Source organism: Quercus suber, unplaced genomic scaffold (assembly GCF_002906115.3).
Source record: "Quercus suber isolate HL8 unplaced genomic scaffold, Cork oak 2.0 scaffold_694, whole genome shotgun sequence".
Classification (NCBI taxonomy): Eukaryota; Viridiplantae; Streptophyta; class Magnoliopsida; order Fagales; family Fagaceae; genus Quercus; species Quercus suber.
In genome coordinates, this window is record NW_027070135.1 from 48,626 (window position 1) to 120,714 (window position 72,089).

Consider the following 72,089-nt stretch of genomic DNA (forward strand, 5'->3'; position numbering starts at 1 on the left):
ATCCATGGGCACAACAGCAGGTTTACTTGCTAGCATACCAGTATCAGAGAGTAACTCTAATATAAACTTTCTCTGACATAAGTTGATTCCTTTTCCAGTCCTTGCAACTTCAAGACCCAAGAAGTACTTCAAGGTACCAAGATCTTTGAGTTTAAACTTGTTATCTAGAAAGACTTTGAAGGTGTTGACTGCCTCCACATTATTGCTTGCTATTAGGATGTCATCCACATAAACTAGCAAAATGAGAATTGAACCCTTACTGACCTTAGTGAAGACAGAATAGTCTGACTTAGATTGGAGAAAACCATGATCAAGAAGAGTGGATGAGAGCTTGGCAAACCACTGCCTACTTGCCTGCTTTAAACCATAAAATGATTTAGTGAGCTTGCACACCTCCCCCTTGCTGCCAAATCCAAGAGGAGGAACCATATACACTTCCTCATGTAACTCTCCATGCAAAAAAGCATTATTTACATCTAATTGAGACAAGTGCCAGCCAGGGCCAAGAGTGTTCTAACTGTCACAAACTTTACAACATGAGAGAAAGTCTCATAGTAATCAATCCCCTCGGTTTGAGTAAAACCTTTAGCTACCAGCCTAGCCTTGTACCTCTCTATAGACCCATCAGCTTTAAGTTTGATTTTATAAACCCACTTGCACCCAATTGGCACTTTACCAGGAGGCAGCTTGGTCAAGACCCAAGTTCTATTAGCCTGAAAAGCATCAATCTCAGCCTTCATGGCAGCTTGCCACAGTGGATCAAGGAAGGCTTCAGTATAAGAAGTGGGTTCTTTGGTAATAGACAATGCAACAAAAAAAGCTTTGTGGGCAGTAGACAACTTAGAATAAGAAAGAGTAGAGGAAAGTGGGTAGAGAATACCTGGATTGGCAGTGGAATCATGAGAAGGTATGAGTGGAGCTGAGACCAAATTGCAGTGATGATTAAGAGTGTTGGTGGAAGCCAAGTGATAGTGATAATCATGGAGATATGAGGGAGGTTTATGAGACCTAATTGATCTTCTAACAACAGGTAAATCAAATAAGGAAACAGGAAAACCAAAAATGGCAAGTGGAGCAGAAAGAGCAGGTGGAGAAGGAGTTAAATCAGGATGAACAAGGTCTGGGAATTCATCAGGAGGTACAATAGTGTCAATATGATTGAAAGGAAGAGAAAATTCAGCAGAAATAGAAGAAATGGGTTCTGGAATTGAAGGTTGAGATGGAAATATGTTGTGAGAAGTGGAAGAAAGGAGATGCACAGGTTTAGGCAACCAATGTTTAAAAGGAAAGATAGATTCTTTGAAGATAACATCTCTAGAGATAAAAACAGTTTTGGTGGACAAATCATACAACTTATAACCCTTGGTACTAAAAGGATATCCAAGAAGTATGCATGCCTTTGCCCTAGGATCAAACTTGGACCTATTCCTAGTTAAGGTAGAGGCATAACAAAGACAGCCAAAGGATCTAAGGTGTTGATATGATGGAGAATGACCTAAAAGTTTCTGATAAGGAGTAAGATTACCTAGAAGAGGACTAGGAATTCTATTGATGAGGTATGTGGCTGTAAGGACACGATCCCCCTAGAATTTCAAAGGTAAGTTGGCATGAAATCTTAAGGCCCTAGCAACATTCAACAAATGCTGATGTTTTCTTTCAACAATAGCATTTTGTTGTGGGGTTTCAACACAAGAAAGCTGATGTAAAATGCCATTAGATGCATAAAATGAAGAAATAGCAAACTCAGGACCATTGTCACTCCTACGCACCTTAATGGACACCTTAAATTGATTAAGGATCATTTGGAAAAAGGTTTGAATCAGAGAAGAAGCATCAGATTTAAGTTTCATTAAATAAACCCAAGTACATCTACTATGATCATCAACCAAAGTAAGAAAGTATCTTGAACCATTTAATGATGAAGTGGAATAAGGACCCCAAATATCAGCATGAACCAAATCAAAGCAAGATGAAGAAACACTTGTGGATTTAGGAAAAGGTAACTTGTGTTGTTTAGCTAGTGGGCAAACAAAACAGTCAAAAGAATTGTTATTATTGCAAGAAATCAAATCAGGTACAAGGTGTTTCAACAAAGCTAATCTTTGTGAAGATGGGTGACCCAATCTATAATGCCACAATCTAACAACATTGTTTGAAGTATCAACAACATGAGAAGACTCAAGATTACAAAGATTGACACTTTTATTACAAAGGAAAGAAGACAAATTGGATAGAACCTCTGAAACAGAAGTAGGTAATGTGGAAGAATCAGTGCACTGCAAAATGTATAGACCTCCATGTCTCTTACCTAGCCCAATCATCTTCCAATGCAGTAAGTCCTGAAGAAAACAAAATTGAGAAAGAAAAATACGACAGCAAGAAGGATTCTGGGTTAGCTTACTGATGGAGATAAGATTGAAAGTAAAGTTTGGAATACAAAAAACATGTTCTAAAGTTAAAGTTGCTGAGACTTTGACAGTGCCAATATGAGTAACTTTAACCATGTCACCATTAGGAAGTCTAACTGAAATCTGAACAGATGAAGTAATAGAAGTAAAAAAAATGGATAGAATGTACCATGTGGTCTGTTGCACCACTGTCAAGAATCCAGTCATATGGACTGATGTGAGAAGTGTTGACACTAGAAGAAAAAACTGAGTGTTCAAGGGAAGGGGAAAAACAAATACCTGATATGGTTTGGGCTTGGAGATCCAATGAAGGCTGAGTAATGATGGTAGCAACTTGGTGAGCATTGTCCAAGCATATCTCTGGTGGAGCTTGAGTGCCAAAATGACATTAGGAGTTCAACAACCCAATCAGCTGCTGATATTGAACCTTGGTGAGTGTGACAGGTTCACTATTATGGTCTTCAGCAGTGATTATATTGTTTGCAAAAGACTGACCAGGTTGGCTACCTTTGTTCTTGAACTTATACTCAGGGGGGTATCCATGCAGCTTATAACATTTATCAATTACATGTCCTATGGCTCCACTAACAAAGTTCTTGATGTTCCCAGATTTCGACCCAAAAGCTGCTAAAGCTGATGAAGCATCAACCAAAACTTTCTTCCCAGCACCCACCTTTCTCTGCTTCTCATCTTGAAGCAAAAGAGAGAACACTTTGCTAAGGGGAGGCAAAGGTTCCAAAAGAATAATTTGGCCTCTGACAGCTGCATATGTCTCATTCAGCCCCATCAGGAAAGACATAGTACAATCCTCAACTTGATGACCACATGTACATGTCCTATAATCTAAAAATTCATCCCAAAGTCCATTGAATTTTGTGTAGTAAGCATTAATAGTTAAGTCTTCCTGTGTCAAAGCACTAATTTCTTTCCTTAAGTCAAAAATCGTAGGTCCATTCCCTTGCCCAAATTTGTATTGTAAGTCAAGCCATACATCCCTAGCAGTTTTGAAGTAAACAATGCTTGATTGCAATTCCTTAGAAACTGAATTAAACAACCAGGCTAGTACAGTGTTGTTGCATTTACACCAAGCTGTGTAATGTGGGTGATCAGATTGAGGTTTAGGGATAGAACCATCAATGAAGCCTAGTTTTGTTTTGGCATCTAAAGAGATGAGAATGGCCCTACTCCAGGTGTTATAGTTCTCTTCAGTGAGAAATTGAACCACCAAAGAAACACCTGGATTATCTCCACTAGACAGAAAATAAGGACTAGATGTGCTTTCCCAAGGCTATGTAGTGGGAGCAGTAGCACTAGCTGTACTCTCAGTCATACTAAGTGTAGATTATCGAAGAAAAGAATGAAGATTCAAGGTTTCTAATCAAAGAAAATCAAGAATTGATTTTCTCAAGAATCTTTCAAGAAACAAGAAATGGATTCTATGGATGATATAAGGATCCTTTATATGCATTTCACAATCTTGTTGAAATTTCAACAGAAAACTGCATATTAGGAACAAAAAGACTCTAAATTCGAAGAAGAAAATTGAAACCCTAAAATTTAAGATTTCAATTTCAACTATGAACCAGAGAGTGAAGATCAAGATTTCAACAGATTAGGAAAATCAAGACCTAGATGATGATGATTTTAATGCAAGAATCAACAGAAAAATAATGAGACAAATTTCTAGTTGATCTGGAAGAAGCATTAAGAAATCAAGAAGAAAAACACAATCGAACTAGGAAGAATCAGAGAATACCAGAATGAAATGATCTCTAAACTAGTTCAAGCTCTGATACCATATTGAGTTTTGTACAAGCTCCAAAGACTCATCAATGGAGGAATGTAAACACATTGAGAGAAAAGAATTGAACAATACAAAACTTGTATGAAATGAATTCAGTGTATTAAGCTTAACATGCTCTATTCTTTATATAGTGAGAACAGAGGCAAGAAAGGAAAATAGAAAGAATAACTAACTGACTAACCAATCCCTGCTGTACACGTGTAATAAACTTGTAACTAACTCTCTTATCTGTGGACTATAAACGGTAGTCGTTTTATGACTATTTATTCTATGCTACACCATGCAATTGTAGTTTACTCCTATATATACAAACTACAAGTAACAGATACAGAATTCATACAAACATTAACACTATACAATTTACAATTACAAAGTATCTCAATAACACCAATTGCAAATCCAAGCTTAATGGATAATCCAAGACTACTTGAAGGTTTTGGGATAAATTCTGTGATTTCCAGCACTAATTACTCATTCTATAGCACACAACGGTAATTAAGAGTGTTGAGGCTACAATGGTTCTCTCTAAGAGAATGAGTAGTTCTCTCTCTACATTCTTACAATTTGAGTGTGATTTCATGGGTTTTATGAGATACAAAAAGGAATAATTGGATGGGAACAACAAAGGACAAAAGTAACAAATTTCTCTCAAGTGCAAACTCACTCTTGCCAGTGTTGGGCAAAAGACGAGTGAAATTTTTGCTCAAAATTTGTCTGACAAGGGAATTTCGCTTGAACAAATTCCTGATTCTAGAATTGCTGCTTTAGCTTTTGATCCTCTTGTCTCCCATGCAAATACAATTCAATTAAAATTTTATACAAAGAAATTTTGCAATTACAAGAAAAAAAAAATTGACACGAAATTAGCCAACACAAAAATTACTAACATTCTTTATAGACCAAAAGTTTAGTGGTTTTGGTGGGTTTGTTTTTTTGTTGTTGATAGAATTAATGCTTCAATCGCATTCCTTTATCTGTAAAGAACATCCATATCTGAAATTGAAATTTCACAAGATCTTGAAATCGTACCTGTGTCACAATTGCAATATCACCATTTGTCTTTTCTAGTAGTTCATTTACAAAGAGGATTTCATTAAGTTTAGATAGAGAAAGATTGAAACGCATTTGTTCACTTAAATATAATGAACCTTTAAATGGATATTATTGTCATTCGAGGACAATTAAACCTAGGGGCTAAACAATAGTACCAAGAGAATCCAGCTACTGTCCTTCTGTTGCTGTCAACAGGTTTACCCAAAATTTTGTTTCCTGCTATACTTGTCACATTTCCACTGTCTATAATCTAGTGAGCGAGTTCCTACAATCAATTATGAGTATGGAGATCCTCGGCCGATCTATTAGGATATTCCATTACATGTGTTCCCAAGCAAGGAGTTCCTTCCCAGACTGCACAATATGTTCAGCTACAATGGTGGTGGTATGTCCTAATTTCATGGAATATCCCCCTAGCCATTTCCTAAAATAATCCACAAGGAGGCCACCCACACCTACCAGCCCAGAATTACCTTTAAAGCTACCCTCGGTGTTCAGCTTGAACTATCCTAGTCTTAGGGAAACCCACACAACCAAGCATGGACATCGGCCGTGAGAAGGGTTTTTGCTTGGGTATACGAAGAAAACGAGTTCTTGCCCACACTGGTAGACGTAGTTTTCTAGAGCAACATGTTATACAGTGCAAAATACTTAGGGCATGTTTGATATACTAAATAGAATTAGATTATGTATAACTATTTTATTCATAAGCTTGGTTGTTACATATAGAAAGTTTGTAAATGACAAAGATTCAGTCCAGTGCTCTTGTGCACTGAACTCAAACTGTGTGCACTGAACCCAAACTGGTTCATTTGTAAAAGACAATGTATATGGACAATTTTTATTTTTTTGGAAATATATTAATTTTTAAATTTGCTACATGTATTAAGGAACAACATTATATAGAGCCATTTTATAGAGTAATACCTTTTCCTCACCACTAAAATTTTACTTTAAACTCACCACAAAATTACTTTTTTGCCTATTAGTAACAAGCTGCTATTTAGTATTTATTGTAAAAATATTGTGGATATAGTATTTCTTATTTAACAACACCGATATTTATTAAAAAAAAAAAAAAAAAAAAAAACAAGGTAGTTTGTTGTGTTTATATATTAAAAGGACAACTTAAGTACAATATCTTAAGTGTTGTTCTTTAGATTCCCCTCTTAAGTTTCAATTATGTGGCTATTTAACTAAAAAATACATTTTCATCATATAAAGAAGAATCCACATGACAGAATCTTAAGAAGAAAATCTAAGGAACAACACCTAAATATTGTACTTAAGTCTTGCCCATATTAAGATTCATAAATTAGTTTAATATTATTGATATTTATGTTTAAGAATTTTTAAAATCTTAAAAAAAGATATAAGGATATCAATTGGAAGAATATGAAAATTTTTCATTCTCAATTGTTCCGTTTTACTAAATGAAGAAGAAGAATAAGCTTTTCAAACAAGGTTTTTCTCCAAACTAGTTTAGAGAGAAACCTATTTAGAGATAAACCTTTCAAACTCTTCATATATTTTTTTAGTATATGTAAATTTTAAAAATTTAACATTTGAATTGTATGTTCTTTATATTCTTAAAATGCATGTCAAATTTTGTTCAAATTAGATATTATTTACTATTCAATTAATATACGTTTTTTTTTTTTTTTTTTTTGCATAATTTTTAACTTCAAAAACATGAAATTTAAACATGTCATTGTGACATAGCTATTGATTTCTGATTTTCTTGAAATTTTGCAAATATAGAGAGTATAATAAGAGGATATAATTCAACAGTTAGATTTTCAAAATTTACATCCAATAAAAATATATGAGAGAAGTTTGAAGGGTTTCTTTCCAAACTAGCTTGGATAGAAACATTTTCCCTTTTTTGGAACATGGTAAATTTTGTTTTTTGAATAGTTTATACTTGAATTGATAATAGGTTTGGATAAGAAAACACAATTTACTTGTATTTGAGTCTTAAGTTCTAACGTGTTCAAGAAGATCATTTAGTGTCCAACAAGTGGTATTATTGAAGACATAAGACTACTTAAAAAATTGCTTAAGAAAAGTTGAAACTATAGGTCCCAATACTTCCTCGATAGTTGTCAATCTATATATCAAGACTTAATGAAGCTCCACACCCCTTGATTTATCGAGTTACGAGATTTCTAATATAGCCTACAACGTTTTATTTTAAGTGGCTATTATTTGTGGGTTTATGTAACCTAATAGGATAGCTTATTAAAAGGCCCATTAAGCTCCTATTTAAATAAAGTGGTAGAGACAAACCATAAGGTTTCTCACAACTTCAATATTGAAACCCTAGTTTCCACCTATTGAACTTATGAATTCATAAAACAAAAGAAAGAGATATTGCTCATTTGGGTTCTATACCAATAGTTGAAGATCTTATTGATATTCTGTATGAAGCTACTACAAATCAACTACAACAATCAAAAGGGTTTTCGTGGAGTTAGTCATGTAGTGCGATTCATGCAAAATAGTTAGTCACATATTAGAATCCGTGCAAATAAGAAGTATTCTACAAGATTAAGTTCAATTAGGTGTTGAAGCTAATACTGTTGGTATTTTGGTATAGGCCAGTGGGTTAAGATTCTTGTACTTGTAATTACTTGATTCTTGATTAGTGAATCCTTCGGAAGTGGTGACTTGAAATTCATTCGATGAGGTTTTTGTTTGCGAATCAGCTACAACAATCAAATGGGTTTTTGTGGAGTTAGTCAAGTAGTGGGTTAGATTTGTGCAAATGAGTTAGTCACATACTAGGATTCATGTAAAAAGGTTAGTTACATACTAGGATCTGTACAAATGTGAAATCTTCTATAGGATCAAGTCAAATTGGGTGTTGGAGCTAATACTGTTGATATTCTTGGATAGGCCAATGGGTTAAGATTCTTTGTACTTGTAACTACTTGATTTTTGATTAGTGGATTTTTCGAAAATAATGACTTGAAATTCATCCGGTGAGGTTTTTATTTGCGAAGATTTTTTTTAGTGTGATTAAATTGCCATGTCAAATTTATTTTTCACTACACTCTATTTAGTTTGGAGATTTGATTGTGCCTTCACTTGATTTGGATGTAATTTGACTAATTAATCAACTTTTGTAATTGAATTAATAAACTTGGGTCAATCTATAACCCAACACTAAGGGATGGTCATATGTATACCCTCGTTTATAGGTAGATGACTTCGGTCACTAATGTCAATGTGGAATTCTCTAGGCTTGTTTAATGTAGGTCACCTTAATTAGATCAAGGGCATGATTGATCTACAATTTAGCTTAACCATGCTCGGTCGCTCTGATAGAGGATCTAAGTCTGGGGCTTCGAGTGGTCAAGTGACCTTGAGTTTGGCAAGATACTTGATGGTCAATTGAGGGTTGCAATTCTAGGCCTGGCGTGCTTGGCCAGGCCCCAACATAGCTAGGCTTACTCAGGTTAAACTCGCTTAACTAGCTCTTGGACCTATCCTTCTCGCGATTGAACGATTTCTCTTCTCGACTCTATACCACAAGTTTAGACAAAAGGGTTGATCTAATCGAACTTTTTGAGAGAAAATTTTCATTATTGGGCAACAATTGGCATCGGGATCATTAGCGGATATTCTAGAAAAGATGTTTTCAATAATGACACAAACTCAAAACGATTATCAGATAATAATGTCAACAAACTTGGGAGGGAGAGGACAAATAGAAACTGCTGGTGGATGGGGAAAAGGACAAAATGAAATTTAAGAAGAAAAATGGAAAAAAATGGCTGTTCCCTATCTGAAAGGTTGGTGGCCAAATGCATTGGGCAAGGGGTGTTGCTACTTTATTGGATAGGTCGATTATAAGTTTTATAACTATCAGTGCTAATAAAGGTGAACCAGAAACTTATCTTCCCTTTTTGCTTCATAAACATATTGCCATTGCGGGCCATATCTTCTCTTTCAATTGATAATGACCTCTGATATTCCGCCACCTCAATCCATATAGGCATCTGAAGAATGCATTGCATTGCAGTACTTGAGGACCTCGTTTCATTCTTCGGTCAACTTGTCCAAGCATCATGGAGACATGTAAAATCAAACAACAATGCATGACAAGGAAATGTGACGGAAAATTTTTCGTCCATTACTTTCGATTTTTTTTTTCCCTTGTCTGTAGTGCATTCATGACATACGAGTACAAGTTCGTCAAAATTTTGATAAAGACTGCCTGAAAGCTTGAGATTAAGCGGTTTCCTTGTTGAACTCCATGTGTTTCAGTTTATTTTTTTTCCCAATAAATCAGCTAAATTTCATTCATCAAGTAAAAGGTTACAGCTTTAACTTGAGTGGTATGGGATGGGATCATGGGATAGGTTTTAAGACCAAAAGTTAAACTAATTCTCAAATAAGCTATTTAGTTCATACTTAATATATGCTCAAATTAACAAGCTTATGTAGGAAACTGCTAATATGATTGAGGGGCAAATAAATAAATAAATAAATAAAAGGAATGGACAGGAGTCACAGGATGATGTGAAGTGGGCACCACTTCATCTACTGATGATCTATTATAAAACATTGAGAACTTCTGGTGTTTACAAGCTGGAGCCAATATGGATGCAGAAAAAACCAAGTGAACTAATAGAGGTCTCATCTTTAGTGGGAAACCTTGAATTGCATTAATTTGCTATGATTGATTATGGAAAAGACCCAATACCACTGAAGTGTAATTTAGTGGAGAACACATAAAACATTAATTGACAAAGACAATACCACTCAAACAAGAAAGTAGAAGATGAAAGATAAGTAATGAGTGTGTAACACAGTTCTTTGGCCCATTAAGACCGAATCCCAACTTCACTAAGCAATCCTGCTCTGTTCAGGTTCTGAAAAAGAAAATGTAATAAAATATGCAAAAGCTTTACATCAACCCAACATTTAAAAAGTTCAACCAATAATTTGGTGGGAAATCAAGCTGATGTCACTAGGAAATTATCTACTACCAAATCATTCCCAAGTTACATTATGATTGCTATGCGTAATACACTGAAACCCCATTAAGGAGTAAGTCAGTGTAAGCACCAATAAATAAGATCATATAAAGTTAAGATCATTATAAATTAATCTCCAACAAAAGATATCACAATAGAATCAAAAGGTCAATGAGATGACGTATTGGCAAGGATATGAAATGCACAGTTTTGGATGAAATACGTAGTGCATCCATTACATACGGTATCAAAAAATTGGGCTTTCTTCTGGGATAATGGATTTTTCCTTTTTCTTCCTTCTAGCGTAATACTAATAGATTTGCCTGTATATATATGTAGTTTCGTGTTTCTTTTTGGACGCAACAATTATAAGATGATGACATGGTTAATACATGATTTTGACGTGATTGTCAACATGAACACCTGATAAATTAAGATAACAAGGGTATATTTCAGAACAAACATGATTAAGTTCTATAATGCCTGTCTGAAATAGAAGCTCCAATTCCCAAAAAAAAAAAAAAATTCATTACTTTGTTGGTAGAGTGCTGATAGGTTTATGCAACTGGCATATCCTTGCATGTGAAATTAGGAATGAGCACTTGTGCATCCAGAACCAGCATTTCCATTGAGGGATATATATGGAAGAATTCAGGCAAGCAGCTGTCAGGGTCAGCCAAACAAATGTATTCATTTAGCCCTACAACCCTGGTGTCATATATGGCGGAGAAAGATAACATTTTGAGGGGACTCTGAGACTTTCATATAACTTATACGAAATTCATTTTATGAAAAAACTTAAATCTATGGATTTTTTTTTTTTTTTTTTTTCCCCTCAACTTCCTTACTTTTTCTTCTTATGGGATTTTCACTCACACTTATGCATAGGTGGGGGGCAGGAGGAGTGAAGAGGGGGAAATTGCTCTCCTGCCCCACCAAAGATATAAATTTTATGCGTTAGAGTTTCAACTTTGCCCCACACCCTCCTAACTCCACCTAAATGCAATTTGATATTTTTAGTTCTTTCTTTTTTTGTGAATTTTTTAGTTATATTTAGTGATATACTTCTTTTATATTATAGTTATAATCAATACATATTATCTTTTGTATATGTCAAAATTCATTTGAAAAATTGAAAGATATCTTTTCCTATTTTATCAATTTCTTTTAAGATTCAAAATCTTTAAAAGAAAATGAAAGTAGAGTTAAAAGATAAAATGGGAAGAAGTTAGGGAGAAGAAAAAAAAAATATTATTGTTACCTTTCAAGTCACTTTAATTCCTTTTTTTTTTTTATATATATATATATATATGTGTCATATATAAAAGAAAAAGACTTCAAATTCTTTATGTAATAATTAATCTCATTTATTAAAATTGTTTATAAGTAATAAAATTTGGGGATATACTTGCTTCAAAAAAAAAAAAAATTTGGGGATATACTACCTAATAATATAAATTTACATTAATTTGTATTGAGCGGCAATTTTTTCCACATGCCACGTGCCAACCTTATTAGACTTCACTTGCCTAATCAGCAAAAAATACATTAATGGGTCGCTACAAATTATTTCCTACACCATAATGATTTCGGACCTACTTCACTAAAAATTGGGCCAAAATCCCTTCACTTCACTTTATAAATAGCTAAGTCCAAAATTGGGCCTACAAGCCCATTCTCTCTACTTCACTTCACAAATGGGTAATAAAATTCCGAAACTTTTCTTAACTAAACTAGACTAATAATCCAGCCCAAGGCAAATAAGCAAGGGTTGAAAAGCCTAAAGAGACTACACCACATGTGCAACCCAAAGAGAAGGCCACAAGGACTGGGCCCATCTTCATGAGCTTCAGCCCATGTGTCAAAGCCTAGGAGAACAGCCCATTACTGAAGCCCACATGAGTAACTAATTATAGCTAGCTAGGCTGGTTCCACCTTAGTTCAAGCTAAACCAGACAACAGCTAGGCCAGTCAGCAATAAAAACTTGACACTTGAAGAGCTGTGTGAATCCCTTCTCCCACTATCTTCCGCTACTTTCATGGATAAGACCAATGAGGTGTGCTGGCTTGTTAACCATGAAAAAAAGCAACGCTCTTTTTTCTTCAAATCTCCAAGCTTCTGTGTTTCTTTACTCGCTCAAATTCTTCACGAAAATAGCAATAATAGATTCATGAACTAATCATTTGAATCACAAAAAGGGGAACTTAAAGAAACGTGGTTTGGAGGGCATGAAGAATTGTCCAGTAAAGGTCATTAGCTCTAGGTCAAATGAGAAGCATAAGGCTTGTGATGTATTCTCCCACAACCTCTAGCAATCCATGTCCACAAGTAACACATCAAGCATAGAAACCTCACCCATGACGTAGTGTTGGTGCAAATACAATAATAATGGAAATAACACAAAGAGAAATGGAATAAACTTCTGAGTATTATTAATGTAAAAAAAGAAATTACATAATATTATTTAGACTGAGGTGTGGGACTCTCTCTTTTTAAAGAGATTTAAGCCCTTGGTTGGCTAACTTTGTAACCGATGTAGATCTTCTCTGACTTGTCTCACAATACTGCACAAAGTGTTCAAGCCCAAAACTCCACCAGAAAAAACAACCTCCACTCTTCACATTTCCTTTGCGCACGTATCTAGCCCAATATCTGAGACAATTCAAATTAGCCCATTAATTACTACAATTAAAAAGAATTAAATAGTTTCTCTCCTTTTTAATATGGGATTAAACATTTTCACTAATTTCTCATCTTTCATATTCACTTTCACATCTTTACATTTATGTTGTAATATTTATTCATTTTAATTATTTAATATTAAAATGTTCCAACACATAGCTTAAGATGATAAGACCTTCCTATTCTCAAAACCCAAAGTCTAACCAAGACTTAAAAGCTAAACATTGCATGTTGTCCAGCAGCCTATATATACACCTTCACTAAAAAGGAAAGAAAACCAAATAACTTAAGGGAATTGAACTTACAATCTTTAGCTAAGACTAGGAAAAGGAGTTATAACCCTTTGCTGATTGGTCCAAATCTTTTCTGTCTCTACCAACCACCACCAAGATCACATTGTAAAATGGTGGCATTAGGGCAAGGGAAACACAATAACAACAAACGAAGATCCACACCAAAAAAAAAAAAAACCTTAGGCTATGTTTGGTTATAGAAATTGATTTCCATAAAATATTTTCCACCATTATGGGTTTTTGGGGCGACAAAAAATGTTGGTCAACCGAAAATTGTTTTCCAGTTAATCGTAAAAAAATACACTTATGGCGAAAATTGATTTATGCTTTCATTTTCCATAACTATTTTCTACCCCGCCCAAATCTTATTGACCAAACCTTCAACCCCCCCGCGCCTTCAACCCCCGCGCCCCCCACCCCCCCACTATCTGCAACCCAACCACCATCCCCCACTAATGTCCCTAGTCCCCGATGAGAAAATAGTAGAAAATATATTTCCATGTTACATTTTTAAGAATGCAACCAAACACTTGAAAATATTTTTTGCAATATTTTCAAGAACACAACCAGATACTTGAAAATAATTTCTTTTCCAAAAAAATATTTTCAATTGAGTGTTTAAAAGTTAGTATTGGGCATAGCAAACCACATTTCCAAATTTTTACTTATGTCCTTTATATTTGATTCAATTCGTTTTGGCCAATGTTTCAAAATTTTCATTTTAATACTTTATGTTTGATTCCATTTTATATTATCCTTTTATGTTTTAAAATTTTCATTTTTGTGAAGGAGTAAAAAATTGTCAAAATGAAAATTTTGAGACATTTAGATCATTACTATCAGTTCTTTTATAAAAAATGTCATTTTGACATATTAAAAGCATACTTTATTATTTTACCACATCATTTTACAATATCTCATTCATCACATGTTTTATTCTTCAATTCTATACATTAAAATAATATTTACAACACATTAAAATAATATATTAACTCCTCCCTATTATCATCAACAACAATAACGGCACAATCACCACTGCCGCAACAACAGCCACCACCACCGCCGCAACAACACCGATAGCCACCATCGGCACAAACCCACATCCACCAACACCACCATATATTAAAAAAAAAAAAAAAATCCACAACAACCAAAAAAATAACCACCACAACCACCCAATAATCACCACCACAACCACCAAATTGCCGCCACAACCATAGTACCACTGCCACAACTAACCCACAATCCACCACCACTGTCAACCATAACCAAAACCCAAAATCAATCAACCAACCCACTACCACCGCCCACCATAACCAAAACCCAAAATCAACACAACCACCAAAATCAACCCACAATTGCTGCCACCCTCCAACATCAGCCCATCACAACCCATGAAAATCAACCCACAACTACTATCTGCCGAATCCACCATCAAATCAAAAAAAAAAAAAAAGAAGAGAAACCACTGCCATAGAGATCAGCTTGGCTTGATGCTTCGGCTTGGCTTTCATCAGAGAGGGAGGTAGTGACGCGGAGTAGAGGGAGAGAGAGCAAAGAAATGGTTGAACAAGGAAATAAGAGAGAGGGCAGAAATTAGTTGGACAAGGAAATGAGGAGACAGAGGGAAGAAGAAAAGAAAGTGGACCCATCATGAGTAAAAAAATAATATAAGTTATAAGATTTGTGAACAGTGCGCTCTCAAATTTGAGATTACACTCTAGCATGTTGCAAAAAAATTTAAGATATGAAATACCTCATGAGGCTCATATTTTGGGGTTTGGTGTGCCAAATGCCAAAAATTTGGCATATGGCATACCTGCTACGAATGCTCTTAGAGTCAAAACTAGATCAAATATGAATTGTCAAAATGAAAATTTTGAAATGTAAATAGCTAAAATAAGAACAACATCAAGTTTTAAAGTCAAAAGTGTATTTTTGTCTTTTTTTTAACCTCACTTTTTTTAGTGTAAAACTTCTTTAAAAAAATTTGAAGAAAAAAAATAAGTTGTACCAAACAAAGTCTTAGATTTTTTTTTTTTTTTTTTTTTTACACAATTAAGAATTGTAATTCTACATGTTTGAAAATAATTATAATATTTTTATTGGTATCTTCCCACTATACTATTTTATTATCTTTTAAATCATTTTCATGAATTTCTTGTTGATTTGTGAGATTTTAATTTTCCTTAATTAATAATAACTTTATTTATAGATCCCATTTGAGAGTTAATTAATTTTTATATTTTATATTTTTTCTTAGTGTTTCATATCCAAATTTATTTTTTAATCATTATAATCAAAAAATATTTTGAAATAAAAGAAGTACTATCTACAATATAAAATTATAATATGACAAGAATAAAACAAATTTTAAATTTAGTTTATCAAAGTTGTAATTTCAATTAATAATAAAATCGTCAACCTTTTCAAAAGAAAACTTTAACATATAACTCAATAAATTAATACTACCAAACCAAAATTTATTTTATATTAAAAAAAAGTTCATGATTCATCATAAAATTTAATAAAAAAGATGAAAAATTATATTATGTTTTAAAGTAACAGTTTTAGTTTACCTTGAATAAGCCAAGGCATGGTAAAGGAGAAGAATTTCGTAGGTCGAATGATTCTAATGATAATATTATAATAATTCTATAATTCAAGGAAATTATTAAACTTTTTTCCGTGAGAAGAATTTGGGTTCAAATCTCCACTACTATTAATTATTGTAAGAAAAATAAAAACAATTATATTGTAGATGGCTGATATTAGCTTTTTTCAAATGTAGAGTAATAAGATTTATAGTCAATGAAATCAAGATTAAACAGTCCTTAAATATTTTAAAAAAATTATTTAAACCTTGCCCCTATGTTGTCACCACAATATATATATTTACAAACATCTTTCTCATGCCATATATACCTTGTATACTGCAAAAGAGGACAAATCGTCCTCCCCACGCCAGTTCTAAATTCATAATTACACAGAAGAAAATAATAAAGAAGATTCCCCATTATATAGGATCAGGATAAACCCTAGACTAGAGTAGAACCAGATTCGCATTTTTCCTTTTTGGTGCTTTGACCTATCTAATCTTTATTCTTCTTTCAATTGATACTAATGACCTTCGGATCGGATTACATCATTACAGTACTTCTGGATGGCCTCTGCAGCATGCATGGGAGTACTTGAGAGCAAAATTCATTCTTTAGTCAATTTGTCCAAGCATTGTGGAGACACATTGAATCCAACCAATATCTATGTCAAGCCAATCTGACACTTCAGAACTTTGCATTACTTTCCTTTAAAAAGCCTTAATGATCTTTCCAAATATCTGACCTGTGAAAGTTTGAAAACAGTGGCATTTGTTTTTTCCCGTAGGGAAAGCTTTTTGGATTTATCATATTCTTGCTAACAAATAGCCATGAATGATTAATCTCACCTGTATATATGCATCATGACGTGAAGTAGGTCCTTTCAATATTTTCATGATAGTTAGCGAGATAGGTCATAATTGGTACCATCAGCAAATAAGAAACTCACATTCATAAGCTGAAGCCAATAAGGGTTGTAAGAAGAGAAAAATTAAATGGGAAAAGAAATTTATAGATAGCTCACCCTTTGAGTGGATAACATTGAAATGCATCCATGTGTTGGTACTAAGGAATAGCCAAGTACACTCAACTTATATTAGTGGAAAATTCTTTAATTTATAAAATGTTGATAGAGACACTAACACCAAACCAAACAAATTGTTGGACTCGCTTAAATCAAAATTAAAAATGATAATCCTTGTGGCTACTAAGCAAATTATTGGATAGCTTTAACTTTCAGTACATGGTTAATCATTGTATTGATTTGTTCTATTAGTGGAAGTTATTGAGTTGCTTAGCAGATGAAATTGATGTTTGAGTTTCAAACATGTAATTATTTGCATCTCCTCGTTCTATCTATCTCTTACTTATTTCCCATTTTTAATCATTTACTATGCAAATAGTTAATTTTGAACGAATGGAGATGTGCTTATAAGTGGCCAAGCCGCATTTCTTTCTTTCTACTCTTTGTTCTCTTATTCTCTTGTTACCATTTGTTAGAGTTATATTTTGGAGTGTCGGCAAATTGAAGTCAAAAGACTCAAAATGTATTTTGATGTATTTGAGTTGTCCAATTTTCTAATCTCTAAGATGAAGTGAAGATCTATTTGAAGACACGAGTGAATAACTTAAGAATCTACTCAAAAAAAGAGGAAAATTTGCCAACTCAACTACAACCTGATCGATCAATGTTTAATCAAACTCGACATCAGCCACAATACCACTCCAACTATTGAGATACGATTATTCAATTTTCTCTTTTGTGGCCTAAATTGATTTGTAAGCCTTGGAATTTGAGCACTAGAATTCCATTGTGATTTATAAACATATTTTTAGAGCTATTATTAAGACGATGACACAGACTGAAATAAAATCATATTTTTGCACATAAAAGAACAAATTTTAAATGAAGAAATAAATTTGTCCCCTACTTTATCTTTTCCAAGTGTATAATGGTTTCTGCAATATGTTATGATAAGTAGAGGGATGCACTTAGAAACAAATCCCATGGGGAGAGGGCAGAATGCCATAGGCTATTAGGTTTTTTTTTTTTTTTGAGAAATAAATAGGCTATTAGGTCATATTGACTTTAAACGCATAATCTAATCTCATCTAATAAGTTATATCTAAGCAAACCATGGTGTGAAAACCTTTCAGCATCGATTGTTTATTTTGGAACGCGTTGTCCTTATAAGATTGGGCTTATTGTCATAAGAAAACAAGTAGCTGCCTCTAATCAATGCCATGATCATGTTGTATCACGCGAAAAACCCATTATAGTGTAATCAGCAAAACAACGAAAAATATAAAGATATATAGGTAAGTTGACTTGGTGTCCATTCGAAAAATTATTCTGGGATGATTCACATACACTGTTTCGCAAGAACTGAACAGTAGAACCATTACGAATCTGGGCCGACGGTGTAACTTTATGAATCATAGACGCAAGCTTTCTACAATAATCAATAACATTAACAGGTTTTCTTTAATGGACAAGCTTGGATGATTTTATAAAAATTAAAAAAAAAATGCTTGGATGATATTAAAGCTGAATAAGTGGCATACCTTTAATTATAGATCCTTTTCCTTTTTTCTGTTCGATGCGTAATACTGTAATAATGCATTGACATAAACAATACGCAATCATGACATATTGACATGGTCTCGTCTCGCCAATTAGAACCCTCGCGTTTTGGTATTTGCAGGGCATGCTATAGCCTAGAAAAGTGAGTGTAAAACACCATCCTAAACCATCTCAAGATAATGCCCTCACACGCATCTTCTGTTCCTTACTTTTTTAACGTTGATGTTAATATTTAAAACAATTCTTCAAGGGATAAATAGGTTATCACAACATATTTGTCAATTTTTGATTGAATAGCATTACTTACACATAAAATCATCACCGATAATTGGTGAAAAATAATTCAATTGCCACTTTATACACATATGGTAAAGTGTGTGTTAAATTGTGTCCCTCACTACAAGAAATTTGATCTTTAGCGATGGCATATAGTCGTCACTAATGCTTTAAATATCGTTGCTAATTATATTGGCGACAAAAAATGTCGTCGCTAACTTTCGTTAAACAAAAGTGGTAACAAAAAAGCTTTTTAGTGACGATGTTAAAGTCGTCACAAATACAATACTATTAATAACGACAAAGTCATCGCTAATAGTGACAATTGTCGTCATAAAAAACTCGAGAACCCAAGATGAAATGTTGTCGCTACTAGCTCATTAGTAGTGACGAACTTTTTTGTTGTCACTAGTAGATTATTATTAACGACGACATTTTTGTTATCGCTAATATGTCATTACTAGCAACAACGCTTGCTGTCGTCACTCATAATGATATATAAGTGACCACAAACATGTCATCACTAAAAATTGCACATTAGCAATGATATTTTTTGTCGTCACTAATGATATGTTAAAATATTAGCCATGACATTGTCATCGCTAACAATATTTTACACTTTAAAAAAAAAAAAAAAATTTACATTCTGAATTTTACATGGGTACCTGTTGGGAAATAACAAAGCACAATCCTGTGCACATAATAAGAAATAATAAACTACAATTCCACACATCATAGATACTCATAGAAGCATAACAACTGCTCAATCAATAACTACTAATAAGGAAAAACAATACCCAAGTTCAATATCATATACATAATTTAAATTCAAATCTACTGTCTCAAATACGAATCAAATAATAACACATTTTTCAAGAAGATATACAACCAAGCTTGCAATGAAATGTATCTCCCCTCAACATCATCGGTAGCCCAAGGCATCCGACATTTTAACCTGAAATAAAAAATATATATACTAATGTAAAAGTCAACTAAAGTAGATGACAAAAATGCGTTCAAAATAGTTTTAACATCCAAGTAAAACTTTAACATTTTTATTTTTCAAAAATACCATAGAAAAGAAGATATGAAAGCTTTATGTATTTAAAAAAAATAAACCTATCTCAAAACTCAACTTAATCTTTACCCCCAAGATCTCCAATAGATTCATCATTGCTAGACAAATCTTCTTGCTGATTTGAGCTTGAAAATCATTATCACTATATATTTCTTCTTCATGGTTGGAGTCTGTATCTCATTCCTCATTAGACAAGTCATCACTGATGACCATACTTTCATCAAGTTGTACATATACATCATCAACAGCTATTAAGGCCCTAAATCTATTGCTGGCACATCATCTCTATGTAACAAAGTTGAGTTTTCATCATTTTCTTGTGGAAAAAAAATGACAACAACTAGTATATGTTGACAAAGAAAAATATTGTAAAGAAATTAAAGTAAAAGAATTTAAAGCAAATAAAAAATCATTAATACATACAAAATATCATATATCTAAAAGAACATTTCATGAATTTAAAGAAAAATAATTTAAATGGAGACACAAATAGATTGATAATTAATCAAAAAATAAATAGAAAAAATAAGCCTAATTATTTCTTCTACTTCCCAAACCAAAAAGACAGCAGTCTAGCATCATAGGAGAATCTTTCTTTTGGAGAATAATAGAAAGGCAATAGACATGTTGTGAGAGAGAGAGAGAGAGAGAGAGAGAGAGAGAGAGAGAGAGAGAGAGAGAGAGAGAGAGAGAGAGAGAGAGAGAGAGAGAGAGAGAGAGAGAGAGAGAGAGAGAGAGAGAGATTAGTGTTTTTTCCCTACAATATACAATAGACAATTCAAAAATACAATTTAAGTTATTTATTGTTCATAGTATGCTACAAAAAAAGTGTAATCAATTATTACATGAGTTAGATATGTTTGAAAAGTAAGAAATAATATAAAATTAGATTCTATACCATATTTTATCTATAAATGGAGAAATTGACAAGAAGCTCAAAGTAATTCTCCGTTAGTTCTACACACTCATACTAAAAAAGATTGAAATTTTGTGAGAGACGAATGACATAGGAAGTGGTTACATTTAGATCTCAATAGTCAAAGAATAAAACTAATCCACTTTTTTCGAGTGATTGTGTTTTTTATTTGTTCCCCCCAAGATATAAGAAATTAAACTACTTCTCTCATCTCCTTGTTACATTTTGGCCTCAAAGGAAATTATTGAAATACACTAATGGAAGTGGTTTGCAGTTTTAACGAAGATATACGGATATAGTTAAATACATGCCTTTTTAGCCTATGAATTCACTTTGTTTGTCACTTCAACAGCCTATTAAACTACATCAAATTTAAACATTTTCTTATAGCATATTGAGTAGATTAGTATTAAAGAAAGAGCAATGTTAGAAGCACAACTTATTGTCCAATTTTTGCCACAACTCGCACGAGTTGTGAGTTGTAGTAGTGTGGGCTCACAAGTTTTTTCTTACCACTTACAACTTGTCATTTAATAAATTGTGGCAAAAGTTTTGCAATAAATTGTGGTGCTAGCATTTTTCTTTAAAGAACTAGTTGATAAATATTGTGAATTCACTATGGTTATCACTTGAACAACCTACACGCCACCATCAAATTTAAACATTATACTATTAGCATATTTAGTACATCAATATTAAAGAACTAGTTGGTGAATACTGTGAACATGATAATTAAATAAAACATGTAGCATTACAAACTAATAGACTCTTACACTTAGAAATTGAATAAATCCATTATGTAATGTGCAGTACACAAATAGTTTTTTTTTTTTTTTTTTTTTTTGAAAGCAAACAATTGTTTTGAACAAACAATTATTTGTTTCAATATGGTATTTGGTGCACATAAAAAAAGCATATATGTTCAAGTAAACTATATCCTTTAAGCATTTCTTAAGAATTGAGAATCTATTTCAATATGTCCTAATTATGAAAATAATATTAAAAAAATCAAACATAAAAAATCTATTCAATTCCATTAGATGTTTAACCTTACTTAAAAGAATCAATGAAAACATATTAGACTGCAACTGTGTTTTAACTTTTAAGGGGTTTTGAATCTTAGCATAAAGAAATGCAGCACCTGTAACTCCGGTTTATCATATTACATATTTATTAATTTATCATATTATATATTTATTAATTTAATGACAAAAACAGAGAAGAAAAGTCTTACCTAGGGCCCACTTGTAGGACTTGGAGCAGACCTTAATATCAAATCTATAAAAAATTGAAAAAAAAAAAAACCAACTTGATGAACTGATAAACACGAAGAAGAAGCAAAGAAAGAAAAAATACAAACCAACTTAATAAACATAAAAAAGTAAAGAAGAAGGAGAAATTTACATATTTATTAATTTATCATATTATATATATATATATATATATTAATTTAATGACAAAAATAAAGAGGAAAAGTCATACCTAAGGGCTAGGGCCTACTAATAGGACTTCCAGCAATCCTTCATATCAAATGGGTGAAAATTTGGAAGGCAAAACTTGATAAACGTGAAGAAGAATTAATGAGGAAAGAAAAGCTGAAAAGCAAATCAATGGTCCGTTTGGATTGAATTTATTGTTGCTGAAACTGAAAATTAAAAACTGAAAATTGAAAATACTGTAGCAAAATAATTTTTAAATATGTAAATAGTACTGTGGGACCTATTTTTAATATTTTTTATTACGTGAACAGTATGTAAACAGTAATAAACAGTGCGTGAACAGTAATTTTTTCTCCTGAACAGTGATTTTACTGTTCACGCGCAAAAAAAGAAAAAGAAAAAAAGAAAAAAATCTGAAAACGCAGCTATGAAAACGCCGGATTCAGCTGAATCCAAACGCTCTCCAAAAGGATAAGACTGGCTGAGAAAACAACCAACCGAGTGACTGAGAAAAATATGGGGATGATGCACTTCAGGTCCGTTACATTAGGTAGTGATCTTTTTCTTTTTCTTTTTCTTTTTCCTTTTTTTTTTTTAACTACAACTCATGAGTTATTTTGACAGAAATTATATAATAATGCTAGTAATACAAACTATTTTATAAAAAATTTACAAACTATTAATGTGGTAAGTGATTATTGATAAATAAACAAGTGATATTAATGGTAGGTCTAGATGAAAAATAATAAAAAATTAACTACATTAATATTCTGTAAAAATATTATAAAATAGTTTGTAATGGTAGTATTTAGTAGAATAAAAATATTATAAAATAGTTTGTTGTGACTTTTAATGGTAAAAAGCTAAAAGAAAATGAGGTTTGCTTTTTGTTTGTAACTTGTGGCAATATGCCTTTTGACACACCCACGTGAAAAGTTATAAAATTTTGAGATTTTAATTTCAATTTTTATTTATTTTTCTAATCCATTGAAGTTTCAAATGGCATTTCAACTTTTAATAAGGGAAAAAAGTTTTTGTATTGTCAAACTTTTTTTTTTCTTTTGGCTTAACACTACCAAACTTTATTGAATGTGATATTATTATTAATATTATTATTAAATAAGTAGGAACATCAATTCCCTAATATTATTAATATTACCTAGTTGAAATTTTAACTAGAGATTAACATTTTAAATGAGATAAAGATTGATAAATTTAAACTTTTTAATAAATTATATGAATTTTGGTTATATATATATATATATATAATTTTTTTTTTTTTTTTAATAAGTAATAAAAATATATTAAAAAGAAGAAGGCTGTCACCTAAGTATACAGGAATTATACATCAAGGATAAATCAACCGTGCAATGCTTTCTGTCACTGCCTTCTTCATATTTATGTTTTTGTGGTGGATTTACACTATTCATGCCGTGGGCCCCCTTTCCTTTCTTTGAGTGTTGAAGCTTCTTTCTTTCTGTTATCAATTTTCAGGTCTGGTGTGATTTTCCTTTGGTTGCTAACGTGTATGGCAAGAAGTTTTTCTATTAACATAACCTGAATTAGGTTTTTCCTAGTTAATTCCGGTGTTCACACAAAACATTTGTATAGGTTTTAATAAGATATGGAAAATTTCCGAATGCCACCCTGATGTTGGACTTTGGCTTTTCTCTTCCATACAACATACATGACCAGGTTAGTCCTATATTTTGAATGTACTTTGTTATGATGGGATGATTTCCATCTAATGCAGATTCATGCTTTCTAAAGGGTGTAGCTGTCTTTTGTTATCATGATCTCTAACTAATGAGTTTGACTACTCTCAGGTTCAAGTCCATTTTAACCTACCTCATCATGATCTTCTACGTGAAATGAAGATTGATCTTTTGCAAAGACATTGTACCCCACCCATTAAAGATGTCAATGGTTTCAACTCTTCTTTGGAATCTTTCACAATCAAGTTGGTACTGATACTTGTTTCTTAAGCATCAAATACCTTATGATGTTGAATGATAGTGTAACTTTGTGAGCATTAGTGGATTTATTAGAATGAAAGGTAAAATGATTTGCGGAAAGCTTGAGTAATGAACAAGAACAATTTTTTTTAAAAAAATTTAATTTAAAGAGAGTCTGAATTGATGAAGAATTGGTGCCATCCCAAATGATTACCTTTTAAACTAATAATAGCTAGAAAACTTGTAACCTATTAGAAACAGTGCCAATATCTGTAAGTACTGATTTCCTGATATTGTGAACATCTTGTATTTCTGCCTTTTTATGTGGGCTGGCATAGTAATTGGCTTGAACAATTGCTCCTGTGGGCACTTTGTGAGGGTCACTCAAACAATTGTTACTGTACTTGCATATTCAAAGCTTTCTGTTTGCTGCAATATACATCTTAAGGTCAATATGCTTTGTTACCATGACCTGGAGTAAGTTACTTGGTTTTGACTCTGTTGTTGTGTGGGTTGTGAATGTTAATATGTATTCTTGCTTTTCCTGCATCCGCCGTCATCAATGTTTGGTTCTACTTACCCCAAAAAGACTCATCCATCAATGTCTGCATCTGTTTCACATTCTGATGATTTTTTCCTGTTAAGTAACTACTTATGATAACTTCATAATCATTTAGGGAAGTGAGGTCTGCTAAAGGGAAGGGTCTCCCACAGTCACTTCGTGCATTTGCTCGTGTTCTATCTTGCACCACTCCTGAAGGTCTGCTTTAAATCACTTGTTCTTTTATGTAGTTACTTTATTTACGGGAGTACTACCTTAACTATGCTGACTTCTGCAATTGTTGTCTTGATTGTGACTAAATATTCAGAACTCAGTGATTTGGCCAAGGAAGCTGCCCAAAATGATGGCAGGCTGGCTAGACGCCCTTTAAGCAACAGAAGCAAGGAAATTTGTGCACATGAGAAGCTGTTATTACTAATCACTCAATTAATTGAGGAATATAATGCAACTATTAAGGTAAAGACCAGATAAATTTTACCTTATTCAGTTGGATCATAATAAAGTTCCACTCATCGTTAGCCATTAAAATTTATAAATCAAGTGAAGCATCAAGTTTTATTTTGTAATTGCACAGAAGTATATGATGGTTTTCTTAGATGAATTAGCTTATGCAAAGATGGACACTGAGTCTTCATCGTATCTTTTATTATATTGTGTTATTCATGGCACTGTGGGTCATTTTTGTTATTCTCAAAATTTTAAGTTCCAGATAAGTTACTCAAACTTATGGCACTCTGCCACTAGCTGTGGGTCAGCATATACATAGCTGATTCTAACAAAACCAGTGAGCAAATACTGAAAGAGGAAAATCATAGAGAGCAGTAGGTTGTAGACGAAAATGGAGATTATACTGCCCCCATCTTTGGTTTTACAGTGAGTCTACATTTGAACCTGACGGTAGTAGTGTTCTTGCTCTTAGTAGAATGAAGAGAAAAACCTGCGCTAATATCAATAATAATATTAATCCTGTACCATGACATAAAAATTTCCATCCGTTCTTACATTTTGCAATGATTGCTTAAGATCTTCCGTTGCTTTGTGCTTCTTGCATGTGTGTAGTCTTTAGTGCCTGTCAACTCTACCCCCATGTGTGAAAGACTTGCTGTCCGAAGGCAAATGTCTCGGGATCTTCTCAGTGGTGAACTTCGCATACTCAAATCTGCTTCCATGTGGCTGAAGAGCTACTGTACAACCTTAACTACAACAGCCTACCATTGCGAAGATGTTGGTGATTACCGAGCTATTCCAGGATGAACAAGAGAGCTCTCAGATACTGGAGTTAGTCGTGAATTACATGGGAAATCGGCATAAAAGCATATTTGTGAAAGTAGTTAGAGGTGACAACGTATGGTGCTGCTATAGCAATCCTGCATTCCTGCAACCTTGAATTTTTGTCATTGGTTGCACTACAATTTTGTAGAAGTACATGGGAACTATGTTTTCTATTTAGAAACTGTATGATTGTACCTTGTACGCTTCTGTAGCATCGTTTATGTTGTTTGGAATAGCTTGTAGCTTTGTACTAACATTTAATGGTGTATATTATTTGATAGAAGCATCAGTTGATTTGATCAGAAATAGTAATATAGAAATCTTAAGACGACAATTTTCTTGTTTCGGTCCTTATATCTTGTGAATATGGAGAAGAGATCCTAGCAAAATGATAATGTATTTTATACATAAGATACATGTATCCCTCTTCTCATATTGTGTGCAACTTACTAATTGCGAGAAAAAGCGTGTGTATATATTGTATGCATGAGATAAATTTTGTTAGTAAAAATTTGACCCAGCCTTTAAGATTTCATGGATCGGCATCTATTGATTGCTTGCCATTGAATCTTTCATTTGCCTTTCTTTTTCAATGTTTGAAAGAAGAGATTAGTCAATAATTTATGGTTGAGGTGGGCTTACTAAAAGCCAAACAGGTTGTTAAGTTTGAAAAAATATAGTACAAAATTAAGAAAAGCAAATTATTTTGTTAGATTTCACAAAACATTTTATTCCTTTATTTTTTGAATTGGAACCTACTGAAATCCAATAAAAGTTTTCTAAATTAAAAAAGAAAAAGAATCAATGTTGTGGATGTAAAAAAAAAACTGATTCAAAATTATTGGATGAAGTAGGACCTACTAAAATTATTGGATGAAGTTTGAAAAAAAATTACAAAAACTTAAAAAGAAAAGAAAAATTTATTTTTATGCCCCTATGGTTGGAGTAGGACCTACTAAAAACCCAAAAGAACTTTACTACATCGATTTAAAAAATTAATTAAAAAAAAGATAATTATTTGCGGTGAGCGTGGATCGAACACGCGACCTTCAGATCTTCAGTCTGACGCTCTCCCAACTGAGCTATCCCCGCTATGCGTACAAGCGTTGAATTTAATCAATTTATTCATAAACTATTTCTCATTCCCAAGTCCCAACCAACAGGTAGCTACAGCCTACAGTACACTCAGACTTATCCACAGAAACAGCACAAGTACAACGTTCCTTTCCCTCTATAAATACAAGAAGAGAAAATCTCGGCCTTCATCTCTCTCTCTCTCTCTCTCTCTGTTCGAAACAAATCTAGGGTTTTGAATCTTCGTTTTCTTCAGGTACGCTCTCTCTCTCTCTCTCTCTCTCTCTCTCTCTCTTAGCTATTCTTTAAGCTTTTCCCTCTTCTTCTTAGCTCATTTCTTTACATAACCAATTGAATATTTTAGATCTGATTTTCTTCTATCCCAAAATTTTTACAATTATATATATATATATATATGTATGTGTGTGTGTGTGTGTGTGTGTGTGAAATTTTTGCTCATTTATGTACGAAAATTTTACTTCTTTCATCGAGTGAGCTTCTACGAAGTTTTTATTTCACGTTTTGCTGGAATTGTGAATTGTGAATTTTTTTGGTTTGGTGTGTATTGAATTTGTACATGTATTTGTGTGTGTGAGAACGTGCAGCAATGAGTTAAACGACAAAATTATTATATAGAAAGTAGTATATATGTGTGTAAATGTGTATTATGTATATTTTACTGTAGGTGAAAATGCCTCGGTACGATGACCGCTACGGTGGTTCGCGTCTCTATGTTGGACGCTTGTCTTCGCGGACAAGGTCACGCGATCTTGACGATATCTTTAGCAGATATGGAAGGTATATCCCCAATGCTTTTGCCTTCTATTTATTTTTAATATAATTTTGTGGAAATCATGTTTATTTTAACATGTTAAATTTTGAGAACCTTGTATGCGTTATGTTCTTGGTTTTCTTTACTTTTAGTTCTTGAAGTTTATAACTTATATTACATTTACACCTTATGTTGAAAATTTTAGAATTTGTGGGACGGATGTGACTGTTTGTATTTCTTACTTTTTTTTTGGGGGGTAAGTGTTTTAATTCATTCCTCAATGCCGTATATTATGAAGAAACGGGAAATTTTTTTGGTGTATACGGGAAATTTTTTTGGTGGCCGTGTACGGTTTTATATTTAGGGCAAAAATTAGGTATAGTTGCTAAGTGCTAAACCTTACTTTCCCCAACTAAATTTAACCATGTGACTTACTCGTAAATGCAGCACTGCCATGTTGCTTATTGGTTTTATTGGCCAAATGCATTTACTTGGGGAACTTAAGGAACAAAACTTAAAGTACCCTTATATTTAAAAATTTTGTGGTGGTATTTTTTAATAGGTAATAAGACTTTAATTGAAAAAAATTGAACATCACGTTCACAATTGTGAACACTCTGAACAAGAAACAAATACAATATAATCAGGAACTAGAGGAAATAGAGACTAAGAATTCAGATAAAGAAATACAATTCGTACATACACCCCCATATATGAGCCCAATGAAACAGATTACCAAAGAGGAGATATTTTTGTGGGTTAACGTGGGATGGGCATGGGGTCTAGGGTGGCTGGGTGTTTGTTGGGAGGCGGGGAGGGAATGAGGACTTTGCCAAGCACGAAAAGCCCTTTTGTGCTTGACATTTAAATGTTCAATTTTTAAATATCTGCGTGAGAACGTTGTAGCCCTCCACGTGTCTTTGTATGGTTTAACTCAAATGATCTTCTTGAAGGTTTCTTGGCTTTTGCCTAACCTGGAGGTCTATGGTGAGAGGGTGAATCTTGGTGGATTTGGCGAGTCTTTCTATATTGTTATTGCGTGTTTTTATGGAAATGGCAACAATCTCAAAGTGGTGTTTAGTTCATCTGTGAGGGGCGGAAGTGTCTACCCTTCGATACTTTGTGTCTTGATGGCCTTACTGTTTCTGGCACCCGTTTACGCAGAGTACGTGATGTGGATATGAAGCGCGACTTCGCCTTTGTTGTATGTACTCCAATTCTTTGTTTTTCCCTCTGTCATGCAATTTGGTTTGTTTCATGTCTGTGCTATATTATACATGTTTTGCAGATATGATCTTCTCTTTTCCATTGCTTTTGATCACAGGAATTTAGTGATCCTCGAGATGCTGAAGATGCAATATATAATCTTAATAATCGGGATGTTGATGGGAGTCGCATCATTGTAGAATTTGCTAAAGGGGTAAGTTAGTGCAATTTCTCTCATGGTATTTTGTATATGTTCCTTGGGTATATTTTCTGTTTTTCTTGTTGCAAGTTTTTTTTGGTGGTCTTAGTTATTAAAAAAAAGTTTTTATTTTATTTTAATATTATTATAATTTTTTGCTCTTTCAGTATCATGGTTTAATCCCTTTTGGTAAGAATTTTGAATGATTATGTCACATGGAAGTTTATTTTCCTGCAATTTGTTTTCATGATCTATGTAAAGTGCAGCATCCAACTTTCTGCTAGCTTAGTGAAAATATTTAAATTATTTTCTGTTTTTGCATATATATAATATATATCTATGTGTGTGTACATGTGTGTTAATTTCTCATTGAAATTGTTGTAGAGGTCATTTATGTTTGATGGTGGTTCCAGCTATCGATTCCTGTAAGTAATTTACAAATTCAAAAAGCTGAAGAAAAATTTCAATTAATAAATGATTTTAGAAGAAAATTGAAAATGTATTAATTTAGAATATTTTTTCTTTTAAAATTGATGGCCAAATCAGCCAGAACAGTATAGCATGTTTCTGCTTTTTACCATATTACCTGCCTGTCCCGATATTTTAAAAACTACTGTTCATAGTTTTTGATGTTTGCTATCCTTCCTTCATGATTTCTAAAGGAGATTGTTAAAGCTATATTTTATCACAATTCTAAGGGTATTCTGACTTGGATTTAGGGGCCACGTGGTCCTGGTGGATCTCGTGAGTATCTTGGGAGAGGTCCTCCTCCAGGATCAGGACGCTGTTTTAATTGTGGAATTGATGGTCATTGGGCTCGTGATTGCAAAGCTGGGGACTGGAAGAATAAGTGTTATCGGTGTGGGGAACGGGGCCACATAGAAAGAAATTGTAAGAATAGTCCTAAAAAGCTTAGGTACTCCCTCTCTCTCTGTCTCTGTTGCAGGCTTTCTTCCTTTTTTCGGTATTATATTTCTTGAGTTGTTTGTTGAGCTTTAGTTTTTTGGTGCAGACGTGGGCGGAGCTACTCAAGGTCACCAAGTCCTCGTCATGGCAGAAGTCGAAGTCGTAGTTACAGCAGGGACCGGAGTTACAGGTTTGTTTTTCATAATCCTTTTTACTTGTTAAGAGTTTCTGACTTTAACGTGCAGATTACCACTTATGTTGCATTGTGTCAACTATCATGACAAATGAAAATTCTCTGCTGTTGTGTTTATATGTGTGTATCTGTAGATTCTTCTTTCATATTTTGGTATAGTTTGCAAGAACCTGGAAACATAATATTCAGCATTTGCCTCACATTTTAAATTTGTTTCCTTGCTTGTTTCATTTATTAATCATGTTTTTTTCTTCTTTTTTTCTCAGTCGATCTCCCTTGAAGAGAGAACGAAGCCTTGAACAAGTTGAGAGAAGATCAAGAAGCCCCCATGACAGCCGTAGCCCGAAACGACACAGGGGTTCACCACCACCTTCTAAAGGTAGGAGGCGTAGTCCTACACCTGATGATAGGAGCCCACAAAAGAGAGGCAGCCCATCGCCAAGGGATGGCAGGCAGGCCAATGGGTCTGACTACAGTGGGAGTCCCAGGGGAAAGAGCAAAAGTCCCATTGATGATGCTGATGGAGAAAGCCCCCGGGGTAGGAGCTATAGGAGTCCTGCTGAAGAAAATGGCCGCAGTCGCAGCCCTAGTCCTATCCATCGGGACAACAGGAGCCCCGTTGATGATGACGACAATCATGGTTCTCCAAGAGGCAGTGAGTCAACTTAAAAGCAGTTTTTAAGTGACAAAAACCAACTTAAAACCTGAGGTTAGTCCACGTAGAACAGAAAGTTTTAAGTAACAGAAATCTACTTAAAACCTTTGTTGTCTTTGAAAACGTTTCTTCTACGCTGTATGGATAATTATTATCCCAAATTCTTTATAGCTGTTTGAAAATTTCTGTACTTTTACTGGACATAAGTGCTATTTGGAACAGAGCCAGTGATCTAAACTGTACCTTGTGTTAATTTATATTATTTCTCGTGCAACTTAAGACATGGCTTTCTTGTAGGCTTAGCAGTTTTGTCATTTTAAAAGAGTCAAATACTCTCTTTTGAGGTTTAACTCTGAATAAGGGTCGTAAATGAACCAAGCTGATCGTGAACAACTTGGGTTTGGCTCAATAAAAAGCTCGTTCATGTCTGTTTATTTATAAATAAGCCAAACTTGAACTTTATTTTTAAGTTTGTTTAATAAACAAGCCAAGCTCAAGCAAAAAAAATTGTTCACGAACAAGTTCGTGAGCTACAAGGCTTGATACAAAACAATTCAAGTATAGACTCATTTATAAGTTTGTATGTGTTAGCTAAATATACTTATTACACATATCTTAATAATGATATGGCCAACATGGGACTACCCATTCATTACTTTAATTTTTTTTTTCCTTCCCTATAGACTCACCAAAAACCACTTACATTTAAAAATAAATAAATAAAGTGTTTCACGTATGATCTTTTCCCATCAATCATTTAATGTAAAGTTATGAAACATGTTAATATTTATTCACTCATAATAGTTATAATCAAGTATTTTTCTAATTCTTCATCATCAAAAGTGAATGTGAAAATTGTATTTTAAACAGTTGTTAAAGCTATCAATAAGGAAGGAAGAATAGATGAATTAAATTTTGTAAAATTTTAATTTGAATAATGGCTAATCATAAGTAGGATTAAACACATGATAAAATGAGTATATATATATATATATATTTATTTTTTTAGAGATTTAAGTATTTGATAATGTAATTTTCTTAGATCTTAAGCTCAAAAGCTTGATCTGAGCTCGAGTTTGAGCTTAATATTAAGTTTGAGCTTGGTTTGACTAATTAATTAAGCCAAGCCAAGTTTAGCTCAAGTTTTTTGGCTATCTTACGAGTTTAAGCTCAAAACATTATTTTTAATAATGTAAAGTTATGAAACATGTTAATATTTATTCACTCATAATAGTTATAATCAAGTATTTTTCTAATTCTTCATCATCAAAAGTGAATGTGAAAATTGTATTTTAAACAGTTGTTAAAGCTATCAATAAGGAAGGATGAATAGATGAATTAAATTTTGTAAAATTTTAATCTGAATAATGGCTAATCATAAGTAGGATTAAACACATGATAAAATGAGTATATATATATATATATATTTATTTTTTTAGAGATTTAAGTATTTGATAATGTAATTTTCTTAGATCTTAAGCTCAAAAGCTTGATCTGAGCTCGAGTTTGAGCTTAATATTAAGTTTGAGCTTGGTTTGACTAATTAATTAAGCCAAGCCAAGTTTAGCTCAAGTTTTTTGGCTATCTTACGAGTTTAAGCTCAAAACATTATTTTTAAGCTTATTACGAGCTCGAGCCAAGCTTGAGCTTTTGATTTTTCCTAATAAACCAAGCTTAAACATGCATTACTCGAGAAAGTTTGGCTCGTTTACAGCCCCCTGTGAAGTCAGAACTGTGATGGTAACGCCTGTCATAGCAATGGTGGGTTTAACTGTGACAGGAATACTTTCTGGAACTAGTTTTCTGGAATGGGAGCTTTTTATAGTGCAAATGTGTTGTTCTTGTCCAGATCATGGTCGTTGGAGTTGAGTTGCAGTGTAGCGATACTTGCTATGCAGTTTTCATATGAACGTTACAACTGTCCTCTCCTCAATGAAAGAAACCATCTTTATAAACTATAACCCTGACCATCATCAGTAAATAAACCGTCACAAAATGTCACCAGCATGCTGTGACATTAAAATCAGCTTCGGATCATGCTGATTTATAGTATGCTAACCATGGAAGGTTCAGTGCTCTGAAAGGATATGTATACATGAGGGTAATGGATTTGGGTATATGGCTTTTTAAATGCAAATTCATAGGACAGTGGTTTCAAGTTTAAACGTAATCAGTTAAAATTTAAAATCTCAGGTCTTGCCTCGAATGGGTGAAAAATTGTTGGCAACTTGGCATATCATTCCCAAGTTCTGTTCTGTTCTTTGCAAGAGATGAGTAATATGGAATTGAGCATATCAGGATTTTATGTTTTGGGAGAGTTCAAAAGAAGAGTATATTTTTGGGGTCCAGATTATGCACATCTTGCTTTCAATTAAACTAATGGCCGTCACCTATACCCATGCAAACAGTAATTATTATGAGGCAAAGCTCATTAATTGCTACCAATTTAAGAAATAATGATATTGTTGATTAGTGCCTTAAGAATGTAGGTTAAGAAATAATAAATATTTAATTCATGCAGATTTAAAACATTCGAACTGAAACTGTTAAGCATTTTTGCATATGTACATGTCCCCAACAACAGACCCAAATATAGGCTTAGGAAATGTGCATGAGGAACTTTGCTGTGTTCTTTCAGGAAGGAGCCCTATCTACAGAATATGAATTAAAACTGCATACAGCCACAGGCACTGAGGCCACCATGCAGTCTTATGATATATATGCCTTAACCAGATCTGTGTAGTTGCAGATCAAACCTGTCCTTGGACAGGTGATTTTACCGTTATTCTTCCTAGACATTTCTTCAAGAGCCTGCCAAGCCAAAGGAAAAAAGAAAGTCAGAATAATAATAATATAAAGTTGTACTACTTGCTTACTACAAGAATAACAGGAACCTTAGTGCTGTAGACATAGCCATTAGGCAAAACTTGGGGAGGGTTCTCTGTGTCCATCAGCTCTTTAGTTATGTAGCAAACAAGCTTCGAGTGATGCTGCTTAGAGTATGGTAATGGCAATGCTAGTTTCCGGAAACTATCCTGTGACAAAGGGTCTTCTTTGGTACAATCATCTTCATAACAGTATCTGGATTAGGGATTAGGTCAAGGCAAAAGAACATTCTAAATACAACAGCATCTCTTCTACGCAGACCTGCAGAAAGGTGAAAGAGAAGTACCCGAATGCCAAATGGTAGAAATCCTTCATTATTGGTTAATCAGATTACTTTATTTATTTTGGATAAAATTCTATACATGTCTTAAGTTAACATGAGAAATAGCAGAGATCCATTTTAAGACCACCTCAGAGCTTGATTTGCCCACTGCATAATTGTTACCATTGAAGTTCTACAATTCACCCTTGAGTTCTAAATGTAAATAAAAATGAAGTACGGATACTAAACCATCAAATGGTCAGATTTTGTATGTTTAGTTTTTTTGCTAAACTTCATTAAAAAAAAAAACTAAAAATAAAAGCAAAAACAACAAAACCTTAATTCCAAATTTTGGGATCAACTATGGATCCTGATAGATTAGTTAAGGTCGGCCGCACGCGTTCTTTTCCTCCATTCTATTCTATCTAAAGTCATACACTGTGTTACTTTCTTAATTGACATGCCATTTTTTATTACTTCTACAAAAGTGATTTTTGGTCTTCCTCTACCTTTTTTCATTCCTTTAACTTGGATAAACTCACTCTTTCTTACTTGTGTATTAGTCGCTCCCTCATCTTTTCATCAATAGGAGCTACCCTTATCTTTAAGCAAATTTCCTCATTTCAAATCCTATCTTTCTGTGTATTTCCACTTATTCATCTTAACATTTTCATTTCAGTTATACTCATTTTATGAATATGTTGTTTCTTAACAATTAATACCATAGAGCATAGCTGGTTGTATAGCAATCTTATAATATTTTTTATTTAACTTAATAGGTATTTTAAGTTCGCACAATACTCTTGATGCACCTTTCCACCTCATCCACCCTACTCTTATCCTATGATTCACATCCTCTACAATCTCTCCATCTTTATGACCCAAGATATAGAAAGTTGTTGCTCTTCAGTATCTCTTGACCATCATATCTTATTACCCCTCCTTCATTTATGTTTCTACTTTTACTAAACTTACATTCCATGTACTCTATTTTAGTCTTATTGAATCAAAAACCTTTAAATTCTAGTGCACCTTGCCAAATTTCTAACTTGGCATTAACTTCACTTCTAGTTTCATCTGCTAAAACTATATCATCCACAAAAAGCTTACATTTAGGAACTTCCTCTTGGATCAATTTAGTGAGTCCATCCATCATTTCATTAGTACTAAGAGATGTAGATTTAATGCTAAGCCTCCATTGGGTTACCCAAATCGCTCCAATTTTTTATATTGTTTCCATTAAAAAGTTCATCAAAATAACTTTTCCATCTCTCTGTAACCTGCTCTACTTTTAGTCACACTCTATTATAAAAATTTAAAATAAAACAAAATAAAAGAGGCAAAACAAAAAAGATCTGCATGTTGGATCTGCTAATGACAAGATTTTTAATATACATATATATATATATATATATACAACACATGAACCTAATGCATCTAGGAATTAGGCGCTAATTGAGCTAGAGTTCATTGGTTGCCACTGACAAGATTACAACTAAATGCTTTTAGAGCTGTTTTACAATATATTTTTGTCTTTTTAATATAACTATGAAATGAAGGAACATATAAATGTGAAATTATTCAGTCTACCCAATGTACTACACCTTCCTGTCACATAAATGTAGATTATATACTTGAATCCCATACATGGGACTCACATTTATGTGAAAGAGAGGTGTAATACACCACCAGGTGTATAAAATAATATCTCCACATTAGGAATATTGTGTGAATGTAAAATATCTATTAAATTAAAGTGAAAGTTTACAAGACTGCTGTAAGACCAACTACGCTATACAAAATTGAAATGAGAATGTTATTAGATGGATAAGTGGCAATACAAAAAATAGGCATGGCACAAAATGAGGAAACTCGTTTAAAGATATGCTCCAGTAAGGAAAAGTGATATTCAATTCAAGGCAGGTGCATGAAAAGAGGTAGATGAAGTCCTTAAATAACACTGGTAGAAGTACCAAAAGATGACATGTTAAGAAGTGATAAACAATATGGTTTTAGATAGGATAAAATGACAGAAAAATACATGTGGCCGACCTGATTAGTTATCTATACCCATATAAAGAATAAGTTGATAAGATGGAAATGTTCAAGATTATCTCATGATCCTTTTACCATAAACAAATCTGAGAAAATGTGCTTGCTATTTAATCCTTGTTCTTGTTTTTTTATTTTTTTTATTATAGGTAATCAAAGTTTTATTGACTAAAGAATACATCATGTTCACGATGGTGAACACTCTGTGCTTCAAATCCTTGTTCTTGATGTTTACAGTGCAATTCACTTACAAACCCCCATGGGGTGTCTATGCAGATCATACCATCAGAGAAGTCAATCTTAAGGTTTATGTTCTAAGTTTGATGATAATTAAGTTACTAGATGCTTGGTGGGTAGATGCATACAAAAAAACAAATATATTAGATGGCACATGGTGTAAGGATACGGAGTTTTTAGGGCGGACAAGCCTGCTTGCAGATAAATAGTCAGCAAAGGTTCAAGTGTCATGCCATATAATTTGCAGAATTCCTGTTTAAATTGGTCCACCAGGATATCCCATTGCTTTGGTTCAAATAAAACCTGGAGAGAGAGAGAGAGAGAGAGAGAGAGAGAGAGAGAATCAAATGAGTAAGTGCACCCTATATCAGCTCCAAATATCAAAACAATACCACTCAAACAGCCATCAAAGAACGTAACATAGAGCTGTAGGCCAAAAAGTTCATGCAGCCTTATGACTACATCCTGTGTACATTGTGTTCCTCTTTCCAATAAAATCAAGTACCACTTAACAATGGCTTTCTGGAGGGGGGGAGGCCAGGTTGTTAATAAAATTTTCAACCAAAAAGAAAGCAGATAAAGGAAAATAATAGTGCTGCCAACCTGCTGATTTACAAAGTATCAGAGAAGAAAAACGATTACAGTAAAGCACAAATCATTGTTCAGCCATAAGAGACTAGGTTCACCTTGTATCTAGCACAGTCAGTAGTACTTTTGAAAGCCAGTGTTGCAGTGTACTTCTGCAATTTTTGCATATCGGTGGGACCCCATGGTGCAAGGTACTTTCGGGCATATGTTATAGCTCGCAACTCGTTTCCAGCTCGTACCAACTCTATGAACTCTTGAAGTCTCAACTGGAATTCAAACTTGCTCTGTCATCATTAAAAGCCTTCATTATTTAAGAAGCTGACAAAAATTTTGTTGTAATAACTGCAGCTTTAATCAGAACCATCATAACTTATAACAATGAAACCACTCCTTTCACCTAAATTCAGAGACAATGTATCATAGAAACCTACCCTAATCAATGAATTTCAACCACCAGGCATCAAATCAGACATGGTTATTGAGAGCCTTATGTAGTCACTTTTTATGTAATTAGAACTATCCCAGAAATGGAAGTCCAATCTTGTTTGCACTCAAAACCATTTGTATTAGTCAGTAGCCAGTTGAGCCTGTTTTCCATTTTAAGCTTATTTGGCTTATGTACAACTTTTTAAAGCTTCAATTTTTTTAGGCACAGCTATACTTTTGCCCAACTTAATTTTTTAAGCCAAATAAACAAATGAAAATAAGCTATCCCAAATGAGCACTAGCTCAACTGGTACTTTCTCCTTCCATAATAACGGCATGGAGAGTGAAGTCATGGGTTGGAGATCCATTGGTTGCATGTGTAACTTACCAATATAATAAAAAAATAAATAAATAAAAAGGTTTGTAAACAACAAAATGAGTAGACTTGATGAGAGGTAAAGGTGCAACTTAACAATATAATGGTACTTGTAGAAGCACCGGACTTGCACAACAAAGCATTCAAATCTTCAAAATGAATTTGATTAAGATAGTTTAGAGTTTTCATTACTAGTTGATATTGGAAACCTCTATTCATACCAGTTACATTGTTTAAACTCATTCATCAATGGAAATCTTTCCCCTTTACACATTCTCTCCTTCCAATTTCTCAAGTAAAATTTCACTCACTATATTTGAGGAAATGCATGTTTAAGATGTCATGGTAAAATGAATGGACACATCTCAAGCCATAGGCCTCTCAAAAGTCATACCATTTACCTTTTCTGTAAGTCATTTATTAATGAAAATCTTTCTCCTTTACATGTTGTCTCCCTCCAATTTGTCAAGCAAAGTTTCACTCACTATATTCAAATAAATGCATGTTTAAGATGTCATAGTGATATTAACACACATATCTCAAACTATCGGCACCCCAAAAGAGATACCATTTACTTATTTCAGACTTGTTCACTAACAAAAACTTTTCTCTTGACACATTCTCTCCTCCAGTTTCCCAAGCAAAAATTCCCTCACTATGTATGCATGTTTAAGATGTCATGGTGAATAAATGAACATATCTCAAGCTAAAATCCTTTCAAAAGTCCAAATAAGATTTTACATGAGAAAGTATATCAGAGAAGGTTTGGTATGACATGCAATGAACAGAATGATAAAATAAATGAAAATGCCATGCATGAAAATAAGCTGAGATTCAAAATAGATCCATCCATAGAAAAGCATGACTCATTATGCTGAAACAGCAGTCTTCAACAGAGCAAACAGAACCATCTCAAGTTCAGGAACAACAAGTGGAAACTGACAGAGTAGAAAATTAAAGATTTGCGCTACAGTGAATAAAAGGAAGAATTATGAAAGACAAAGCAACTCGGAGAGACAGAAGTTACATAATTTCTATTAAGAATACATTTCCATGTTTAGCAATCCAATTAACTGACAGACTTTTTCTTAGCAAGCAGAGAAAGTAACAAACAGTCTTAGCAAACTCATTAATCCACCAGTCGTTAAAGAAAGCCACCAATGAGTTTAACTCAACTAGTACCTCCTTCCCTTATAAGTGCTGGGTGGAGGGTGAAGTCGTTAATTCAAGACCCATTGAATGCGTAACTTACCAATAGTAATAAAATTTAAAAATAAATAAATACACACACACACACACACACACACACACACACATAAAGCCAATAGAATAGCACATACCTTGGACTTCTTCAACCTTGACCTGTTGTCACCACACCAAGCTAATGCAGGAGCTACCTCCTTATTCTCAAGAGCATCAATTACCTTTTTTGCTTCTTGGAATACATCAATATCCACAAGATCCTGAGAGATAAAAATCAATCAAGTATTCAAGTTAGCAGCAGATATAACACTAGTGACATTACCAAGGAAATGACAATGTATGCACTGAAACCCTGAAAATACTATTTACTTAGAATATTCAATCAAGCACTTGTTTTGTCCAGATGAACCTTGATAGTCCTGAAGAATGTGAAAGGGAAATAGAGTATAGGGTGGTGTTGCTATTACAATTTCCACTCATTGATTTTTTTTTTCCCCTCATTATTGTGATACATACAATGTGTGTGTTGAGCCTGATTCAAGCTCAGATGACTCGTCAAACAATGTTAAGGGTGGAAAGGTTTTTTCTGCTTGACTCTTATACAAAGGAAATGAGTCTCCACTTATCCTAAGATGAAATCATAAGCATGTGATATAGTCAACAACTGGTGTTCCTCGAATCAATGAATAGGGCTTTTCATTTTCTCTTTCACTTTCTCAAACTTCATGGGTAGAGAAATATGTTTCTATATACAGGAGATATAAACATTTTCCTTCATGAACATTAACATGAAACGGCCCGTCCATTATCATCAAAATGTAATGACAACTCTAACCTTGCAAATTATAAAATGAACTACGCAGTTTCAGATAATAATATTCTTTTTCCTAGTCCTTCAAACCCAAATCACAGAATAAATCCTAAATAAGTATTGTGAAGCGACCATAGATTACCATTATATTGCTGCTTTCCACCAGCTTCACTGCGGTGTCATAATATGACATTCGCAACATGTAGTCCACAAGGATCCGCTTCAAGCGCGTGTTATTCCAATCTGCCAAATTCTCAGCATCTGCAGACTCCAAATGATCGAGCCGTGTCCGGCACCTCTGAGCTTGCAAATTCTCCACTCGACTTCCCTCTTCCAACTTCACAATCAAATTCACAACAACAATTACTACACGCAAACTCATAAAATTGAAATTAATAATACTAATAATTGCTAAATTTTGCATACACAATTAATAACCAACTTCTTATCTCTCAAACCAGTAGTATTCAATTCAAAGAGCATTCTAGAATTTGAGACCAATCACAGCTATGAATAATCGAAATGACCTAATTTGCTAATTGGAGAAATTGAAAAAACAAACAAACAAACAAACAAATCACGAAATTAGAGTATATAAATTACCCTCAGTTGATTAAGAATTTACAATATCTGACACAGTGACACTAGCGAACCACCAAGAGAGAGAGAGAGAGAGGTTAGGGTTACGAATCGCGAACCTTCCTTTTGAGGCCTTGGAGGCGAGACACAAGGGAGGTGAGGCGGTTAACGGCGTCGTCCTTAGAACAGTCAGAGTCAACGGCGTCAGAGACGCCGGAGATAACGGCGGAGACTTCCTTCTCGACGACGCGGTGGTTGGCTCGGATCGTCTTCTTGTAGTGCTCGAACGGGACCCGCAGGAACTGGTGCTCCAGCTTGAGCGACTCGGTGAGGTGTGCCAGCTTGGAGGGCGGCGGAGCGGGCGAAGCGGCGGCGGTGGGGATCGCGGCGGCTGTGGCGGCGGAGGTGGCGGTGGAGGAGGTAGTTGTTGTGGAGGTTGGCGTGCCGTTGGGGAGAGAATCCATGAGAACTGGAGAGAGAGAGCGCGAGCTGTGGTTGGTAAAGATCCTTGGGAAAAGACGGCGCGAACGATCAGAATCCATTTCCACTGTGAGGGGTTCATCAAGATCATGATCAAGATCCATTTGATCCATTTCGAAAACGACGGCGTTTCTATTCGGTGTTTTTTATTTTTCCCTCTGGGACGAGAAGGGTGTTTATACTGTCTTTATACCTTATCCTCTAGTTTCCTCCGTCTGATGTTTCATTTCACCTTTTTTGTTTAATTTTTTTTTATTATAATAATAAAGTTTGATGTTTTACTTTTTTGAGTTTTTATTTTATTTTATATATTCTTTTATTGGAAACTTTTTTTTTTCTTTTTTTTTTTTCTATTGTAATTGAAGCTTGTCCAGCTGCCCTGTCTGGTTGGGTTAGCATATTCTATGAATGGCAATATGTCATTCTCTTTTTTTTTTTTTTTTGGGAGTATTTATGATTAGGAAGTGCCCACAAGTTGGTCGAACTCTTTCGGGGTGAAGTTGGCTATCAACCAAACCATATCAGGTGACAGTTTTATGGACCCATTACCGATCTTTAGGATCAACAAAATCAACCGCACCCTCCTCTTGGGTTGCCAATCAAATTTCGGATGGATCATTATTTCACAAAGGTATCCCAAAATAGGAAGATAGAAAAAAAATTCCCAAAGTTATATCTTCAAACCTAAGAAAAAATCATAAATTAAAAAAAATAAATTCAGATTTCCCCAAAATTCATCAGCGCAATGCTAAATATTTCAACAAATATTCAAACAATGGGTTCGAATTTAGTTTGGTGAGTTTAATTTTTATATAGGATTTAGTGTTTTGATATGAGGAGCTATGACAAAATTTTACCTATCTCATCTTATTTTAGTAATGAAATGTAACCTCTGTACGCTTACAATTCATATTCCACATTACAATAAATGTAGCAACCACGAAGTTCATGTATATTCCAATGCACAAAATATTTCATCAATTCAGTGAAGAGTGAACCCAATTTTTAGCAGATGGCCTATGCATAAGTGCAATGCCCAATTATAATTTAGAGGACAGCACGCACAAAATATTGTAATCCATTTGTCATTTTTTTCAACCATGGTTTGAGTGTTTTCTTTTCTTCTTCTTTGTGAACTTCTGCTTGGAAATTCATTGATTGGTACTTAAAATATAAATTCAGGCGACATTACCTAGAACTCTACTAGTTGTGCGTTTGGCTCTAGCTTAAAGAGCCAGCTTATTTTTGCTACTATTTATAGGTCCCATTATATTTTTTGGTACTATTCATAAGTCTCATGGTATTATTTCAACTAATCTTAACTTTTATTTACAGTATTTTCAGTAAAAAATTTTCAATTTCAGTAAAATAAACGGTTTCCAAACAGATCTTAAATAAAACTTTATTTTATCTTTTTTGACTATGGAAATGCGATAAAACAATATTTTACCAGGCGGAGTTTCCCCAATATAGTGTAAAAAAAAAGCTCCTACATGGAGGGGAGGTATAAATAGATTAATTGTAGCTACGCTAGTATCTCTACAAAATTCGTACTTTTAATCATTTTTTACTACTTTTTTATTTCTGGATGGCTTCAGAGAACGTGAATTTCTTTCGTATGTCTAATGAACCGAAATGGTCTAATGGTCTTCATGAGTGTGGAGTGAACAAATGTACATGTATGCTCTCTTTTCTTTCTCCCACATGCATGCACAACATTGACATTCTAACAATATTTGCCAAGCATATATATATATATATATATATATTCTCACACAAATTAATGGTTCGAAAGTTCAGTTAGTGATGAAATGACTATGGTGCAGGTTGCATAACATGCTGTCTCCCATACATCACCCATGGCCAAATTGCTGAGGTTTTGGATGAAAGAAAAAGTTGTAAGTATAATAATTTTGTTAATATTTATAGAAGAATTGAAGATGAATTCCAGATTTGGGAATTGGGAAGTTCCCTCAAAATATTGTTCCATCCGGTATAAGATTATTTGAGACTAAAAGCACGTTTGAGAACAACATATTGAACTGAAACTGAAATTTTTTTACTGAAAGTACTGCAGATAAAAATAAGCTAAATAGTAAAATAAGTTTAGTAAAACTCTAACGCCAAACGTACACTAAGAAATGCTCTTTCAAAAGTGATTTCAGCTGCACGTTTGATGTCCAAGCCAAGGTTATTTTATTTTATTTTATTGGTAAAATTTAAATTTAAAAACGTTTTGATCAAAATTTTGCAAAAAATCACTTTTTAAAAGGTTATAGAGAGTTCTAAATAACATTTCAGTGCCCGTTACAATTTGTCCACTTGAATGAAATATTTTGATACCAGCTTATGAATATCGTTTTGAAATTACCGATAATATATATTAATTAGTGCTATAATAATAATAATAATATTTAAATTGTTAATGTCGGTTCAAAAGAAATTTTTTTAAGTGATGTAACTAGCTTTTAAAGGGGAAAAAATCAAATTGGTATTTTTGTAAATAAGTAAGGAATGGTGTTTGTAAAACACCATCCAAGAAGGTCCCCTTTTTTACTTTTGCTAAAGTCTACCCATGATACAGTTTGAACTTGTATATTTCAACCACAATTACAGATTCATAAAAAGTTTTATTATCATGAAATTTGCCAACCTTAAACCTTTTTTTTTTTTGGTAAACAAAGGAATTTCATAAAACTAAACCGCAAAAACTACAGAGCAAAGCCTGGGACGAAACAGCCCACTAGCATCTTCCTCAAGGGAAGTTAAAATGTCCACAGGTGGACTTTGAAACACAACAAAATCTAAGGACTGACTTGCTCCTAGACCAGCAAGCTTGTCAGCACAACAATTCGCCTCACGAAAACAGTGCTTGAAGCAGATACGACAAAACCGAGTGGCCAACGTCCTACAATCATTCAATAAGGGAGAGACAGTATGGTTAACATAATTAGGATTAAGCAGAGCTTCAAGAACAGCTTTAGCATCAATCTCTACTTCTACAGAGTCAAAATTTCTGCAGCAACATAATTGTAAGCCATCCCGCACCCCCCACAGCTCAGCAAGGAAGCTATTTGCTGCACCAATCCTTCTAGAGAACCCCATGATCCACTGTCCGTGATTGCTTCTAATGATGCCTCCACACCCCGCCCTATCCACACCTAGTCCCGCTGCACCATCAGTGTTTAATTTAACCCATCCAACCTGAGGTTTTACCCATCTAACCTGCTTCAGAACCATCCTGCTAGGCTTGACACACGTAGAGGCACAAAAGGTGAACTCCATGGCTCTATTAGTGATCTCCGTCGCTAACTTGGGATTTTGAGATTTTCCATTGAACACCACTTGGTTTCTGCTCTTCCAAATGAGCCAGATAGCAAATAAGAAAATTATTCTCCATGGGGAAGCATAGGGCTCTCGACACTTTCCTTCTTTTCCATTAGATTCAAGCCACTCATGCAGCTCATCTATCCAGAATCTTTGATCAGCCCATCGCACTCCCAACTAGATCCACACGGGTTTAATACTATTGTAGTCTCTCAGTGCATGGATAATTGTTTCAGGAGCCCTACCACAAATGGGACAAATACCATCTAACAGCATGCCCCTTCTCACTAAACACTCCTTGACCCCAATGCTATTATGATAACACTGCCAAACAAAGGTTTTAATTCTTGGAAGGATATCCATTTTCCAAATCCACTTCCCTGAAAACTCCTTAGCATTCAAATCCACCATAGCAATTTTATAGGCACTTTTAAGATCAAAATTTCCTTGAGCCGAAAAAGACCGGGCTAGTCTATCCCCACCCATAGAAGTGATAGCACACGGGGTGGCTTGGATAATATATTTGATGTGCTGCGGAAAATCCCAGGAAAGGCAGTCCCAATCCCAAACTCCATCCTTGACAATGTCCCTGATTCTAAGCTGAACATCTGCTAGAGACAAAGGGCCTTGAATCATTTGGCAGACTGGGCCTTTAGATGTTCAATGATCAAACCAAAACCTGAGATTACTATTGCTAACCACCCACTTTACTCCCTAGTTGAAAGTATCTGCCCCTTTCTTGACTGCAGACCAAACCCGAGAGCAAGGAAGATTCCTCATATTCCCAGACTGAATTCTTTGAGCATTGCAGTACTTAGCTCTCAGCACCCAGGCCCAGGGAGACTCCCTCTCTGTATGTAACCGCCAATTCAACTTTGAGAGTAAGGCAACATTCCTTCCCTTGACAGATTGCAAACCCAGACCTCCTTCAACTTTTGGTTTAGTGACTTTATGCCAACCCACCCAATGCATCTTTTTCACTGATTCAGTTGACCCCCAAAGAAAATTTCTGTTCACATGATCCACTCCTTGCAATATCCGGTCCGGAAGATAGGCGCATTGCATAGCATAAGATGGAATGGTTGAGGTCAAAGCTTGAACTAACACTGCCCTTCCTGCCAACGATAGCAGATTAGCCTTCCACCCCGCTAATTTCCCCTTTACCCTATCCAAGATAAAATTGAAATCTTGAGGAGAAGAATTTGGATGCTTGATAGGTATTCCAAGATATTTCCCCAAATTTGGGGTAGACACAAAACCAAGAATGTCGCTTAACAACTCTCTAGAGTCTCGATCTACGTTTGGCGAAAAATAAACCTTGGACTTAGAATCACTGATGGTTTGCCCTAACACCACACAAAACTCATCCAAAACATCTCTAATAATGGAACAATTTAAGGCATCCGCTTTCACGAACAGTACAAGATCATCCGCAAACATTAAGTGCGAAAAAGCCGGCCCACTTCTAGATGCCTTCACAGGACTTCACAACTTGTTATGACACTTCTCTTCAATAAGCTGGCTGAGATAGTCCACACAGAGAATAAAGATATACGGAGACAGAGGGTCCCCTTGTCTTAATCCCTGGGACGACAAGATCGGATCAAGAGGGCTACCATTGAAAAGAATCGAGGTAGAGACTGATGATACACAGCTCATAATCAACTCCACAAGGTTGTTGGGAAGATTAATTCTGATCAGCATCCTTCTAATAAAACTCCATTCCAATTTATCGTACGCCTTCTCCAAGTCTATCTTGATTGCCATGTAGCCCACTTTCCCCTTCTTCTTGCTAATAGTATGGACCAGTTCCTGAACTATTATGGCATTATCAATCCCTTTTCACCCGGGCACAAAGGCAGATTGGAAGGTGAAATAAGGTTCCCCAAATATGGCCTAAGCCTAGCCACTATGATTTTAGTGACTATCTTGTAAGTCGTATTGCATAGACTAATTGGTCGATAGTTCCCGAGAGTCTCCGGCCCCTGAATTTTAGGAATGAGGACAATGTGGGTTTGATTAAGCTTTTCCGACATTCTCCTTTCCCTAAAAATCTTTTTCACTTCCTCCACCATGGACTGCCCAACTGACGGCCAAAAATGTTGAAAGAATCCCGCATGAAGCCCATCCGACCCCGGGGCCTTAAAGGCCTTAAGAGACCAAAGGCCTGCCTTAATCTCATCTTCCGTCACTAGGCTTCCTAAGCTCTCTTTTTCCTCTTCAGAAAGCCGGGCTTGCCACTGAGTAACTCCCGAAAGAATTCTTTCCGATGAGATAGAAGAAGTTGTATAAATGTCATTGAATCCTTTCCTAATAAAATCCATAATCTCTGCTTCTGCATACAGCCACTCTCCAACCCCATTCTTGATGGCCAGGATTTGATTTCTCTGCCGTCTGACCAAAGTTGACACATGAAAGAAGGCAGTATTTCTATCTCCTTGGACTATCCAGTTGATTCTCGATTTAAAAGCCCACAACTCTTGCTCTTGCTCAAGCACCACATCCAACTCTTTCAGAAGCTTGTTCTCAAGGTCCAATAGGGAGCTCGATGGTCTCCAAGCTACTGCCCTTTGAATACCATTCAGCCTAGCCATAATTTTCCTCTTCTTTGCAAAAATATTCCCAAAATGCAATTTATTCCAAGCCATAGCTTCATGCTGGAAGGTATCAATAGCTTCAGATAGACCCGTTATCCGCCCCCACACATTCTCCACCACCTTAGGAAAGATTACATCAGACAGCCAAAACCGTTGGAATTTGAAAGGCCTAGACCGGTTGGTCTTGACTGTGGATTGCAACTCCAAGAGAACTGGGCAGTGATCCAAATGGCATCTTGTTAAATGGGTCACCCAAACCTCACACATATAATTTTGTGCAATGACAATTTAATTTTGTACTTGTTTGCCACTTTGACTTTTGCTGTTTTTCATAGCATGTTGTCGGCAAGGGTGCTTGTACTTGATGTTGATGGGGGTCCAATGTCATTGGGTTCTCTCCTGGATCTATAGAAGGAAACTACGAGCAAAATTTGGATTACCAGCTGAGCCTTGTGGTGATTGTTGTGTACATTTTTGCTGTGAATCGTGTGCCCTTTGCCAGGAGCATGCTGAGCTCAAAAACAGAGGCATGGATCCATCCAAAGGTTTACACTAATCCAAGTTAAATTATTATGATTAATTTTAGTGGAATACTATAAATTTTACCAGAATATTGCAGACAAAACTATTTCTACACCCAATTTCAAAATTTGTTGAATTATGTGAGAGTGAGTGGTCAACAAAAAATGGTGGATTCATATCAGTACTAGGTAGAAAATATCTACCACTCACAATCGCATAATTTAACAAATTATTATAAAATTAGGTAAGTACTTGATTCTATGCCTAGATTTATCCTAAATTTTTAAACTTAAGACTTACAAATTTCTTAAAAACTTTTAAACATAAAATAAATAAATAATTATGATTTATGAAATTTTTTTATCTTATTATTATGTTGTTGATGTATTGTTAATCATATTCATATTCATATTCATATTCATTATCATATCGATTTATATTATTTTATAACAAAATTGATAATATATTTAGTATATATTTAGTTGTTTATTATTATTATTATTAGGAAAATGTTAACAGAGACTTCCATTGAATGATGATTTATTGTAGGATCTTTCTAATAAAAAATTGATATAAATTAATAAAATGATTAAAAATAATACTAAAATGACAAGTAAAACTCAAAAAATTGGCTTTATTGACTTTGCAACCTATTGTAAGAATGACTTTATTGGTATAAAGTTGTTTCTTAATGGCTATCCTCCTCCTCCTCCTCCTCCTCCTTCTTCTTCTTCTTCTTCTTCTTCTGACGATTGCTTTTGATGTACTAGGTTGGACTGACCCACCAGAAGTTGAATCCATGATTAGATGAACTCGAATATCAATATCAACCACCTACTCGCTGCATTCTCCACACCAAAAAATAAAACAAAAAATAAACTCCTGGCTCCTACTCGCTGAAGCTTCATTTGATTCTTGGGCTTTGTTTTTGATAAATAAAAATATAGTTTAATTAGAGAGGGCCCAACCGGGTTCGAACCGGTGACCTCTTGATCTGCAGTCAAATGCTCTACCACTGAGCTATGGACCCTACTGTAATTCTCGCTTTTTCCTTTTAATATTATGTTTTTTAAATTGAAAGTGTCAATGTAAATTATTATGTTTTTTCCTTTTTGAATTGAGAGTTTAGTTTACCATTATGAAAGAAGAATTTGATGGTATAGGAATATTAGTGTTAGGATTTTACTTTCCTGAACAAATACACACTTATAACATATTTATTAAGCCCCTGTAGCATTTGTATTGGTGGAGGCATAAAGTTAAAATGCTAAATTTAGCAACTAGATATAATAAAAGTGGCACAAAAAGCTAGTGCATTGGTGGAGCTATAGCCATATCATTTGGCTATTGCGCTACAAAGCATAGCCAAATATAATTGTGCACTATATATAAAATATATATATATATATTTATATATTTTATTAAAAGATATATTATTTTATTATGTTGTTTATATTTGTTGAAAAATTTAGACCCCTTAAACACACAGATTGCGTAGCCTAGATTAATTAGCCAAGTTGTTACTTAGTCAAATTATGCAATTCTAGGTTAAAGCAATCAAATAATCATATCAAGATATAAAGCAGCGGAATAATAAATAACACAAGATATGATAGGCACTCTTTCAGCATTAAGGATTTGTTCACACTCATAGCCCCCCCCCCCCCCAAACTTGTCCTCTCTAACAATAGGCTCATTAAAATCCCCAGCTAACACCCAAGTCATATTATGGAGCTTTGCAACTTTGGTTAAATTATTCCATAACACTTGCCGAAAACTTGGTTAAATTATTCCCTAACACTTGCCTTTCGGCATGCCTAGGACTAGCATAAACTGCAGAAAGTAACCAGGAAGAATTAGAACTCCGTACCTTAACAGTGGCATGAATTTCCTGTTCTGCGCTTGAAAGTGGCGAAACCTCCACCCTATCCGAATCCCATAGCAGCCAAAGCCCCCCGGCATATCCTATAGTATCTGTAATGAATACTCCATCAAAAGAAAGTCTATCAATAATATCTCGAGCTCGCTCACCCCCGATTTTAGTTTCCATAACAATCAAAACAGCAGGATTGTGCTTATTGACAAGTTCCCTCACATGATTCTGAAATGAGGCCTTCAAGGCCCCTCTACAATTCCATGCAATAAGATTCATGATAATACTAAATCCGGTGCGGCACTCTTCAAGAGGTAGTAGAGACTTCACCGCCTCCCTCCAATTGCATCTGACCATCCTGCCATGCATCACTGTCACATAAAATTGTACCATTCCCGTCCTCAAATTCTGATCGAACATGAGCATAATGATCTCTGTGGACCGCTGGAATATCGGAGTCGAAATTGTGGTCACCCTGATCTCCAAGCTGCATGTCCTCTCCTGCACTGACTTGCTCGGTCTCATCAGCACCTCCCACATGTATCGGCGCTCTATCAGCTGAATCGGTCTTGATATTATTGCCATGGTTAATCTGCCGCTCCTTACCATAAGCTGGTGGAGCGCTCCCCGCACCTTCGCACCTCTGTGCCTGACCCGTCCCACTACTTGTTTTGATTTTGTTCAACTCTCCCCCTCTAAACTGGTGTCGGGGACGTTTTTGCCACAAGGGCCAAAAATGCAAGAACGGCCCAAATCTCCCCTTGGGTTCTTTAGAAGTGTTTGTTTATGGAGAATCAAGCCCAAAATTCACAATGTATAAAAAACAAAGGCTAATGGTGCTTTGACAAGAGAGAATCAAAATGCTAACAACAAAAGTGCAGAAAAAGTATAAAAACATAACAAGTTTGAAACTTCGACCCGCAGTCACACAGAAGAGGAAATTGAGGGAGGTGATGAGGAAGAGAGGGAAGGTTCCCCTGTACCCATATTTCCACCCCCAAGCTTCGTAATTGTGAGATTATTGACTGGTTGACTGGGGTTTTGCTCTGAAGTTTCAGGTCTGTGGGTAGAACGTGGTTGGTTGTTTTTTTTTAGTTGAAGAAAGACTCTTGTATTGAGCTTGGGATGTTGCTCTTAGAGTAAAACGTCCTCCACTCTTTTGAATCTGATTGTGGAATTTATATTGAGTTTGGGGTGCTCTAAGTAACTGGTTTTTGGTCAATAGAAAAGGCTTTGGACCCCAAGGTGTTAAACAATTAGTGATTTTCAGGTTTCCTTTTGTTTGGATAAAATGAAGGATTACTTTTATCATCATTAAGGGAAAGCTTGACTAAACCCTCATTGGCTCCTCATTTTCAGTTGTTTCAGACTATTGGGAAGCTTAACTAGATGAGAGCTAGCAGCTGAAGTTGGCCAATGAGAGCCAACCATTTTTAAAGGAAAAAAAGGTTCGGATAGAGACTTTGGGCCACAGTCACACAGAGCATAAAAGCTGTTTTGGGGTGGAAAGTTTGGATACAAGACCCCCTCCATGAGCCTGAGGTGCTACCAGTGTCCCTTGCCCACTTGGTAGCACGCATGGGCTGGGCTCATGCAAAAGGTCCGAAAGGAACCGACCCATACCCTCCAAACCACACTTCCTCAATTTCCCCGATATGTCGCATGGGCTTGGGCCATGCTTAAAAGAATAAATAAAATATAATACATAAATTGAGCCCACAAAGAAGTCGGGCTTAGTTGAATCGGGCTTGTACGAAATGTGTCGTGAAAACGAGTATCAACAACTGGTATCCATTCTCTAAACCACAATTGGTAGCAAGTTGCAACTCACACACACCTGAAGCAATGGGCTCACCGTGGTTCGGATCTGCAGTGCTTAAGTTAGACTGCAATATCGGCGTGGAGATAGAGCTCTTTAGAATCCTGAAGCTTGTTTGATGCGCCCTAGCCCTCGCAATGACCTTTTTGCCCTTAATGGAGACACTGGAATTCACCTTAAAGCTCGTTGGGCCCTCTCCCAACCCCGGGTGATAATTATTTAAAGGACCGGAGTGTAATGGGCCTTGGGCCGAAATAGAAGTCCTAGCAATGCCACCTTGGGTTCCTTCTTTCCTAATATGGGCCATAGGGGATTTTGTCGAGGATAGCTTGCGCTTCCCTTCACGCAGAGAAAACCGGCTACTTGACTTAGGTGCCCTATTCGTACCTACCTTAGCACCAGGAGCATGCGCATCGCCCCCCTCTTGCCCTTGAGCATGACTCCGCCCAACATCAGGCACATTCCCTCCTCGTCCTTTTGTCCCAGTTTTCTTGCGTGAAACCAATAGCCACGGACTATAGTTGTCCTCTAGTGCCTCAGGTGTGGTCCCACTAGACCGTACAGGGTTGTCAGGAACATGAGAATTGCATGGTTGTCCAGACCGGTCCACGCTGTCGCCCTCATCCTTATCCACCTGGTCATTCCCATTCCTAACGGTGTACGGGCATCTCTCCTGCCGGTGACCCATCCTTCCACACGAGAAGCACATCCTATGGATGCCTTCATAGGTAACTGTTTGTTCAAACCTCCCAATCAACACCGTATCAATAAGGGGCTTATCAACATCAACTTGCACACACAGACGTGCGAATCTACCTCTGGTTTCTGAAGCTGTATGGGTGTCCACTCTGAGCACATTACCAATAGCTTTCCCGATATGAAATAAAGCCTCGGCATTGTAGAACTCAATGGGAAGCTCGTTGAGCCTAATCCAAACCACAACAGAGGACACATTGGCCGTCGACGGTTTAAAATATGGCTCCCACGGTCTGATGGACAGAAAATGTTCACCTATGAACCACAGACCCTTTTTTAAAACAGCCTCATAATCCTCCTTCTCCGCGAATCTAATAAGGAAAAAGTCATAACCAAGTCCGACGCAATCTAGGCGCCCCACTGGTCTCCAGAGACTATGGATTCTTGCATGCAGGAGGTTAAATCCTACAGTTCTAGCATAAACCTTCACAATCAACGCTTTATACGAAGGAGACCTAATATGTTGTTTGAACTCTTTTGTAAACTTCACCGCTGCCAACCCTTGGCGAAGCTTTCCAACATCTTCGTTCGACTCCGCATCGTCATCCATCAGTTTAGCAAAGTTAAACGCTTGCGTATATGCTCCCGGAATCTCACCCACGAGTTTATCCTTGAAAGATGGCGGCGAGGATGGTGGCCGGAACTCGTGTACCTGCTTAGGTTGAGGAATTCCCATTCCTTTGCCATTACCGAACCCCGCGTGGTTCACATCTTTAGCTTTCTAATTGCTTCCGGCAAGCTCAGCCTCCTCCTCTCGCGAGAGAGAGGCCATCAGAGGTGGTAACGTTCCCAGGAGAAACAACTTGTACGGGGAGAAAACCTCACAGTCACAGTCACTGTTGCCTATATTGTTGTCATTCTCTCCATTAGAATAATTTATTGTAAGGTGAGAAAGAAAAAAAAAAGTTATTGTGTTCTCATTCGGTTAACTTATTATAATTATCGCATTAATAAAAAAAATTATATTTTTTTTAAAATGTTAATTTTATATTATGTTAAAAAATGTTAAAGTTATAATTTTTTTTGGATAAAAGGGGGAGTATTATTTAATTATATATAATGTCAAACAACAGTAGGCATTCCAGCCTTTATATTACACATTCTAGTAGTTCCTATATGTTCCATATCCCACACAAAAGTCATATATACAAAAGCGGGATAGGTATCATAGGTTTCCAAAAGGCACTGTTGTTGATTTCCTCTCTTTGCTAGAGCATTCATGCAGTCATTAGTTTCACGAAATATGTGATACACCTGGACAGTCTAGTTGTACTCTATAAGGTTCTTGCAATCACATAATATTGGGTTAATAATTGGTGGGATATCGTTATTATTAGTTAACTAGGAAAGAACTGTAATAAAATCTATTTGAAGATAAATAAATCTGAAACCCAAGTTCCATGCCAAAAGAAGTCCCTAGCGAACTGCACCTAGCTTAGCGATATTATTGGAAGTAATACCCATATGTAGTGAAAAACCTAAAATCCAATCTCCTGAGCTATTGCGTAACAATCCGCCTGCACCAGCTAAACCAGGATTACCTAATGAGCTGCCATTAATGTTTAATTATATCTTCTAATTTTAACATATTTTAAATTTATTTATTTTAGAATTATTAATTTTGATATTTTTCACTTTCTAAAATATCACCATTTTGATGGATTTAATCATGCTTACACGGAAAGAAAGATAATTGCTATGTCCATAATATCTTCATAATATTTTCACAACAAATCATAGGTGTTAAGTTTTTATTAGTTCTAATTTAAACAAAATTACTTTTTCGCTTATTAGTAACAATTAATAACAACCTATCACTTAAAATTTGTTGTGAAAATGTTATAGATATATCAATTCTTGTGACCATATTAGAAACGAAAGGAAGTTAATTGATTAAAAAAAAAAATGAAAGAGTAAATAAATAAATAAAAAGTCAAACTAGAAATATAATATTATTTTTGCTAGAATAAGTAATTTATTATCAAAAAGTACCAAATGGACTAAGCCCATTTGATTCCTTAACAAAGACCCAGTATAAAATGGAGGAGATAGGGTTGGCCCCCTGAGTTACTAGAGGAAGCCCAACAAATTAAGTTATGGGCTAGTGTAGCAGCGTTCTGTACCGAGAGGACAACAAAAAATTATGAAAATCATTAACAATGTTATTATCTATCTAAAGCACATTATATATTAGAAGGAACTTCATAGATAGCATATAGGGAAAAATGCTCATAAACTTCTTAAACTTTCAAGCACTAGTCAAGACACCCCTGAACTATTATATTGGCCAATTTACTCTCTAAACTGTACATACCTGTTAAATCAATACTTCAGTTAATCCAAAGTTAAAACATTAACGGAATAGGCATGTGAGTTGCACGTGTTCCTCACAAAACAAATTCATTCACTAGAAAGAAGAGAGAGGAGAGACCCCTGACCGGTGGAGAAGAAAGAGGAGAAACCAGAGGTCTGACTAGAGCCACCGTAGAGCTTCCCACCATCATCTCGCCACCCTTGTCCCGGCGGAAACTTGGTGGTTCCGTTGCACCGTTCATTACCCAACACCTGGTAATTTTTTTTTCCCTTCATTCGTTCCCTTTGCTTGTTCCTAAAAGTTCTGATTTGTAGATGGCTGGCTAAAGAGCTCTGAGGGAGGATTGTAAATGAGAAGCTTTTTTTTGCATTACTTATCATTGGAATTGTAATCTATGGCTATGGTTCATTGCATGCTAAAAATTGATGGTAGTCAAATACGGAAATTCTGAGAGTTTAAATCTACAAAGAAACTCTTTATTATTTTTTTTTTTAATATCCATGTGCAAATTTCTATAGTAGAAATTCTTGGTTTGGGTCTCTGTGAGCTTGTTTGTTCAATTTTATGTTATAAAGCCGTTGCTTTTGAGTATGCCACAGAGCTGTTTGATTAAATGCTTGAGAGAGATATGACTTACTGAGTTAGATGAAATACTTTTACAATGAGCTAATTTTAACTGAATTGATTGTCAGAGGTTGGTGGGGGCACATAATGGAATTTATTTTGATTAAAGCTCTATAGGTGGATGATAAATGCTTAGAAGGACCACGCCCTGCTAGAGCAACAATTGCTGCTCAAACTTGCAAATTAGTTCAATGTGCTTTGCTCTGTTGCTTTGAGGCTTTTGATATCAACTGCTGCCCACCTTTTTTGCACATTAGCTATGAATTTATTTTTTGACTGATTGTGGCTTACACCTATTTTAGTATTACATGATTTCTTTGAGGCTTTTCTCTATTGCTTTGAGGGGCAACAGCTGATGCAGAACCCTTAAGATTTTTATGGAAGTAATATTGTGGTTAAGTATCATTAGACTTTAACTTTTCTTCATTATAGATTGCTACTGAAGTTCTGTTTTGATGTGCAAAATTTATTAGCAAACTTGTTGTTGGATTGCGTGTTTAAATTTTAAAATATGCTTGGCGGCCTGATTGATAAATTAGATCACAAGTGTCCCTACTCAATTTGCTCCAATAGGTTACAGGATTTTGGGAATGCAACTAAATGTTTTATTAACTATTTATTTATTTTGTAAATAACATCCATTTATTTATTTTTTTTGTTTGGTTGTTTAGGATCGTAATGTATGTATTTGCCTTGAGTGGCATGATCTTGAATTCATATTAAGGAGCAGAAGTGTTATTAGTGGACTATTAGATACCAACCAAAGGCTGAAGAACAAAGTTGCAAAGCATAAGAGGATGTTGTTTAAGTTTGACATTTAATGTTGGAAGTCACTTGAAGTGACTATTTATGTATGAGTACCAAAAAAATGGTTTGTGACATAATAAGAATGGAACTAGTATTCTATTTCCACACCTTTGAACCTATTATGATTTTTTTTTTTAATTGTTTAGTGATTAACAAGATATTGTTGTAACTATGGCGAAGGGTAAGGTTTGTTTAGTTCTCAAATTGCTTGGTTTAATTTTTGCCTTAAATGGGATTATTCTAAGGTGCAATTTTTGTTTTTGCATTGGAATAAAGGGATGAGGAAGTCCTTGTAAGGGGCCATAAACTGAAGCTTACAATCCAAAAATATGAGTAAACATGTCAGTAAGGCTACCTCTTATAGTCAAGACTCAAGAGTTTACGTATGGTTTACAATTTCTGTATCCATTTGAAAAGATCACCATGCTAGAATCAGGGCTACAAGAATATTGATTTAGGCCACCTTTATCTTCCTTTGATATATAAGAGTCTAATCACTCAAGAGGTAAAAAAAAAAAGACATCAACCAAACCATTTAATTAATGCACTACATGAAGTATATAAGCCAATTATTTAAAAGAGGTGAATCAATGAACTACAATATGTTAGATCGCCTAAGTTATTAAAGACTTTCTTTCTACATTCAGAACCTAGTAATCTCATTTTTTTCCTACTACATAATTATATGGTACTACATAAATAGTCAATGCAAATAAAGAAAACTTTCAATGTTATTTAACACTTGGGACCCCATACAAAAAGCTCTCACAATCCCACTAGTGATTTAAGAAACCACCAATAATCACCAAAGCCACGTAGGGATTCTTTTATGCATTGCAACTTCATTCTACAGCCTACAGTTAGTGTCCATTAATGAGGGGAAAAAAGAAAAACTCAAATCTAAAATTTAGCCAAAACAGAACAACATTTGAGTTCATCAATCTTCAGTCTGATCACCATTGAAATGCACTCCCCTTAAGTTAAGTATTGTATCCCTCCCTCTGCCTAAGGTGAGACACCTTAAGGTCCTTAACCCGAGGCAACTGCAGCTAAAGTTCCCTACAACAAACAAATTTTGAAATCATAAGAACCCCAAGCTACATAAACCATTAATTTTCCATGTTACATTCTACTACAATTATATACTACCAATTTCTTGAACAATTTCAAGCTAAACCCACGTACCCATTTCACATATAAATATCATTTCACCTATGGCTCCCACCATCCCTCCAAATAGAATATTAGGAAAATAGCATAAAAATTCCAAATTTTAAGTAGAGAAGCAACGTACAATCCAGCATTGATAAAACCCACTTGCTAAAAATTGAGAGTCACTTACTTATGAAGATGCACTCATTATGATATTTTCTTTTTCTTAAAGTGCAATCTATAATGAAGAAAAGTTAAAGTCTAATGATACTTAACCATAATATTACTTCCATAAAAAACATAAGGGTTTTGCATCAGTTGTCGCCCCACAAAGCAATAGAGAAAAGCCTCAAAGAAATCATGTAATACTAAAATAGGTGTAAGCCACAATCACTCAAAAAACAGGTTCATAGCTAATGTGCAAAAAACGTGGGCAACAGTTGACATCAAAAGCCTCGAATCAACAAAGTAAAGCACATTGAACTGATTCTCAAGTACGAGCAGCAATTGGTTCTCCAACAGGGCGGGGTCCTTCTAAGCACTTATCATCCACCTAATAGAGCTTTAATCAAAATCAACTCTATCCCCACCAGCCTCTAATAATCAATTTCAGTTAAAATTAGCTCATTGTAAAAGTATTTCATCTAACACTATAAGTCATATCTCTCTCAGGCATTTAATCAAACATCTCTATGGCATACTCAAAAGCAACGAGTCTATAACATAAAATTGAACAAACGAGCTCATAGAGACCCTACCCAAAAATTAAAACAAACCAAGAATTTATACTATAGAAATTCGAACATGGATATTAAAAATAAAAAAGAGTTTCTTTATGGATTTAAACTCTTAGATTTTCCGTATTTCAGTACCATCAATTTTTAGCATGCAATGGACCATAGCCATATGTAGGGGCATGTTTTACAGCCTAAGCCCAAAATGTGTGGGATCTTGGCCCAATGAGTCTAATACAATAAATTTGTAGAGAGCAGATTGAAATACTAGGCCCTAATGAATTTGACAACGGCTAGTATGGATTCAGGAGATGATCAGGCAAGAACAATGAATATAGAACTGATTGGATTTTCTTGTCTAAGGAGGTAAATCTCTATATAAATCAATTAAACTGATTACAGGTATAACTTTGATTTCTACAATATTCTTTCTCTATTTTTTCTGATCCCCTCCTCATGGAGGGTCTCTTACATTATATATCTCCAGTTGAACCATTTCGATCCTACACTGCAGTGCATTTAATGCAGTGGTAACAGTTTTTCCTTAGATATTTTTGGGTTCCATTCCTTCTCGTTTGTTCATGAGACACGTCCCTATCATTGGAGCTTCTTGGAAGGCCACCTTAATTGTTGGAATACATATTTTGAGCCGTATTTACCATATCTGAGGAGGAGTTCCTCCTCGGACCACCTTCCATTCATTCCTTATTTATAAGATTATAAACTGGAATCTTTCATAACTATTTGTCCCTCCTCGGACTAGTCAACGTCCTCGGACAAAACCCAAGGCCCAATATATGTTTTTGGGCCCTTATCCCTACACCATAGATTACAATTCCAATGATAAGTAATGTAAAAAAAAGCTTCTCATTTACAATCATCCCTTAGCTCTTTAGCCAACCATTTACAAATCAGAATTTTTAGGAACAAGCAAACGGAATGAATGAAAAGAAAAAAAAATTACCAAGTGTTGGGTATTGAATGGTGTGACGGAACCACCAAGTCGCTGCCGGGACAAGGGTGGCGAGATGACGGTGAGAAGCTCTATGGTGGCTCTGGTCAGACCTTTGGTTTCTCCTCTCTTTTCTCTGCCGGTCAGAGGTCTCTCCTCTCTCTTCTTTCTAGTGAATGAATTTGTTTTGTGAGGAACTCATGCATCTCACATGCCTAGTCCGTTAGTGATTTAACGTTAGACTAACTAAAGTATTGATTTGACATGTATGTATACTTTAGGGAGTAAATTGGCTAATATAATAGTTCGAGGGGTGTCTTGGCCAATGATTTGGAAGTTTAGGGGGGTATGTGCACATTGTTCCCTAGCATATATATCACCTCTTTGGTGTCCTGATTTGGCTTCTCTGCCCATTACCGATTCTGCTATGGCTGTACAGCTACTTCACTTCTGTCCAATTCACATAGAAAATAAAATATTTTGTGAATAAAACTTTTTTTTTAGAACTATCTAGTTAATAAAACTTAGTCAGCAATTGCTGGCATATCTGATGAGGTTACAAGTTACAAATATGTATATGCATGTGTACTTTTGATGTACAATCGTATATGCATGCTCAAAATATGTAATCAATTTTATATATATACTGACACAATAAGACAATAATAATGCATTTCACCAATAGAAGACACGTAATGGTGCATCTTTTGAAGCATTCCACCAAGACACTAATGCATTATCTCCTATAAATCAGTAAATTACTAAATTCATAAGATCCAAAACACCTCTACCAATATAATTATATAAATATCATGCTACACCTTGAATATATATATATATATATATACATATATATAGCTAATAGTAATAAGGGTGTTTAGAATTCTTAAATACCAAAGAAATGTTAAATTTATATTTTTATAATTATTAATTAGTTCAGGTCTGAATTTAAGATCACATATTTTAATATTATGATAAAAATTATCAATTGTCTCAAATATTTAAGTCGTTATAAAATTGTTAATTTATTAAAATAGAAAGCTAAAAAGAATGAGGACTTATTTTCTCTCTCTGTCTTCATCAATTTGTGTAGACAGACAATTTTTATATGGTTGTTTATGATTGATAAATATTTACAAAATATTATAACTACCATTCATCTTTTGATAAATAAAAAAAATCATTATATTTTGGCAAAAAGTTTTCATTCTTATATAATCGGATAAAAATTTCGTTGTGTATACAAAACAAACGCTTTGAAAATAAAAATAAAAATATTTATTTTGCAAGGTTTCCAATAGATATTCTACACTGCTACATTTGGCGTAGCTGCAGTATACGATTGACTGACCTATCTTCAGGAGAGACAACTATCATCAAACCGCATAAATCCAATAATACTCTTGCATAATTAATCCTTTGAATGAGTCATGACTTTTAACATTTATAGGGCCACTAAATTTTATTTAAAAAATAAAAAATGTTTACAGCTAAATTACTCTGGGAAGCAACTTTTGGATTACTTCTAAAAAAAAAAAAATTCCTGCTTCACAAAAACTTGCTAAAAAGGCAAAAAACATTTTACAAGTTTCATGAAAAAAAAAAACGTTTTAGTTTACCAAACAATATACAAGTCACTTCTAAATTTCTAATTTTAAAAGCTGAAACGCCCCTATAGAAACCACTAAAGCCTTGTGTTATAACACAAACAAAAAGTATACAGGGAAATAAATTTTTTTAATGACTTCTAGCAAAATACAATGGTTCTTTCAATTAGGATACTCTTGTATTATCTTGAGCTACATCTTTTAGTTAACATTTAAAGCCGAGACTCTTAAAAAGAAAAGATTATGTCCAAGTGTTTAGTGTGCTAGACATGCATGATGGAGCTATAACAGCTTTGAGTAAAAAACACTAAAACAGAGAAAAAAGCTAGCCAATGGAAGCAATAGCGGTTTGTCCAAGCCATCTGATCAATATTTAGTGCGCAATATATGATCATTGAAGGTGACTAGAGAGCACTGATGGAAACCCAACATGATCCTTCCAAAGTGGTTTACTTATTAAGACTTAAGAGTTTTTTGTAGTGGTCTGGTCTTTATCTCATGCAGTTAGGAAAGGGAACAAGGCAGCCCATTAGCTAGGTATGTATGTTCAACATGTTGTAGAAACTAGGGACTAGCTAGCATGGATGGATAGCCCTCCAAATTTTTGGGAAAGCTATATATTTTAGGGTCCGGTTAATAGATGCTCTTATAGTATTTGTTATTAGGCAATTTTAGGAAAATTTTAATAATTTATGCTACTTTTATGGAAAATATAAAAAACAGACAAAATTTTAGTTACTTTTTTTTCTTTTTTCATAAAAAGTTTTCAAAAATATTTATGAATCAATGCCCTTAGGGCGTATGTTAACTTTTTGTTATATTTTATGATCTAACAAAGGAAAGAGCATTTGTTGGGAAACCATAAGTAAAAGAGAAATGATATGTCTACAACATTTTCACAACATTTTTTTAACAAATCCTGAGTAAAAATTAGACCTTTTCTTTCCCTTTCTTTGGCCAAAATTATTTTTATGTGATTGAATTGCTAATAGTTTTAGTAAAATCCAAACTTTAATGACTTAATTTTGGTTCAAACTTTAGTGGTCAGATATAACAATAGAAACTTCTTGTATTATATTGTGATAAGATCGAATCACAAGTGGATAAATGACATTTTTTTTCCTAAATAATATATTATTATATTTGAGAAATTAAATGTAAACAATTTTTTTTACATTTATTTCAATGCTGAAAATATAACAAAATTACTTTTTTTTAGGCATAATAGCATATTATTGACAAAACTAAACATAGTGATCACATTGAACATGGATTAGAAGTTGTAGGACAAAAAAATGAAAAAAAAAAAATGAAACTTTAAGGATAAATATAAAATTGTCCAAATTTAAAGAGTGTGATTTATAAGGATTAAAGTTATGTCCAATGCACTGATGCACTAGACAAAATCTTTATAATTAAATCAAAATAAAATTTACACAACTAACTATTATGTTATTTTGTTATTTCTCTTTTATTTTTCCTAACATCCTTTTTGTTTGTTTGTTTGTTAATAATCAGTTAATCACTATGGACACAGGACACTTCCAATTGAGGATTAGGATAGTTAAAATTACAACGAACGCTACATGATTTAGCATAAATGCCATTTATCATGATGTATGATTACAAAGAAGCAAAAAAAAAGGTAACCAAAACGGATGGGCTCCACAATCCATGATCTAATAAAAAAAATTATCCGTTATTATTATTTGTAAATGTCCCATTTGGCTTGCATTCTACCTAGTTAGGTTCGTAATTTTTTTTTTTGGATTCCAGTTAGTTCAATTGATAAAGTTTTCGATGGTTAAATAAAAAAATTATGGTTCAATTTTGGTTTACACCAAAAACCAATCAGTGTCTTACTCTAATGACAAAGAGCTATTATCGGGAGTAGACGTCATAAATTGAAACTCTCAATAAAAAAAAGTTTGAAGTTTTTTTTTTTTCGGAGGTAGAAAAAATACACAAATCCCTGTGTTTTGTTTGTAATTTGAAAGCACGAAAGTTGTTGAAGTTTTGCACTTAACAATTAAACCATTACCCTCTTACACATGTATTACTTTGTTCTTTTAATAAGATATTCTACCTATTCAGTCAAAAAACAATTAAACCATTAAAATATTTATTTAAAATGGTGATTTCCCCTTACACAAACCTTTGTTGTATTATATTATATTTAAACCATTAAAAATATGTTAAAACAAATGGTAAGTTGTTCATGCAAATAACACATGTTCATATTTAAATATGTATTTTCACATAAAACAATATCACTCAATATTTTGTATTATGCTGAAAAACACCCAAAGGCACTAAGTGTTACAAAATTAAGGTTAACATATAAAATATATATATGCTACATCTACAATATTTTTACAATACTTTTACAACAAATCATATAGTTGGTAAGTAGGTTTAAAGCCTGTATATTCAAGAGTTAGGTCCTTTTAGATATACACAACTATAAGTTTCTTTAAAACCTTCTCCTCTCTCCCCGTGTGTATGTGTTAAAAATATTTAATATTCTCAAAAAAAAAAAAAAAATCATAGTTGGTAAGTTGTTACTGATTCTAATTTAAATTTATAACTTAAATTACTTTTTTATTTACCCATAACAACCAATGACAACCAACCACTTAAGATTTGTCGTGAAAGTATTATAAAATGCTGTAAACGTAACATTTTTTAGTAAAATAATACCAAATAGGAATTTGTGTTTTTACTTTTTAAGGGAAACCATATGAGGATTTTGTGTACCCCTTTAGGTTCATCAAAGGCTCAAACTCGGTTGGGTTGTCTATTGCCTCGGTAAGTCAAAAAAGGGAAAAACTAGGTTAGGTTGACTACAAAATGTGAATAAATTCTAAATTGGGGCTGATAACTCATCAATTCATTTTCTTCATTCATGTAATTTAATAAAAAAAAATCATATGGATGATTTGTTTCTTAATTTGATATGTCGCTAAAGGTCATTATGCTAAAAATAGCCTATACAAACATAGAAAGAGTGGTGCTACAAAATTTACCCTTTTATTATATAACCCTCATAAATTCATGTGTCACTTTTTAGAAAAAAGTCATACTTTGACATTGAAAATGAATATTCTCCTTCTACTTAATCCTAATGAATTCTTAACTCAAATAACATTTATTTATTTCATATTAAAGAGATTGAAATCTTTCAGTGTTTTCAATGAAAATGTATAAGATTTAAATCTTTCCTCCCCATTGTAATTATTGTACTTCTATTTATAATGGGTTTTGGTTAGCTTCGGTAAAATCTCTTGCTACCGAATATGAGATATGAGAGATCAATTCTGTCTACACCTAAAATCAATTGGTGTTTTTTATTTTTCAAAAAAAAAATTGTGTCTTTTTATTTTTATTTGTATAATATATAATATAATATATGTGTGTGTGTGATTTGAATCCCAACTCCCCTCCCTTACTTAGACGTGGCAAAACGAGTGGGTCGGGTCAATTGGATCACAGGTCTAAACATATCATTTTTAAATGGGTCAATCGGGTTGCGGGTCAGCCCGTATTTTTCAAACGAGTTTTTTTTTTTTTTCAATTTCAAAAACAAATCAATGACAATCTGTTTAAAGAAAATGAAAAAAATTAATGACAACCTGTTTAGAAAGAATGAATAAAATCAATTAAACAAATCAAAAACAATTCTGACAGTTTTGAGCATGAAAAAAATTATTTATAGTCATAAATTCATGATGGAAAAAGTCTTCAATGTTAATAACTCATTGTCAAAATGCATGTAATTACAAGTGTATATTTTAAGTTTACTTCACTAATAATATCATTCCCACAAAAGAAGAAGAATAAAAAAAACTACATTTCATCGACCATGTCTAGTTATCAGCCTCCTTAAGTACACATGTTCCTATTGCATTTAAAATAATAATAAAGTTAGATTACTTAGAAAGATAAATTAAACAAAAAAAAGTTTTAAGAATAAACATAATATATTAAGTAAATAAGAATAAGTAAATATTTTATAAGAATTATACTCAGTCTCAATTTACTCAACATTGATAGCAAATTTAGCACTATAAATATTTATACTTATAAATTATAGTTTAAATTGACCAATTTCATCAGTATCTTTATCAACATTACAATATTTTAATATAATTTAAAGTACCACAAAAGTAAATCAATAAAGAATTAAATTTGTATGACAAAGGCCAAGAAAAGACTAGAGGCGCAAGAGTCTTCTCTGAAAGACTGAAATTGTGAAAGGTTGAAAGCTCTTACTCTTAGTGGTTTGTGCCTTTCAGCCTTTGTGGACTACAGCTACTGCAAGTTATTTATTTATTTTTAGAATCAACTACAAGCCCTTAAGTCTAGCCATTTACTATGTTAGTAAATAGTGAGTAGGTTAGTGTACTAGACTACTAGACTACATTTGATTGAAATTGTGAGTCAAGTTTGTGAGCCCAGAACTGTGTAGCGTCTTATCAAATTGAATGAGAGTTTTTTATTTTTATTTTATAATAAATGGGTTGTCTTGTCTTATTTTATGCATGTAAAGTGTGAACATTTAACTATAATTTATGAGTTTAGGTGTTTTGTGCTTTATACACCAAGTATTAAGACATAATTTAAATATTTTTTTAGTAAATTTTTTTAACGGGTCGGGTTATGAGTCAACCCGATTTTGTTTTAAATCAAAAAATTCGAGTTCAAGTCAAGTATTTTTCGGATCGAGTCGGGTCAAAAAATTCTGACCTGTTTTGCTATATCTTTATACCATCTACCTATCTCAAAAAAAGATTAAAAAAAAAAAGTGAAAAGACAAGGAGTAAGATTGTGCAGTTGAGGTTTTGCTATAAACTTGGTTGGAGGCTAAAACCAACAATGGGAAGATTTTATACTACCCATTTCTTATATACTATATCATTAACAATGGTTAAGATATCTATTGATAAAGAAAGTTGAGAGTGAATTACATTTTAAATCCTATATCTTAGCAATTTCAAATTACATCCTACAATTTCAAAAAATTTAAATTAATTAATGAAATTTGATAATTAATACTATTACAAATTAAACCTAATAATATCACAAGTTCAAATTGATTCTCAATAAAAAGAAAATCATATAAATTAAACCCTAGAATTTTAGGATTTGATTGGAGATTTAAATTAATATGATTTCAAAATTTCAGTTTTTGACTTACACAATTAAACAAATTTATGATTTAATTTAAATTTAAAATTACAAAATTATAACGTTAAATCAAAGTACTAAAGTATAGATTAAGGCATATTAAAAAGTCATGATTACATATCAAAACCACGAAACTTTCTACCATTGGCCCCCACAACACCTCTCAATTTCAACTACACTACACTCGAGTACCGCTGATAAATATTGCATCAAATCCCGCTCCTCATCCGCCTTTTCCGCGTAATCAAAAAATTTTAAATTTTAACTCTCGGACCAAAATACCCTCCATATTCTCCCAAAAAAAAAAAAAGTTCCTCTCTCTTGCCTTTGCCTTTGCCTTTGCTAGTTTGCTTTTCTCATTCACACACTCCTTTTTTTGCTCTTTCATTTTCCGTCATCATTAAAATCACACATAATAAATTCACCGTCAAATCTCACTGATTCAAATACTTCAATGCCGGCTGAATCCCATAACGCCGTTAACTAACTGCGACTCAGTATATTCTCTCTCTCTTACTCTCTATTTATTCAATTTCCATAATAAATAGAAAATCTGAGTTGGATTTTGTTTTTTGAATTTTGAATTGTACAATCGGCCAGTAATAGTAGGTTAATAACTCCCACACTGTTTTTGTTTGGTTGATAGGATTCAAGAAAGAAAGAAAGAAAGAAACTAATAAGAGATATTTTCTTTGAATTATTCTTTGATTTCTTTAAATTTTTTTTTTTCCGTTGCTTTACTGGATTCTCTTTCTGCAAGAAAAGTACTAGAACGGAAAATTTTTTTGACTAGAAAAGCAGAGTTTGGAATTGTAAGTCACGTTTTTTCTTTATGTTTTTTCTTTTTTCGTTTTTTGGATTCTGTTTGGTTGCCGAGAAAATCAAGAAAATGGAGTGGAGTTTTAACTTCTAAATTTATGATACCTTGCGACTTTAGTTTTTTACATTTTGAAAAATTTCAGGCCATTTTCGTTCAGTTTCTCGGCAGCCAAACGGTTCTTTCTTAGTTGTAGTGCTAGTAGTTGCAGAATTTGTAGAAAAATAATGAGAGAAATACCTTGATCTTGTCGAATCCCGAAAAGGCTTTTTATATAGTTTGATTCTTTTTTGGTGTCAGAGAGTAGTGGAAGGGTTTCAGGGTAGTGAGAGTGACGAGGGCAATTTGGTCTTTTTGGGACCACTAGCCTTAGCTTCATGGATTCTAAAAAGTACTAGTAGTATAGGGATATTGAATCAGAACTCTGAGTCTCTCTGACACACTTGATTTGTAAATTGTGAACTATATCAATATTTTTTTGTTTCATTTTTATTTAATTTTTAATTTTGTAAACTAGTCGTTGGCAACGGTACCTGAAAGCTCTTCGTAAAGATTTCCTAGTATTTAGCAACGTTTTTTTTTTTGGTTTAAATAAATATATTCATTAAAAAGTCAGTTTATTTATCTGGCTTTTTTTTGGTGGGTGCAGGACTTGTTTAGATAATCACTTTTGTTGGAGCTCTGCTCTGTTACTTCAGCGTTCAAATTTGCTTTGAGGATTTTCTTTGCAGCTAAAAAGGGTAGGAAGAAGTTCCTGAAAATGTTATTTTATTTTATTTATTATTATTTGCAGTGTTGCTTTTATTATTGTGATTGGTGTTATAGTCCCAAGTGTTCTTGGCATTCTATTTGTGTAAAACCATGAAATGGGTATGTGGAATTTTTGGGTTTGGGTTGATTTTTGTTTTTGTTGGGTTTTTTGGAATTGGCAATTTGATATAATGAGTCCTCTTGTAGATAAATCATATATGCTCTTCGTTTACAGAGTCAAGTTACTAGGCTGTTAAGAGTGTGGTTTTTTTTTTCCTCTCTAAATAGTTGTTTGGCTGCTTGGGAAATGTAGGAGAAGGTTTTGTTTTTATTAAATTATAAATGGGTTTGTACGAAGTAGATTATTAAGGGAATGCTATTATTCCAGCCACTGTTATTGCTTCACTGTTCAGTTCTTAAGGTTACTCTCATAATTATTATTTTCATGCTGCATGCTGTCATGCTGTCATGCTTTATTTTCGTCCAAAATAAAATTTTGTTATAATTTCTTCCTCTGTTCACTTTTCATATCCTTTTCAATATTTTCAGCAATCTCAATCATGTTTTGGCGTGTTTCTGTGTTTCTTTTGTTTATGCCAGGTTCAGTGAGATCTCATTGGCTTTAGAGTTTGGCCTAAAGTATCAAGACTAAAGGCTGGAAACTTTCATGAGCTAAGATTTACTCATGAAGAAGCTGTTCTTTTTCAGATCATCTGCATCCAGCAACGGGAGCGCTGATGGGGTTTCTCCACCATCAAAGGATAAGAGAGGTTATGGGGAGAACCCGTTGGAAAGTGGGATGAGTAGTAAAGCCAGTGACAGAGGTGATCATAGTTTCAGGAGTCCTAGGAACTTGTTTTCCAAATCTCGAAAGCAAGTATCTGATAGCCAGAGCTCTAGTTCCAGTTCAGGTCTTAGAAGGAGCCGCTCATTGTCATCAGGTGCCTTAAGTGAAAGGCTGGGACAAACGGATTTGTTTTGTGTCAATGATCAAAGTAGATCTCCTTCTAGTAGTGCAAGTAGTGGTCGACATCAGCAATGTGATCATTCATCTCGGTGAGTCTACATTTATGAACCTGAACTTGTTGAATGAAGCTTATTTAGTTGATATAAACTTCGTTAAAAAAAAATCATTTTTATCATTTTGGCAATCCAGTATTAGAATTTGCTTCTTGAGACTGACTTTAATGTGCTTCCTTTATGTGTTAGTCGTCGTGCTTATACTCCTGAGAGGCAATATAAGGCAAAACGATTTGAAGAGCCAGCTATTCAAAATGCTCGCGGATTTGAGAGGCCTGGTTCTGCTGGTTCTTCCAGAACCTACAATGACTCGTCATCCATTTGCTCTAGCAATATTTCAAGCAAGGTTGTGGACCGCTACATTGATGGGGAGCAGCAGCAGGAAAAAAGCAGGATTAATAACAGTTCTTCACAGAGAAATTATAATGGAAATGCTGGGAGGCTTCCCCCACGAGTTCAGTATACAGCGCCTACTTCTCCAACAGATAGTTCCAATGATAAACCAAGGGCTTGTTCCTTTAGGGAAGCTAAAAGTTCCCGGCTTCGTTTCTCATCTAAGGATTGGACAGAAAGAGGATTTGGGCATGAATCTCCTCGGAGACTTGCCAAGAATGTTGTTGAGAGACTCTCCCAGTCTAATGTTTTCCCCAAAACAAGTTCAAAGCCGTTTGACCTTGATGTTCCAATTACGATTGAAGATATCTATGGTAGACCCTTGGACAGGTGCTTCAATGCAAATTCAGATGTGGTGGCTGAAAAGATTTATCCATTGGATGAACCTTATGAAACAGTTAATGGGTATCGCGAGGAGGTTAACTCAGGCTTCCTGGGGCAGAATCTTTTTCACAGTGGTAAAAGTGAGGATGTGAACTCTGATGAAATTGAAGATGACACTGATGCAGGACTAGGAATAAGATCCAAAGAAGCTGAGCAGAGGGTCATGCTTCTTTCTGAAGAACTTGAGCAGGAAAGTTTTCTTCGAGATTGTGGGTTTGATGTCTCAATGTTGATTCAAAAAATTAGAGACCTAACAGAGGATAGGATAAGCTTGTCACTTGAGGTTTCAAACCTTTTACAGTCTCAAATTGCTGAGAGGGCTTCTGCTAGGGAAGAACTCAGATGGGCAAAGGAAGAATTAGAGGCCCGAACCCGACGATTAGAGAAAGAGAAGAATGAGTTGCAGTCAGGATTGGAAAAGGAGTTAGACAGAAGGTCAAGTGACTGGTCATTCAAGCTTGAGAAATATCAGTCAGAAGAGCAAAGGCTCCGTGAGCGAGTTAGAGAGCTTGCAGAGCATAATGTCTCACTTCAAAGGGAAGTTTCATCCTTTGACGAGAGGGAAAGAGAGAGCAAAAGCATAATAACAAATTCAGGGGAACAACTTCATGACCTTACCACAAGTGTGGAAGAACTAAAAGTGGATAATGAAGACTTACGACAGAATCTCTCTGAACTACAGGAGAAATATAGAGCAGCAGAAGAAGATCGTGAATGCATCCATAAAAATTTTGAAGAGAAGGATAAAGAGTGCAAAGAGCTGCATAAATCTATTACAAGATTACTAAGAACTTGCAGTGAACAAGAGAAGACGATTGATGGGTTACGAGAAGGTTTTAGTGAGAAACTTGGGGAGGATCAGACAGTGGAGAAGTTTGATAAGCATATGGCGAAATTACAGATGGAGCAAATGAGGCTGACTGGAGTAGAGCTTGCTTTGAGAAGGGAATTGGAATCTTGTAGGCTCGAAGTTGATTCTCTTCGACATGAGAATATATACTTACTAAACCGCTTGAAAGGAAATGGGAAAGAAAATTTTGCTTTAACTTTCAAGCTAGATAAAGAAATGTGGACCCGCCTCTGTTGCTTACAGAATCAAGGGCTATTGATGCTAAATGAGAGCACCGACTTATGTTCAAAGTTACTGGAATTCATCAAAGGGAAAGCAGGCCAATTTCTTCCAGATGCTAAGCATGGTCTGGAAGTTATCAAGAATGGTTTAGGTGCACAATTTGTCGTTGAAGCTGAAGTGAAACTTCAGGGATTCAAGCGTGGAACTGAGAACCTGACAAGGAGTTTGCAGATGATGTCTACTTTGTTGCATGAGAAGTCCACTCCGGGTGCTTCCAAATTACAGTCACAGTGCACTGATGCTGATGGATTGGTGCAACAAAATGATCAAACATCAGAGGTTAATTGCTGCTAATTTGTTATTTCAGACCAGAATGTAGAATTTGAAGTTCTTCATTGTTTATTACCTATGCTTTTTTATACCCTTGTTAACATGTTTACTTGAATTGATCTGGGGTTGGTGAGTTGTTTTTGCATTGATTCTGATTGTTGGTGTTTTTTATTATATAGGATGTTATAAGATCTGAGCTTAAAGCAGAAACTTTACTAACTAGTCTATTGAGAGAGAAGCTGTATTCTAAAGAGCTGGAAGTTGAGCAGTTGCAAGCTGAACTTGCAACAGCAGTAAGAGGCAATGACATTCTCAGATGTGAAGTCCAAAATGCACTAGATAACCTTTCCTGTGTCACTCATAATTTGAAGGATCTTGAACTTCAGGTAATTCTATACTTCCATCTCCACTTTGGAAAGTTGTACTTAGAAAAAGGTGAGGTTTTAAAAGTGCGGTTCTAAACTGCCTTCCCTAGTGGGCAGTGGGCACTTAATCCTATTAATCCATGTGTATTGTGTATATGTATGTGTTTGCTGTTTATATTACTTATTTGATTGTCTATCTTTATTTCCCACTATTCATCTGTTTATTTTCTGATGGAAGTTGATATGTCTAACTTTCTAAGTATACTTCTTTTTCTATGTGATTGTCTATCTACTTGAGCGTAACCTGGGCTTACTTAAAGTAATGAGGTCAACTAATGGTATGTTTGGTTAGATGAATTTAGTTCTGGACTAAGACTAGAGTATGGTTAGTGCAAGGTAGAACAATAAAGAGATGTTATAGAATAAAGAGACTTCGGAATAAGATGGATTAATATGTACATTGAATGTATTCATAGTAGTAGTAGTAAGGTTTGGAACTAGCAATAGTTCAGATTGGCTATGGAACGTTGAAAGCTAATCGTTTTCAGTATCTTTGAGAGATATTCATAAGGGTGACTGGTGAGTATGTATGTGTTGTGAAACATGCTTTGTGGTTTCAACCGCTTGGCAGGAAAGGCATTCAAAAATGCATGATTATAAAGAGGATGTTTATCTGGATGATTGGCAAGACAAGAAAGATAGAATACGATGTAATTTTCTGTTCAGAGTTAAAGGTTGCACCAAGGAGTTGAGGTTACGATTAAGTTCAGTAGTACGGTGGACTTGGTCATAGGACTAAATGATTAACCTGATGAAGATGGGTTCATGAGCTATTATTTTCATAGGTGACATACTGGAAATTGATTTAGGTGTTATTTTATACATATGTGTGTATTTCCACTAGAATTTGCATCTTGTTTGCACTGAAATTCTGGTCGTCTCTGAACTTATTCAACTCTGGTTATATTTTTTGTGAGTAGTTTCTAGTAAAGGCAGAACCAACTACATTAAGAAGCTAAAAATTGTTTGTTAGTTGAGTATTGATGTGCTTGAAGTTACAGTACTTGTTTCATTAAAACACACATCGGAATCAGGGCACTAGATATTTTCATGAAGATGCGCTGCGAATTATACTAGAAGTGGATCACATGCACTGCAGTTATTTCAGTGGCAATTAGGATTTGATCATTACTGAAGCTGGAACAGCGCACGCACACACACATATATAGAATTGGTAAGTTGCACACGCACCTTGTGTGTCTTTAACTCACAACCTCACTTTACATCCATTATTATGGGAAGAGGATGTCATATGAGCTAAGAGTTCATTGGCAGGTACATCAACATTTTTATTTTGCTTTTAAGGTCTGATGGCATGACACTTGCACATCTGTGCTATATACTTGATACAGCTTTCTCAATTTTTTTCACCTTTGTTTAGGCATCCTTTTGGTTTCTACCTTGTGTCATTGTACTTGGAAGTAACGTCCTAGGAAGTTTTTTCACCCTCAAGAGCTTACTATATATTTTGCAAATAGATAGAGTGCTCCACTTGTATATCATCTAACCAATTGATGCTTATGAAATTTTACAGTATTGCACCTTTACTTCTTGAAAGTCTATCACTAGTTCCTAGCCTTTGCCTTGTCAAACTTCAAAAGTTTCTTTCTCCTTTACAACAGATGATGCGGAAGGATGAGAACTTAAACCAGCTTGAAAGCAACCTTCAAGAATCGTTAAAGGAATTAACAATTATGAGAGGGATACTGCCAAAAGTATCAGATGAGAGAGATTTGATGTGGGAGGAAGTGAAGCAATACAATGAGAAGAATATGTTATTGAACTCAGAGGTTAATGTACTGAGGAAGAAGATAGAG

General features: G+C 34.4%; 4 protein-coding genes and 2 non-coding genes across 10 annotated transcripts in view; 3 read left to right on the plus strand and 3 right to left on the minus strand.

Moving 5' to 3' along the window:
- The first annotated feature begins 23,435 nt into the window (after positions 1 to 23,435).
- On the plus strand, positions 23,436 to 26,211 carry LOC112015821 (uncharacterized). Of its 2 annotated transcripts, XM_065766247.1 has the most exons (6): positions 23,436 to 23,610; positions 23,728 to 23,811; positions 23,943 to 24,076; positions 24,749 to 24,831; positions 24,941 to 25,089; positions 25,693 to 26,211. In XM_065766247.1, exons 2-6 carry the CDS (start codon positions 23,767 to 23,769, stop codon positions 25,885 to 25,887), a joined length of 606 nt encoding a protein of 201 aa, XP_065622319.1. In that variant the 5' UTR covers positions 23,436 to 23,610; positions 23,728 to 23,766; the 3' UTR covers positions 25,888 to 26,211. The 2 variants fall into 2 exon arrangements, with proteins under 2 accessions (XP_065622319.1, XP_065622320.1); XM_065766248.1 differs by lacking the exons at positions 23,436 to 23,610; positions 23,728 to 23,811; positions 23,943 to 24,076 and adding an exon at positions 24,093 to 24,548.
- Positions 26,212 to 26,924: 713 nt separating this feature from the next.
- On the minus strand, positions 26,925 to 26,997 carry TRNAF-GAA (transfer RNA phenylalanine (anticodon GAA)). The gene has a single exon. It is a non-coding gene; the product is annotated as a tRNA-Phe (tRNA).
- Positions 26,998 to 27,106: 109 nt separating this feature from the next.
- Positions 27,107 to 31,193, plus strand: LOC112015820 (serine/arginine-rich splicing factor RS2Z32). The gene is made up of 7 exons (XM_024048260.2): positions 27,107 to 27,235; positions 27,665 to 27,777; positions 28,916 to 28,955; positions 29,076 to 29,171; positions 29,876 to 30,072; positions 30,169 to 30,252; positions 30,522 to 31,193. Exons 2-7 carry the CDS (start codon positions 27,671 to 27,673, stop codon positions 30,922 to 30,924), a joined length of 927 nt encoding a protein of 308 aa, XP_023904028.2. The 5' UTR covers positions 27,107 to 27,235; positions 27,665 to 27,670; the 3' UTR covers positions 30,925 to 31,193.
- A 2,207-nt stretch (positions 31,194 to 33,400) lies between these two features.
- On the minus strand, positions 33,401 to 41,019 carry LOC112015833 (protein MAEA homolog). Its single transcript, XM_024048278.2, has 7 exons — positions 40,450 to 41,019; positions 39,894 to 40,088; positions 39,078 to 39,200; positions 37,034 to 37,219; positions 36,517 to 36,650; positions 33,805 to 33,991; positions 33,401 to 33,721 (listed from the first exon to the last, which is right to left on the minus strand). Exons 1-7 carry the CDS (start codon positions 40,921 to 40,923, stop codon positions 33,620 to 33,622), a joined length of 1,401 nt encoding a protein of 466 aa, XP_023904046.2. The 5' UTR covers positions 40,924 to 41,019; the 3' UTR covers positions 33,401 to 33,619.
- Positions 41,020 to 48,214: 7,195 nt separating this feature from the next.
- Positions 48,215 to 48,286, minus strand: TRNAC-GCA (transfer RNA cysteine (anticodon GCA)). Its single transcript has one exon. It is a non-coding gene; the product is annotated as a tRNA-Cys (tRNA).
- Positions 48,287 to 65,339: 17,053 nt separating this feature from the next.
- The window catches only part of LOC112015798 (nuclear matrix constituent protein 1a), a 7,108-nt gene continuing 358 nt past the window's right edge, over positions 65,340 to 72,089 (plus strand). The window contains exons 1-6 of one of the 4 annotated variants that reach the window (XM_024048232.2): positions 65,340 to 65,578; positions 66,548 to 66,638; positions 67,249 to 67,704; positions 67,858 to 69,856; positions 70,027 to 70,233; positions 71,895 to 72,089. The exon at positions 71,895 to 72,089 is cut by the window's right edge and continues 358 nt beyond it. In XM_024048232.2, coding sequence (XP_023904000.2) covers positions 67,334 to 67,704; positions 67,858 to 69,856; positions 70,027 to 70,233; positions 71,895 to 72,089 — 2,772 coding nt within the window. In that variant the 5' untranslated portion in view covers positions 65,340 to 65,578; positions 66,548 to 66,638; positions 67,249 to 67,333. Of the gene's footprint in view, positions 65,579 to 65,712; positions 65,894 to 66,547; positions 66,639 to 67,248; positions 67,705 to 67,857; positions 69,857 to 70,026; positions 70,234 to 71,894 lie in introns of those variants that run through there. The other 3 variants (XM_065766241.1, XM_065766240.1, XM_065766242.1) reach the window with 3 other exon arrangements.

Excerpts from the sequence above, each read along its gene's own strand:
- LOC112015821 (XM_065766247.1), top strand. The coding sequence starts at position 23,767 with ATGTTGGACTTTGGCTTTTCTCTTCCATACAACATACATGACCAG. Across the intron at positions 23,812-23,942 it reads CATACAACATACATGACCAG|GTTCAAGTCCATTTTAACCT; the intron begins GTTAGTCCTATA and ends GACTACTCTCAG. Across the intron at positions 24,077-24,748 it reads TTGGAATCTTTCACAATCAA|GGAAGTGAGGTCTGCTAAAG; the intron begins GTTGGTACTGAT and ends ATAATCATTTAG.
- LOC112015820 (XM_024048260.2), top strand. The coding sequence starts at position 27,671 with ATGCCTCGGTACGATGACCGCTACGGTGGTTCGCGTCTCTATGTTGGA. Across the intron at positions 29,172-29,875 it reads TTGTAGAATTTGCTAAAGGG|GGGCCACGTGGTCCTGGTGG; the intron begins GTAAGTTAGTGC and ends ACTTGGATTTAG. Across the intron at positions 30,253-30,521 it reads AGCAGGGACCGGAGTTACAG|TCGATCTCCCTTGAAGAGAG; the intron begins GTTTGTTTTTCA and ends TTTTTTTCTCAG.
- LOC112015833 (XM_024048278.2), bottom strand. The coding sequence starts at position 40,923 with ATGGATCAAATGGATCTTGATCATGATCTTGATGAACCCCTCACAGTG. Across the intron at positions 40,089-40,449 it reads TCCAAGGCCTCAAAAGGAAG|TTGGAAGAGGGAAGTCGAGT; the intron begins GTTCGCGATTCG and ends TTGATTGTGAAG. Across the intron at positions 33,722-33,804 it reads GCTATGTCTACAGCACTAAG|GCTCTTGAAGAAATGTCTAG; the intron begins GTTCCTGTTATT and ends TTGGCTTGGCAG.